At 48.7% G+C, this 70,698-nt stretch overlaps 2 protein-coding genes across 16 annotated transcripts; one reads left to right on the top strand and one right to left on the bottom strand.

Moving 5' to 3' along the window:
• Positions 1–42,341: 42,341 nt before the first annotated feature.
• On the bottom strand, positions 42,342–52,364 carry LOC144993876 (uncharacterized). The gene is made up of 9 exons (XM_078949782.1): positions 52,170–52,364; positions 51,857–51,975; positions 50,170–50,268; positions 49,615–49,810; positions 49,302–49,420; positions 45,489–45,587; positions 44,934–45,129; positions 44,621–44,739; positions 42,342–42,532 (listed from the first exon to the last, which is right to left on the bottom strand). Exons 1-9 carry the CDS (start codon positions 52,327–52,329, stop codon positions 42,482–42,484), a joined length of 1,158 nt encoding a protein of 385 aa, XP_078805908.1. The 5' UTR covers positions 52,330–52,364; the 3' UTR covers positions 42,342–42,481.
• Positions 52,365–57,052: 4,688 nt separating this feature from the next.
• LOC144981292 (uncharacterized) lies at positions 57,053–68,346 on the top strand. Of its 15 annotated transcripts, none has more exons than XR_013657152.1 (13): positions 57,053–57,206; positions 57,529–58,101; positions 58,199–58,411; positions 58,604–59,403; positions 62,634–62,777; positions 62,995–63,135; positions 63,223–63,404; positions 65,678–65,898; positions 65,980–66,052; positions 66,416–66,615; positions 66,717–66,896; positions 66,973–67,500; positions 67,568–68,346. XR_013657152.1 is itself a non-coding variant. In XM_078949772.1 (13 exons), the coding sequence occupies exons 9-11, from the start codon at positions 66,025–66,027 to the stop codon at positions 66,789–66,791; spliced, it is 303 nt and encodes a 100-aa protein (XP_078805898.1). In that variant the 5' UTR covers positions 57,053–57,206; positions 57,529–58,101; positions 58,199–58,386; positions 58,604–59,403; positions 62,634–62,777; positions 62,995–63,135; positions 63,223–63,390; positions 65,684–65,898; positions 65,980–66,024; the 3' UTR covers positions 66,792–66,896; positions 66,973–67,500; positions 67,568–68,346. The 15 variants fall into 15 exon arrangements, 13 of the variants coding, with proteins under 13 accessions (XP_078805898.1, XP_078805901.1, XP_078805895.1 ...); XM_078949772.1 differs by having other exon boundaries at positions 58,199–58,386; positions 63,223–63,390; positions 65,684–65,898; XM_078949775.1 differs by having other exon boundaries at positions 58,199–58,386; positions 63,223–63,390; positions 67,575–68,346.
• The last annotated feature ends 2,352 nt before the right edge of the window (positions 68,347–70,698 follow it).

Here is a 70,698-nt window from a genome sequence, read left to right as displayed (position 1 = left end):
CAGATGGCCAGCCACAAAAAGGTGGAGAAGCAGTGGTCTGGGGATGAGAAGGACACTACATCAAGCTCAGCCCCTCCGTTTTGCATTCCAGCCTCTGAGTTGGATCCGGGTGCCCCCCCCCCAGTGCATCAGACCGGGCCAAGGGCCTGAGAAGTGATTTTCCGGGTCCTATTCGGCCTCCATGATGAGCAGCAGATTTCGTGGACGGCAAGAGCGGGAGGACAGCAACGTTTCAGCGATGCAACGTTTGGAGGCTTCTATCGCCTACATGCAGCCCCTTTCTGGTTGGCTGCGGACTTCCAAAACGCCGAGAAGGCCGGAGGCTGGATGGGCATACCGCCCGGTCCCACTGCTGTCTACCCAGGCATTGGAATCCTGCACGGCAAGGGACTAGAGGCGGGCCCACGTCTACAAACGGATGAATGGAGCCCTCCAGGTGAGGCTTGACATGTCGCCAGAGACTTGTTGTCGGCGCTTCCGCTCTGTTGGGGTGCCATCCGCGGTGAGGCCAGTGGGAGCGTATAACCGAATGAAAGGCATTTGCCTTTGCTGGATCCGACCAGAGAGACGCACCGAAGAGCAGATCAGAAGGGTCGTCATCATGGAGCAGCTGCTGCATGTGCTTTCATCCGACGTAGGGACATTAGTGAAGGAGCTCGAGCCAGAGGGGGGCCCTGCTGATTCCTGGCTTGCCCTGCAGTGCATCAACGTTGGACGAGGCGCCTCTGTGGAGCTTTCTGGTTGGGAAGGAAGTAGTGCCAGCGCGGTGGCGGATTGCCGGTCCGGATTCCAGCACATCGTCAATCTCGCAGGAGGGGGATCTGCGAGATTGAGGATGTAAAGCAATCCGGACCGGCAATCCATTACGGCGCTGTCACCACGTCAATCCCCACCAGACAGCACCGCAGAATCCCCTCATTCGACATTGAGTCACGGCATGGAAAGCCGGGCACCAGCGAGGCCTCCCTCTTGCTCGTGCTCCTCCACCGACATCCGTACGTTGGATAAAATCACATACGGCAGCTGCTCCAGGATGACGACCCTTCTGATCTGCTCTTCGGTGCGTCACTCTGGTCGGATCCAGCAACGGCAAAGGCCCCTCAGTCGGCTACACGTCCCCGCCGGCCTCTCCCCGGATGGGACCCCAACAGAGCGAAAACCGCCGACAACAAGTCTCTGGCGACATCTCAAGCCTCACCCGGAGTGCTCCATTCATCCGTTTGTAGACGTGGGCCCGCCCCTTGTCCATCGCCGTGCAGGCCTCCAACGCCTGGGTAGGCAGTAGTGGGACTGGGCGGTATGCCCATCTAGCCTGCGGCCATCTCCGTGTCCTGGCAGTCCGCCGCTTACCAGAAAGGGGCTGCAAGTTGGGGATAGATTCTTCCAAATGTTGAACTGCTGGAACGTTGCTGTCCTCCCGCTCTTGCCGTCCACGAAATGTGCTGCTCATCACGGACGCCAAATCGGACGCCGAAAAGTCACTTCCCGGGCCCTTGGCCCGGTCTGATGCACTGGGGGGTGGCACCCGATTCCACCCCCTCTTCCTCAGAGGATAAACCGCACCACGGATGAGATGAACTTGAGTGAGTTGGAAATGGAAAAGCTTCCATTTCCGACTCACCTCAGAAATGATGCTTCCTTTGTGCTCTTGCTGTCCATGTAGTCTGCTGCTCATCATGGACGGCGAATCGGACGCCAAAAAGTCACTTCCCGTGTCCCAGGCCAGGCTTGATGCACTGGATGAATAGAATAGAGTAGATTAGAACACAGCCACATTTAAGCTCTGCTTCAGCAAAAAAGTCATAATTCCATAACGAATTTTGGAAAAACTTAGAGAAGAACCTTCTAAAATTTGTCTTTTTTGCCCCGAATGTTTTTAGAAAAACATTTAGTAAACTAAAGAGAAAAACGAAAACATCAGCCCAGCGGCCAAAACAAGAAATAAAGAACTTACAGGTTGAAGATCTTCCTGAAGTAGTTTAGAAATTGACTCATTGGGAAGCGTTGCACTTCCAAACCCCCTTGCTCTGCCATCTTTCAGGATTCTGACTGGACGTAGTGCTACACCAGTAACGTCTTTGTTCTGTTCTTTGTGTAATTGAGGTCCAGTTCATTTTCCTGAACAAGTGCCGGATTTCCAGCAAGGAATTCTGGGAAGTAAAGCAGAATTAGATTAGAGCCACATTCAAGCATTTCAACGCAAATTAAATTTGCCAGCAAACACAAAGCAAATTAAATTCGCAACGCAAATAAGATTCACAAAAGCAATGCAAATAAGCTTTTCAATGCAAACGCCACTCAAATGATATTCTAAATTAAAACGCATTGAAAAAGATTTTCACCCCGAAAATGCATTGAAAATGAAATTTGCATTGAAAATACAATGAAAGTGCTCTTTTTCTGGAATAAAAAAATGAACGTTCTCACCTTGGCTCCTCTGCTTGCTTTATTTCCATGAAGGACCCGCCTGGTGTCAGATTTGGGACTACAGATGGCCAGCCACAAAAAAGTGGAGAAGCAGAGGTCTGGGGATGAGAAGGACACTACATCAAGCTCAGCCCCTCCGTTTTGCATTCCAGCCTCTGAGTTGGATCCGGGTGCCCCCCCCCCAGTGCATCAGACCGGGCCAAGGGCCTGAGAAGTGATTTTCCGGGTCCTATTCGGCCTCCATGATGAGCAGCAGATTTCGTGGACGGCAAGAGCGGGAGGACAGCAACGTTTCAGCGATGCAACGTTTGGAGGCTTCTATCGCCTACATGCAGCCCCTTTCTGGTTGGCTGCGGACTTCCAAAACGCCGAGAAGGCCGGAGGCTGGATGGGCATACCGCCCGGTCCCACTGCTGTCTAACCCAGGCATTGGAATCCTGCACGGCAAGGGACTAGAGGCGGGCCCACGTCTACAAACGGATGAATGGAGCCCTCCAGGTGAGGCTTGACATGTCGCCAGAGACTTGTTGTCGGCGCTTCCGCTCTGTTGGGGTGCCATCCGCGGTGAGGCCAGTGGGAGCGTATAACCGAATGAAAGGCATTTGCCTTTGCTGGATCCGACCAGAGAGACGCACCGAAGAGCAGATCAGAAGGGTCGTCATCATGGAGCAGCTGCTGCATGTGCTTTCATCCGACGTAGGGACATTAGTGAAGGAGCTCGAGCCAGAGGGGGGCCCTGCTGATTCCTGGCTTGCCCTGCAGTGCATCAACGTTGGACGAGGCGCCTCTGTGGAGCTTTCTGGTTGGGAAGGAAGTAGTGCCAGCGCGGTGGCGGATTGCCGGTCCGGATTCCAGCACATCGTCAATCTCGCAGGAGGGGGATCTGCGAGATTGAGGATGTAAAGCAATCCGGACCGGCAATCCATTACGGCGCTGTCACCACGTCAATCCCCACCAGACAGCACCGCAGAATCCCCTCATTCGACATTGAGTCACGGCATGGAAAGCCGGGCACCAGCGAGGCCTCCCTCTTGCTCGTGCTCCTCCACCGACATCCGTACGTTGGATAAAATCACATACGGCAGCTGCTCCAGGATGACGACCCTTCTGATGTGCTCTTCGGTGCGTCACTCTGGTCGGATCCAGCAACGGCAAAGGCCCCTCAGTCGGCTACACGTCCCCGCCGGCCTCTCCCCGGATGGGACCCCAACAGAGCGAAAACCGCCGACAACAAGTCTCTGGCGACATCTCAAGCCTCACCCGGAGTGCTCCATTCATCCGTTTGTAGACGTGGGCCCGCCCCTTGTCCATCGCCGTGCAGGCCTCCAACGCCTGGGTAGGCAGTAGTGGGACTGGGCGGTATGCCCATCTAGCCTGCGGCCATCTCCGTGTCCTGGCAGTCCGCCGCTTACCAGAAAGGGGCTGCAAGTTGGGGATAGATTCTTCCAAATGTTGAACTGCTGGAACGTTGCTGTCCTCCCGCTCTTGCCGTCCACGAAATGTGCTGCTCATCACGGACGCCAAATCGGACGCCGAAAAGTCACTTCCCGGGCCCTTGGCCCGGTCTGATGCACTGGGGGGTGGCACCCGATTCCACCCCCTCTTCCTCAGAGGATAAACCGCACCACGGATGAGATGAACTTGAGTGAGTTGGAAATGGAAAAGCTTCCATTTCCGACTCACCTCAGAAATGATGCTTCCTTTGTGCTCTTGCTGTCCATGTAGTCTGCTGCTCATCATGGACGGCGAATCGGACGCCAAAAAGTCACTTCCCGTGTCCCAGGCCAGGCTTGATGCACTGGATGAATAGAATAGAGTAGATTAGAACACAGCCACATTTAAGCTCTGCTTCAGCAAAAAAGTCATAATTCCATAACGAATTTTGGAAAAACTTAGAGAAGAACCTTCTAAAATTTGTCTTTTTTGCCCCGAATGTTTTTAGAAAAACATTTAGTAAACTAAAGAGAAAAACGAAAACATCAGCCCAGCGGCCAAAACAAGAAATAAAGAACTTACAGGTTGAAGATCTTCCTGAAGTAGTTTAGAAATTGACTCATTGGGAAGCGTTGCACTTCCAAACCCCCTTGCTCTGCCATCTTTCAGGATTCTGACTGGACGTAGTGCTACACCAGTAACGTCTTTGTTCTGTTCTTTGTGTAATTGAGGTCCAGTTCATTTTCCTGAACAAGTGCCGGATTTCCAGCAAGGAATTCTGGGAAGTAAAGCAGAATTAGATTAGAGCCACATTCAAGCATTTCAACGCAAATTAAATTTGCCAGCAAACACAAAGCAAATTAAATTCGCAACGCAAATAAGATTCACAAAAGCAATGCAAATAAGCTTTTCAATGCAAACGCCACTCAAATGATATTCTAAATTAAAACGCATTGAAAAAGATTTTCACCCCGAAAATGCATTGAAAATGAAATTTGCATTGAAAATACAATGAAAGTGCTCTTTTTCTGGAATAAAAAAATGAACGTTCTCACCTTGGCTCCTCTGCTTGCTTTATTTCCATGAAGGACCCGCCTGGTGTCAGATTTGGGACTACAGATGGCCAGCCACAAAAAAGTGGAGAAGCAGAGGTCTGGGGATGAGAAGGACACTACATCAAGCTCAGCCCCTCCGTTTTGCATTCCAGCCTCTGAGTTGGATCCGGGTGCCCCCCCCCCCAGTGCATCAGACCGGGCCAAGGGCCTGAGAAGTGATTTTCCGGGTCCTATTCGGCCTCCATGATGAGCAGCAGATTTCGTGGACGGCAAGAGCGGGAGGACAGCAACGTTTCAGCGATGCAACGTTTGGAGGCTTCTATCGCCTACATGCAGCCCCTTTCTGGTTGGCTGCGGACTTCCAAAACGCCGAGAAGGCCGGAGGCTGGATGGGCATACCGCCCGGTCCCACTGCTGTCTACCCAGGCATTGGAATCCTGCACGGCAAGGGACTAGAGGCGGGCCCACGTCTACAAACGGATGAATGGAGCCCTCCAGGTGAGGCTTGACATGTCGCCAGAGACTTGTTGTCGGCGCTTCCGCTCTGTTGGGGTGCCATCCGCGGTGAGGCCAGTGGGAGCGTATAACCGAATGAAAGGCATTTGCCTTTGCTGGATCCGACCAGAGAGACGCACCGAAGAGCAGATCAGAAGGGTCGTCATCATGGAGCAGCTGCTGCATGTGCTTTCATCCGACGTAGGGACATTAGTGAAGGAGCTCGAGCCAGAGGGGGGCCCTGCTGATTCCTGGCTTGCCCTGCAGTGCATCAACGTTGGACGAGGCGCCTCTGTGGAGCTTTCTGGTTGGGAAGGAAGTAGTGCCAGCGCGGTGGCGGATTGCCGGTCCGGATTCCAGCACATCGTCAATCTCGCAGGAGGGGGATCTGCGAGATTGAGGATGTAAAGCAATCCGGACCGGCAATCCATTACGGCGCTGTCACCACGTCAATCCCCACCAGACAGCACCGCAGAATCCCCTCATTCGACATTGAGTCACGGCATGGAAAGCCGGGCACCAGCGAGGCCTCCCTCTTGCTCGTGCTCCTCCACCGACATCCGTACGTTGGATAAAATCACATACGGCAGCTGCTCCAGGATGACGACCCTTCTGATGTGCTCTTCGGTGCGTCACTCTGGTCGGATCCAGCAACGGCAAAGGCCCCTCAGTCGGCTACACGTCCCCGCCGGCCTCTCCCCGGATGGGACCCCAACAGAGCGAAAACCGCCGACAACAAGTCTCTGGCGACATCTCAAGCCTCACCCGGAGTGCTCCATTCATCCGTTTGTAGACGTGGGCCCGCCCCTTGTCCATCGCCGTGCAGGCCTCCAACGCCTAGGTAGGCAGTAGTGGGACTGGGCGGTATGCCCATCTAGCCTGCGGCCATCTCCGTGTCCTGGCAGTCCGCCGCTTACCAGAAAGGGGCTGCAAGTTGGGGATAGATTCTTCCAAATGTTGAACTGCTGGAACGTTGCTGTCCTCCCGCTCTTGCCGTCCACGAAATGTGCTGCTCATCACGGACGCCAAATCGGACGCCGAAAAGTCACTTCCCGGGCCCTTGGCCCGGTCTGATGCACTGGGGGGTGGCACCCGATTCCACCCCCTCTTCCTCAGAGGATAAACCGCACCACGGATGAGATGAACTTGAGTGAGTTGGAAATGGAAAAGCTTCCATTTCCGACTCACCTCAGAAATGATGCTTCCTTTGTGCTCTTGCTGTCCATGTAGTCTGCTGCTCATCATGGACGGCGAATCGGACGCCAAAAAGTCACTTCCCGTGTCCCAGGCCAGGCTTGATGCACTGGATGAATAGAATAGAGTAGATTAGAACACAGCCACATTTAAGCTCTGCTTCAGCAAAAAAGTCATAATTCCATAACGAATTTTGGAAAAACTTAGAGAAGAACCTTCTAAAATTTGTCTTTTTTGCCCCGAATGTTTTTAGAAAAACATTTAGTAAACTAAAGAGAAAAACGAAAACATCAGCCCAGCGGCCAAAACAAGAAATAAAGAACTTACAGGTTGAAGATCTTCCTGAAGTAGTTTAGAAATTGACTCATTGGGAAGCGTTGCACTTCCAAACCCCCCTTGCTCTGCCATCTTTCAGGATTCTGACTGGACGTAGTGCTACACCAGTAACGTCTTTGTTCTGTTCTTTGTGTAATTGAGGTCCAGTTCATTTTCCTGAACAAGTGCCGGATTTCCAGCAAGGAATTCTGGGAAGTAAAGCAGAATTAGATTAGAGCCACATTCAAGCATTTCAACGCAAATTAAATTTGCCAGCAAACACAAAGCAAATTAAATTCGCAACGCAAATAAGATTCACAAAAGCAATGCAAATAAGCTTTTCAATGCAAACGCCACTCAAATGATATTCTAAATTAAAACGCATTGAAAAAGATTTTCACCCCGAAAATGCTTTGAAAATGAAATTTGCATTGAAAATACAATGAAAGTGCTCTTTTTCTGGAATAAAAAAATGAACGTTCTCACCTTGGCTCCTCTGCTTGCTTTATTTCCATGAAGGACCCGCCTGGTGTCAGATTTGGGACTACAGATGGCCAGCCACAAAAAGGTGGAGAAGCAGAGGTCTGGGGATGAGAAGGACACTACATCAAGCTCAGCCCCTCCGTTTTGCATTCCAGCCTCTGAGTTGGATCCGGGTGCCCCCCCCCCAGTGCATCAGACCGGGCCAAGGGCCTGAGAAGTGATTTTCCGGGTCCTATTCGGCCTCCATGATGAGCAGCAGATTTCGTGGACGGCAAGAGCGGGAGGACAGCAACGTTTCAGCGATGCAACGTTTGGAGGCTTCTATCGCCTACATGCAGCCCCTTTCTGGTTGGCTGCGGACTTCCAAAACGCCGAGAAGGCCGGAGGCTGGATGGGCATACCGCCCGGTCCCACTGCTGTCTACCCAGGCATTGGAATCCTGCACGGCAAGGGACTAGAGGCGGGCCCACGTCTACAAACGGATGAATGGAGCCCTCCAGGTGAGGCTTAACATGTCGCCAGAGACTTGTTGTCGGCGCTTCCGCTCTGTTGGGGTGCCATCCGCGGTGAGGCCAGTGGGAGCGTATAACCGAATGAAAGGCATTTGCCTTTGCTGGATCCGACCAGAGAGACGCACCGAAGAGCAGATCAGAAGGGTCGTCATCATGGAGCAGCTGCTGCATGTGCTTTCATCCGACGTAGGGACATTAGTGAAGGAGCTCGAGCCAGAGGGGGGCCCTGCTGATTCCTGGCTTGCCCTGCAGTGCATCAACGTTGGACGAGGCGCCTCTGTGGAGCTTTCTGGTTGGGAAGGAAGTAGTGCCAGCGCGGTGGCGGATTGCCGGTCCGGATTCCAGCACATCGTCAATCTCGCAGGAGGGGGATCTGCGAGATTGAGGATGTAAAGCAATCCGGACCGGCAATCCATTACGGCGCTGTCACCACGTCAATCCCCACCAGACAGCACCGCAGAATCCCCTCATTCGACATTGAGTCACGGCATGGAAAGCCGGGCACCAGCGAGGCCTCCCTCTTGCTCGTGCTCCTCCACCGACATCCGTACGTTGGATAAAATCACATACGGCAGCTGCTCCAGGATGACGACCCTTCTGATCTGCTCTTCGGTGCGTCACTCTGGTCGGATCCAGCAACGGCAAAGGCCCCTCAGTCGGCTACACGTCCCCGCCGGCCTCTCCCCGGATGGGACCCCAACAGAGCGAAAACCGCCGACAACAAGTCTCTGGCGACATCTCAAGCCTCACCCGGAGTGCTCCATTCATCCGTTTGTAGACGTGGGCCCGCCCCTTGTCCATCGCCGTGCAGGCCTCCAACGCCTGGGTAGGCAGTAGTGGGACTGGGCGGTATGCCCATCTAGCCTGCGGCCATCTCCGTGTCCTGGCAGTCCGCCGCTTACCAGAAAGGGGCTGCAAGTTGGGGATAGATTCTTCCAAATGTTGAACTGCTGGAACGTTGCTGTCCTCCCGCTCTTGCCGTCCACGAAATGTGCTGCTCATCACGGACGCCAAATCGGACGCCGAAAAGTCACTTCCCGGGCCCTTGGCCCGGTCTGATGCACTGGGGGGTGGCACCCGATTCCACCCCCTCTTCCTCAGAGGATAAACCGCACCACGGATGAGATGAACTTGAGTGAGTTGGAAATGGAAAAGCTTCCATTTCCGACTCACCTCAGAAATGATGCTTCCTTTGTGCTCTTGCTGTCCATGTAGTCTGCTGCTCATCATGGACGGCGAATCGGACGCCAAAAAGTCACTTCCCGTGTCCCAGGCCAGGCTTGATGCACTGGATGAATAGAATAGAGTAGATTAGAACACAGCCACATTTAAGCTCTGCTTCAGCAAAAAAGTCATAATTCCATAACGAATTTTGGAAAAACTTAGAGAAGAACCTTCTAAAATTTGTCTTTTTTGCCCCGAATGTTTTTAGAAAAACATTTAGTAAACTAAAGAGAAAAACGAAAACATCAGCCCAGCGGCCAAAACAAGAAATAAAGAACTTACAGGTTGAAGATCTTCCTGAAGTAGTTTAGAAATTGACTCATTGGGAAGCGTTGCACTTCCAAACCCCCCTTGCTCTGCCATCTTTCAGGATTCTGACTGGACGTAGTGCTACACCAGTAACGTCTTTGTTCTGTTCTTTGTGTAATTGAGGTCCAGTTCATTTTCCTGAACAAGTGCCGGATTTCCAGCAAGGAATTCTGGGAAGTAACGCAGAATTAGATTAGAGCCACATTCAAGCATTTCAACGCAAATTAAATTTGCCAGCAAACACAAAGCAAATTAAATTCGCAACGCAAATTAGATTCACAAAAGCAATGCAAATAAGCTTTTCAATGCAAACGCCACTCAAATGATATTCTAAATTAAAACGCATTGAAAAAGATTTTCACCCCGAAAATGCATTGAAAATGAAATTTGCATTGAAAATACAATGAAAGTGCTCTTTTTCTGGAATAAAAAAATGAACGTTCTCACCTTGGCTCCTCTGCTTGCTTTATTTCCATGAAGGACCCGCCTGGTGTCAGATTTGGGACTACAGATGGCCAGCCACAAAAAAGTGGAGAAGCAGAGGTCTGGGGATGAGAAGGACACTACATCAAGCTCAGCCCCTCCGTTTTGCATTCCAGCCTCTGAGTTGGATCCGGGTGCCCCCCCCCCCCCCCAGTGCATCAGACCGGGCCAAGGGCCTGAGAAGTGATTTTCCGGGTCCTATTCGGCCTCCATGATGAGCAGCAGATTTCGTGGACGGCAAGAGCGGGAGGACAGCAACGTTTCAGCGATGCAACGTTTGGAGGCTTCTATCGCCTACATGCAGCCCCTTTCTGGTTGGCTGCGGACTTCCAAAACGCCGAGAAGGCCGGAGGCTGGATGGGCATACCGCCCGGTCCCACTGCTGTCTACCCAGGCATTGGAATCCTGCACGGCAAGGGACTAGAGGCGGGCCCACGTCTACAAACGGATGAATGGAGCCCTCCAGGTGAGGCTTGACATGTCGCCAGAGACTTGTTGTCGGCGCTTCCGCTCTGTTGGGGTGCCATCCGTGGTGAGGCCAGTGGGAGCGTATAACCGAATGAAAGGCATTTGCCTTTGCTGGATCCGACCAGAGAGACGCACCGAAGAGCAGATCAGAAGGGTCGTCATCATGGAGCAGCTGCTGCATGTGCTTTCATCCGACGTAGGGACATTAGTGAAGGAGCTCGAGCCAGAGGGGGGCCCTGCTGATTCCTGGCTTGCCCTGCAGTGCATCAACGTTGGACGAGGCGCCTCTGTGGAGCTTTCTGGTTGGGAAGGAAGTAGTGCCAGCGCGGTGGCGGATTGCCGGTCCGGATTCCAGCACATCGTCAATCTCGCAGGAGGGGGATCTGCGAGATTGAGGATGTAAAGCAATCCGGACCGGCAATCCATTACGGCGCTGTCACCACGTCAATCCCCACCAGACAGCACCGCAGAATCCCCTCATTCGACATTGAGTCACGGCATGGAAAGCCGGGCACCAGCGAGGCCTCCCTCTTGCTCGTGCTCCTCCACCGACATCCGTACGTTGGATAAAATCACATACGGCAGCTGCTCCAGGATGACGACCCTTCTGATGTGCTCTTCGGTGCGTCACTCTGGTCGGATCCAGCAACGGCAAAGGCCCCTCAGTCGGCTACACGTCCCCGCCGGCCTCTCCCCGGATGGGACCCCAACAGAGCGAAAACCGCCGACAACAAGTCTCTGGCGACATCTCAAGCCTCACCCGGAGTGCTCCATTCATCCGTTTGTAGACGTGGGCCCGCCCCTTGTCCATCGCCGTGCAGGCCTCCAACGCCTGGGTAGGCAGTAGTGGGACTGGGCGGTATGCCCATCTAGCCTGCGGCCATCTCCGTGTCCTGGCAGTCCGCCGCTTACCAGAAAGGGGCTGCAAGTTGGGGATAGATTCTTCCAAATGTTGAACTGCTGGAACGTTGCTGTCCTCCCGCTCTTGCCGTCCACGAAATGTGCTGCTCATCACGGACGCCAAATCGGACGCCGAAAAGTCACTTCCCGGGCCCTTGGCCCGGTCTGATGCACTGGGGGGTGGCACCCGATTCCACCCCCTCTTCCTCAGAGGATAAACCGCACCACGGATGAGATGAACTTGAGTGAGTTGGAAATGGAAAAGCTTCCATTTCCGACTCACCTCAGAAATGATGCTTCCTTTGTGCTCTTGCTGTCCATGTAGTCTGCTGCTCATCATGGACGGCGAATCGGACGCCAAAAAGTCACTTCCCGTGTCCCAGGCCAGGCTTGATGCACTGGATGAATAGAATAGAGTAGATTAGAACACAGCCACATTTAAGCTCTGCTTCAGCAAAAAAGTCATAATTCCATAACGAATTTTGGAAAAACTTAGAGAAGAACCTTCTAAAATTTGTCTTTTTTGCCCCGAATGTTTTTAGAAAAACATTTAGTAAACTAAAGAGAAAAACGAAAACATCAGCCCAGCGGCCAAAACAAGAAATAAAGAACTTACAGGTTGAAGATCTTCCTGAAGTAGTTTAGAAATTGACTCATTGGGAAGCGTTGCACTTCCAAACCCCCCTTGCTCTGCCATCTTTCAGGATTCTGACTGGACGTAGTGCTACACCAGTAACGTCTTTGTTCTGTTCTTTGTGTAATTGAGGTCCAGTTCATTTTCCTGAACAAGTGCCGGATTTCCAGCAAGGAATTCTGGGAAGTAAAGCAGAATTAGATTAGAGCCACATTCAAGCATTTCAACGCAAATTAAATTTGCCAGCAAACACAAAGCAAATTAAATTCGCAACGCAAATAAGATTCACAAAAGCAATGCAAATAAGCTTTTCAATGCAAACGCCACTCAAATGATATTCTAAATTAAAACGCATTGAAAAAGATTTTCACCCCGAAAATGCATTGAAAATGAAATTTGCATTGAAAATACAATGAAAGTGCTCTTTTTCTGGAATAAAAAAATGAACGTTCTCACCTTGGCTCCTCTGCTTGCTTTATTTCCATGAAGGACCCGCCTGGTGTCAGATTTGGGACTACAGATGGCCAGCCACAAAAAGGTGGAGAAGCAGAGGTCTGGGGATGAGAAGGACACTACATCAAGCTCAGCCCCTCCGTTTTGCATTCCAGCCTCTGAGTTGGATCCGGGTGCCCCCCCCCCAGTGCATCAGACCGGGCCAAGGGCCTGAGAAGTGATTTTCCGGGTCCTATTCGGCCTCCATGATGAGCAGCAGATTTCGTGGACGGCAAGAGCGGGAGGACAGCAACGTTTCAGCGATGCAACGTTTGGAGGCTTCTATCGCCTACATGCAGCCCCTTTCTGGTTGGCTGCGGACTTCCAAAACGCCGAGAAGGCCGGAGGCTGGATGGGCATACCGCCCGGTCCCACTGCTGTCTACCCAGGCATTGGAATCCTGCACGGCAAGGGACTAGAGGCGGGCCCACGTCTACAAACGGATGAATGGAGCCCTCCAGGTGAGGCTTGACATGTCGCCAGAGACTTGTTGTCGGCGCTTCCGCTCTGTTGGGGTGCCATCCGCGGTGAGGCCAGTGGGAGCGTATAACCGAATGAAAGGCATTTGCCTTTGCTGGATCCGACCAGAGAGACGCACCGAAGAGCAGATCAGAAGGGTCGTCATCATGGAGCAGCTGCTGCATGTGCTTTCATCCGACGTAGGGACATTAGTGAAGGAGCTCGAGCCAGAGGGGGGCCCTGCTGATTCCTGGCTTGCCCTGCAGTGCATCAACGTTGGACGAGGCGCCTCTGTGGAGCTTTCTGGTTGGGAAGGAAGTATTGCCAGCGCGGTGGCGGATTGCCGGTCCGGATTCCAGCACATCGTCAATCTCGCAGGAGGGGGATCTGCGAGATTGAGGATGTAAAGCAATCCGGACCGGCAATCCATTACGGCGCTGTCACCACGTCAATCCCCACCAGACAGCACCGCAGAATCCCCTCATTCGACATTGAGTCACGGCATGGAAAGCCGGGCACCAGCGAGGCCTCCCTCTTGCTCGTGCTCCTCCACCGACATCCGTACGTTGGATAAAATCACATACGGCAGCTGCTCCAGGATGACGACCCTTCTGATGTGCTCTTCGGTGCGTCACTCTGGTCGGATCCAGCAACGGCAAAGGCCCCTCAGTCGGCTACACGTCCCCGCCGGCCTCTCCCCGGATGGGACCCCAACAGAGCGAAAACCGCCGACAACAAGTCTCTGGCGACATCTCAAGCCTCACCCGGAGTGCTCCATTCATCCGTTTGTAGACGTGGGCCCGCCCCTTGTCCATCGCCGTGCAGGCCTCCAACGCCTGGGTAGGCAGTAGTGGGACTGGGCGGTATGCCCATCTAGCCTGCGGCCATCTCCGTGTCCTGGCAGTCCGCCGCTTACCAGAAAGGGGCTGCAAGTTGGGGATAGATTCTTCCAAATGTTGAACTGCTGGAACGTTGCTGTCCTCCCGCTCTTGCCGTCCACGAAATGTGCTGCTCATCACGGACGCCAAATCGGACGCCGAAAAGTCACTTCCCGGGCCCTTGGCCCGGTCTGATGCACTGGGGGGTGGCACCCGATTCCACCCCCTCTTCCTCAGAGGATAAACCGCACCACGGATGAGATGAACTTGAGTGAGTTGGAAATGGAAAAGCTTCCATTTCCGACTCACCTCAGAAATGATGCTTCCTTTGTGCTCTTGCTGTCCATGTAGTCTGCTGCTCATCATGGACGGCGAATCGGACGCCAAAAAGTCACTTCCCGTGTCCCAGGCCAGGCTTGATGCACTGGATGAATAGAATAGAGTAGATTAGAACACAGCCACATTTAAGCTCTGCTTCAGCAAAAAAGTCATAATTCCATAACGAATTTTGGAAAAACTTAGAGAAGAACCTTCTAAAATTTGTCTTTTTTGCCCCGAATGTTTTTAGAAAAACATTTAGTAAACTAAAGAGAAAAACGAAAACATCAGCCCAGCGGCCAAAACAAGAAATAAAGAACTTACAGGTTGAAGATCTTCCTGAAGTAGTTTAGAAATTGACTCATTGGGAAGCGTTGCACTTCCAAACCCCCTTGCTCTGCCATCTTTCAGGATTCTGACTGGACGTAGTGCTACACCAGTAACGTCTTTGTTCTGTTCTTTGTGTAATTGAGGTCCAGTTCATTTTCCTGAACAAGTGCCGGATTTCCAGCAAGGAATTCTGGGAAGTAAAGCAGAATTAGATTAGAGCCACATTCAAGCATTTCAACGCAAATTAAATTTGCCAGCAAACACAAAGCAAATTAAATTCGCAACGCAAATAAGATTCACAAAAGCAATGCAAATAAGCTTTTCAATGCAAACGCCACTCAAATGATATTCTAAATTAAAACGCATTGAAAAAGATTTTCACCCCGAAAATGCATTGAAAATGAAATTTGCATTGAAAATACAATGAAAGTGCTCTTTTTCTGGAATAAAAAAATGAACGTTCTCACCTTGGCTCCTCTGCTTGCTTTATTTCCATGAAGGACCCGCCTGGTGTCAGATTTGGGACTACAGATGGCCAGCCACAAAAAGGTGGAGAAGCAGAGGTCTGGGGATGAGAAGGACACTACATCAAGCTCAGCCCCTCCGTTTTGCATTCCAGCCTCTGAGTTGGATCCGGGTGCCCCCCCCCCAGTGCATCAGACCGGGCCAAGGGCCTGAGAAGTGATTTTCCGGGTCCTATTCGGCCTCCATGATGAGCAGCAGATTTCGTGGACGGCAAGAGCGGGAGGACAGCAACGTTTCAGCGATGCAACGTTTGGAGGCTTCTATCGCCTACATGCAGCCCCTTTCTGGTTGGCTGCGGACTTCCAAAACGCCGAGAAGGCCGGAGGCTGGATGGGCATACCGCCCGGTCCCACTGCTGTCTACCCAGGCATTGGAATCCTGCACGGCAAGGGACTAGAGGCGGGCCCACGTCTACAAACGGATGAATGGAGCCCTCCAGGTGAGGCTTGACATGTCGCCAGAGACTTGTTGTCGGCGCTTCCGCTCTGTTGGGGTGTCATCCGCGGTGAGGCCAGTGGGAGCGTATAACCGAATGAAAGGCATTTGCCTTTGCTGGATCCGACCAGAGAGACGCACCGAAGAGCAGATCAGAAGGGTCGTCATCATGGAGCAGCTGCTGCATGTGCTTTCATCCGACGTAGGGACATTAGTGAAGGAGCTCGAGCCAGAGGGGGGCCCTGCTGATTCCTGGCTTGCCCTGCAGTGCATCAACGTTGGACGAGGCGCCTCTGTGGAGCTTTCTGGTTGGGAAGGACGTAGTGCCAGCGCGGTGGCGGATTGCCGGTCCGGATTCCAGCACATCGTCAATCTCGCAGGAGGGGGATCTGCGAGATTGAGGATGTAAAGCAATCCGGACCGGCAATCCATTACGGCGCTGTCACCACGTCAATCCCCACCAGACAGCACCGCAGAATCCCCTCATTCGACATTGAGTCACGGCATGGAAAGCCGGGCACCAGCGAGGCCTCCCTCTTGCTCGTGCTCCTCCACCGACATCCGTACGTTGGATAAAATCACATACGGCAGCTGCTCCAGGATGACGACCCTTCTGATGTGCTCTTCGGTGCGTCACTCTGGTCGGATCCAGCAACGGCAAAGGCCCCTCAGTCGGCTACACGTCCCCGCCGGCCTCTCCCCGGATGGGACCCCAACAGAGCGAAAACCGCCGACAACAAGTCTCTGGCGACATCTCAAGCCTCACCCGGAGTGCTCCATTCATCCGTTTGTAGACGTGGGCCCGCCCCTTGTCCATCGCCGTGCAGGCCTCCAACGCCTGGGTAGGCAGTAGTGGGACTGGGCGGTATGCCCATCTAGCCTGCGGCCATCTCCGTGTCCTGGCAGTCCGCCGCTTACCAGAAAGGGGCTGCAAGTTGGGGATAGATTCTTCCAAATGTTGAACTGCTGGAACGTTGCTGTCCTCCCGCTCTTGCCGTCCACGAAATGTGTTGCTCATCACGGACGCCAAATCGGACGCCGAAAAGTCACTTCCCGGGCCCTTGGCCCGGTCTGATGCACTGGGGGGTGGCACCCGATTCCACCCCCTCTTCCTCAGAGGATAAACCGCACCACGGATGAGATGAACTTGAGTGAGTTGGAAATGGAAAAGCTTCCATTTCCGACTCACCTCAGAAATGATGCTTCCTTTGTGCTCTTGCTGTCCATGTAGTCTGCTGCTCATCATGGACGGCGAATCGGACGCCAAAAAGTCACTTCCCGTGTCCCAGGCCAGGCTTGATGCACTGGATGAATAGAATAGAGTAGATTAGAACACAGCCACATTTAAACTCTGCTTCAGCAAAAAAGTCATAATTCCATAACGAATTTTGGAAAAACTTAGAGAAGAACCTTCTAAAATTTGTCTTTTTTGCCCCGAATGTTTTTAGAAAAACATTTAGTAAACTAAAGAGAAAAACGAAAACATCAGCCCAGCGGCCAAAACAAGAAATAAAGAACTTACAGGTTGAAGATCTTCCTGAAGTAGTTTAGAAATTGACTCATTGGGAAGCGTTGCACTTCCAAACCCCCCTTGCTCTGCCATCTTTCAGGATTCTGACTGGACGTAGTGCTACACCAGTAACGTCTTTGTTCTGTTCTTTGTGTAATTGAGGTCCAGTTCATTTTCCTGAACAAGTGCCGGATTTCCAGCAAGGAATTCTGGGAAGTAAAGCAGAATTAGATTAGAGCCACATTCAAGCATTTCAACGCAAATTAAATTTGCCAGCAAACACAAAGCAAATTAAATTCGCAACGCAAATAAGATTCACAAAAGCAATGCAAATAAGCTTTTCAATGCAAACGCCACTCAAATGATATTCTAAATTAAAACGCATTGAAAAAGATTTTCACCCCGAAAATGCATTGAAAATGAAATTTGCATTGAAAATACAATGAAAGTGCTCTTTTTCTGGAATAAAAAAATGAACGTTCTCACCTTGGCTCCTCTGCTTGCTTTATTTCCATGAAGGACCCGCCTGGTGTCAGATTTGGGACTACAGATGGCCAGCCACAAAAAGGTGGAGAAGCAGAGGTCTGGGGATGAGAAGGACACTACATCAAGCTCAGCCCCTCCGTTTTGCATTCCAGCCTCTGAGTTGGATCCGGGTGCCCCCCCCCCAGTGCATCAGACCGGGCCAAGGGCCTGAGAAGTGATTTTCCGGGTCCTATTCGGCCTCCATGATGAGCAGCAGATTTCGTGGACGGCAAGAGCGGGAGGACAGCAACGTTTCAGCGATGCAACGTTTGGAGGCTTCTATCGCCTACATGCAGCCCCTTTCTGGTTGGCTGCGGACTTCCAAAACGCCGAGAAGGCCGGAGGCTGGATGGGCATACCGCCCGGTCCCACTGCTGTCTACCCAGGCATTGGAATCCTGCACGGCAAGGGACTAGAGGCGGGCCCACGTCTACAAACGGATGAATGGAGCCCTCCAGGTGAGGCTTGACATGTCGCCAGAGACTTGTTGTCGGCGCTTCCGCTCTGTTGGGGTGCCATCCGCGGTGAGGCCAGTGGGAGCGTATAACCGAATGAAAGGCATTTGCCTTTGCTGGATCCGACCAGAGAGACGCACCGAAGAGCAGATCAGAAGGGTCGTCATCATGGAGCAGCTGCTGCATGTGCTTTCATCCGACGTAGGGACATTAGTGAAGGAGCTCGAGCCAGAGGGGGGCCCTGCTGATTCCTGGCTTGCCCTGCAGTGCATCAACGTTGGACGAGGCGCCTCTGTGGAGCTTTCTGGTTGGGAAGGAAGTATTGCCAGCGCGGTGGCGGATTGCCGGTCCGGATTCCAGCACATCGTCAATCTCGCAGGAGGGGGATCTGCGAGATTGAGGATGTAAAGCAATCCGGACCGGCAATCCATTACGGCGCTGTCACCACGTCAATCCCCACCAGACAGCACCGCAGAATCCCCTCATTCGACATTGAGTCACGGCATGGAAAGCCGGGCACCAGCGAGGCCTCCCTCTTGCTCGTGCTCCTCCACCGACATCCGTACGTTGGATAAAATCACATACGGCAGCTGCTCCAGGATGACGACCCTTCTGATGTGCTCTTCGGTGCGTCACTCTGGTCGGATCCAGCAACGGCAAAGGCCCCTCAGTCGGCTACACGTCCCCGCCGGCCTCTCCCCGGATGGGACCCCAACAGAGCGAAAACCGCCGACAACAAGTCTCTGGCGACATCTCAAGCCTCACCCGGAGTGCTCCATTCATCCGTTTGTAGACGTGGGCCCGCCCCTTGTCCATCGCCGTGCAGGCCTCCAACGCCTGGGTAGGCAGTAGTGGGACTGGGCGGTATGCCCATCTAGCCTGCGGCCATCTCCGTGTCCTGGCAGTCCGCCGCTTACCAGAAAGGGGCTGCAAGTTGGGGATAGATTCTTCCAAATGTTGAACTGCTGGAACGTTGCTGTCCTCCCGCTCTTGCCGTCCACGAAATGTGCTGCTCATCACGGACGCCAAATCGGACGCCGAAAAGTCACTTCCCGGGCCCTTGGCCCGGTCTGATGCACTGGGGGGTGGCACCCGATTCCACCCCCTCTTCCTCAGAGGATAAACCGCACCACGGATGAGATGAACTTGAGTGAGTTGGAAATGGAAAAGCTTCCATTTCCGACTCACCTCAGAAATGATGCTTCCTTTGTGCTCTTGCTGTCCATGTAGTCTGCTGCTCATCATGGACGGCGAATCGGACGCCAAAAAGTCACTTCCCGTGTCCCAGGCCAGGCTTGATGCACTGGATGAATAGAATAGAGTAGATTAGAACACAGCCACATTTAAGCTCTGCTTCAGCAAAAAAGTCATAATTCCATAACGAATTTTGGAAAAACTTAGAGAAGAACCTTCTAAAATTTGTCTTTTTTGCCCCGAATGTTTTTAGAAAAACATTTAGTAAACTAAAGAGAAAAACGAAAACATCAGCCCAGCGGCCAAAACAAGAAATAAAGAACTTACAGGTTGAAGATCTTCCTGAAGTAGTTTAGAAATTGACTCATTGGGAAGCGTTGCACTTCCAAACCCCCTTGCTCTGCCATCTTTCAGGATTCTGACTGGACGTAGTGCTACACCAGTAACGTCTTTGTTCTGTTCTTTGTGTAATTGAGGTCCAGTTCATTTTCCTGAACAAGTGCCGGATTTCCAGCAAGGAATTCTGGGAAGTAAAGCAGAATTAGATTAGAGCCACATTCAAGCATTTCAACGCAAATTAAATTTGCCAGCAAACACAAAGCAAATTAAATTCGCAACGCAAATAAGATTCACAAAAGCAATGCAAATAAGCTTTTCAATGCAAACGCCACTCAAATGATATTCTAAATTAAAACGCATTGAAAAAGATTTTCACCCCGAAAATGCATTGAAAATGAAATTTGCATTGAAAATACAATGAAAGTGCTCTTTTTCTGGAATAAAAAAATGAACGTTCTCACCTTGGCTCCTCTGCTTGCTTTATTTCCATGAAGGACCCGCCTGGTGTCAGATTTGGGACTACAGATGGCCAGCCACAAAAAGGTGGAGAAGCAGAGGTCTGGGGATGAGAAGGACACTACATCAAGCTCAGCCCCTCCGTTTTGCATTCCAGCCTCTGAGTTGGATCCGGGTGCCCCCCCCCCAGTGCATCAGACCGGGCCAAGGGCCTGAGAAGTGATTTTCCGGGTCCTATTCGGCCTCCATGATGAGCAGCAGATTTCGTGGACGGCAAGAGCGGGAGGACAGCAACGTTTCAGCGATGCAACGTTTGGAGGCTTCTATCGCCTACATGCAGCCCCTTTCTGGTTGGCTGCGGACTTCCAAAACGCCGAGAAGGCCGGAGGCTGGATGGGCATACCGCCCGGTCCCACTGCTGTCTACCCAGGCATTGGAATCCTGCACGGCAAGGGACTAGAGGCGGGCCCACGTCTACAAACGGATGAATGGAGCCCTCCAGGTGAGGCTTGACATGTCGCCAGAGACTTGTTGTCGGCGCTTCCGCTCTGTTGGGGTGTCATCCGCGGTGAGGCCAGTGGGAGCGTATAACCGAATGAAAGGCATTTGCCTTTGCTGGATCCGACCAGAGAGACGCACCGAAGAGCAGATCAGAAGGGTCGTCATCATGGAGCAGCTGCTGCATGTGCTTTCATCCGACGTAGGGACATTAGTGAAGGAGCTCGAGCCAGAGGGGGGCCCTGCTGATTCCTGGCTTGCCCTGCAGTGCATCAACGTTGGACGAGGCGCCTCTGTGGAGCTTTCTGGTTGGGAAGGACGTAGTGCCAGCGCGGTGGCGGATTGCCGGTCCGGATTCCAGCACATCGTCAATCTCGCAGGAGGGGGATCTGCGAGATTGAGGATGTAAAGCAATCCGGACCGGCAATCCATTACGGCGCTGTCACCACGTCAATCCCCACCAGACAGCACCGCAGAATCCCCTCATTCGACATTGAGTCACGGCATGGAAAGCCGGGCACCAGCGAGGCCTCCCTCTTGCTCGTGCTCCTCCACCAACATCCGTACGTTGGATAAAATCACATACGGCAGCTGCTCCAGGATGACGACCCTTCTGATGTGCTCTTCGGTGCGTCACTCTGGTCGGATCCAGCAACGGCAAAGGCCCCTCAGTCGGCTACACGTCCCCGCCGGCCTCTCCCCGGATGGGACCCCAACAGAGCGAAAACCGCCGACAACAAGTCTCTGGCGACATCTCAAGCCTCACCCGGAGTGCTCCATTCATCCGTTTGTAGACGTGGGCCCGCCCCTTGTCCATCGCCGTGCAGGCCTCCAACGCCTGGGTAGGCAGTAGTGGGACTGGGCGGTATGCCCATCTAGCCTGCGGCCATCTCCGTGTCCTGGCAGTCCGCCGCTTACCAGAAAGGGGCTGCAAGTTGGGGATAGATTCTTCCAAATGTTGAACTGCTGGAACGTTGCTGTCCTCCCGCTCTTGCCGTCCACGAAATGTGTTGCTCATCACGGACGCCAAATCGGACGCCGAAAAGTCACTTCCCGGGCCCTTGGCCCGGTCTGATGCACTGGGGGGTGGCACCCGATTCCACCCCCTCTTCCTCAGAGGATAAACCGCACCACGGATGAGATGAACTTGAGTGAGTTGGAAATGGAAAAGCTTCCATTTCCGACTCACCTCAGAAATGATGCTTCCTTTGTGCTCTTGCTGTCCATGTAGTCTGCTGCTCATCATGGACGGCGAATCGGACGCCAAAAAGTCACTTCCCGTGTCCCAGGCCAGGCTTGATGCACTGGATGAATAGAATAGAGTAGATTAGAACACAGCCACATTTAAACTCTGCTTCAGCAAAAAAGTCATAATTCCATAACGAATTTTGGAAAAACTTAGAGAAGAACCTTCTAAAATTTGTCTTTTTTGCCCCGAATGTTTTTAGAAAAACATTTAGTAAACTAAAGAGAAAAACGAAAACATCAGCCCAGCGGCCAAAACAAGAAATAAAGAACTTACAGGTTGAAGATCTTCCTGAAGTAGTTTAGAAATTGACTCATTGGGAAGCGTTGCACTTCCAAACCCCCCTTGCTCTGCCATCTTTCAGGATTCTGACTGGACGTAGTGCTACACCAGTAACGTCTTTGTTCTGTTCTTTGTGTAATTGAGGTCCAGTTCATTTTCCTGAACAAGTGCCGGATTTCCAGCAAGGAATTCTGGGAAGTAAAGCAGAATTAGATTAGAGCCACATTCAAGCATTTCAACGCAAATTAAATTTGCCAGCAAACACAAAGCAAATTAAATTCGCAACGCAAATAAGATTCACAAAAGCAATGCAAATAAGCTTTTCAATGCAAACGCCACTCAAATGATATTCTAAATTAAAACGCATTGAAAAAGATTTTCACCCCGAAAATGCATTGAAAATGAAATTTGCATTGAAAATACAATGAAAGTGCTCTTTTTCTGGAATAAAAAAATGAACGTTCTCACCTTGGCTCCTCTGCTTGCTTTATTTCCATGAAGGACCCGCCTGGTGTCAGATTTGGGACTACAGATGGCCAGCCACAAAAAGGTGGAGAAGCAGAGGTCTGGGGATGAGAAGGACACTACATCAAGCTCAGCCCCTCCGTTTTGCATTCCAGCCTCTGAGTTGGATCCGGGTGCCCCCCCCCCCAGTGCATCAGACCGGGCCAAGGGCCTGAGAAGTGATTTTCCGGGTCCTATTCGGCCTCCATGATGAGCAGCAGATTTCGTGGACGGCAAGAGCGGGAGGACAGCAACGTTTCAGCGATGCAACGTTTGGAGGCTTCTATCGCCTACATGCAGCCCCTTTCTGGTTGGCTGCGGACTTCCAAAACGCCGAGAAGGCCGGAGGCTGGATGGGCATACCGCCCGGTCCCACTGCTGTCTACCCAGGCATTGGAATCCTGCACGGCAAGGGACTAGAGGCGGGCCCACGTCTACAAACGGATGAATGGAGCCCTCCAGGTGAGGCTTGACATGTCGCCAGAGACTTGTTGTCGGCGCTTCCGCTCTGTTGGGGTGCCATCCGTGGTGAGGCCAGTGGGAGCGTATAACCGAATGAAAGGCATTTGCCTTTGCTGGATCCGACCAGAGAGACGCACCGAAGAGCAGATCAGAAGGGTCGTCATCATGGAGCAGCTGCTGCATGTGCTTTCATCCGACGTAGGGACATTAGTGAAGGAGCCCGAGCCAGAGGGGGGCCCTGCTGATTCCTGGCTTGCCCTGCAGTGCATCAACGTTGGACGAGGCGCCTCTGTGGAGCTTTCTGGTTGGGAAGGAAGTAGTGCCAGCGCGGTGGCGGATTGCCGGTCCGGATTCCAGCACATCGTCAATCTCGCAGGAGGGGGATCTGCGAGATTGAGGATGTAAAGCAATCCGGACCGGCAATCCATTACGGCGCTGTCACCACGTCAATCCCCACCAGACAGCACCGCAGAATCCCCTCATTCGACATTGAGTCACGGCATGGAAAGCCGGGCACCAGCGAGGCCTCCCTCTTGCTCGTGCTCCTCCACCGACATCCGTACGTTGGATAAAATCACATACGGCAGCTGCTCCAGGATGACGACCCTTCTGATGTGCTCTTCGGTGCGTCACTCTGGTCGGATCCAGCAACGGCAAAGGCCCCTCAGTCGGCTACACGTCCCCGCCGGCCTCTCCCCGGATGGGACCCCAACAGAGCGAAAACCGCCGACAACAAGTCTCTGGCGACATCTCAAGCCTCACCCGGAGTGCTCCATTCATCCGTTTGTAGACGTGGGCCCGCCCCTTGTCCATCGCCGTGCAGGCCTCCAACGCCTGGGTAGGCAGTAGTGGGACTGGGCGGTATGCCCATCTAGCCTGCGGCCATCTCCGTGTCCTGGCAGTCCGCCGCTTACCAGAAAGGGGCTGCAAGTTGGGGATAGATTCTTCCAAATGTTGAACTGCTGGAACGTTGCTGTCCTCCCGCTCTTGCCGTCCACGAAATGTGCTGCTCATCACGGACGCCAAATCGGACGCCGAAAAGTCACTTCCCGGGCCCTTGGCCCGGTCTGATGCACTGGGGGGTGGCACCCGATTCCACCCCCTCTTCCTCAGAGGATAAACCGCACCACGGATGAGATGAACTTGAGTGAGTTGGAAATGGAAAAGCTTCCATTTCCGACTCACCTCAGAAATGATGCTTCCTTTGTGCTCTTGCTGTCCATGTAGTCTGCTGCTCATCATGGACGGCGAATCGGACGCCAAAAAGTCACTTCCCGTGTCCCAGGCCAGGCTTGATGCACTGGATGAATAGAATAGAGTAGATTAGAACACAGCCACATTTAAGCTCTGCTTCAGCAAAAAAGTCATAATTCCATAACGAATTTTGGAAAAACTTAGAGAAGAACCTTCTAAAATTTGTCTTTTTTGCCCCGAATGTTTTTAGAAAAACATTTAGTAAACTAAAGAGAAAAACGAAAACATCAGCCCAGCGGCCAAAACAAGAAATAAAGAACTTACAGGTTGAAGATCTTCCTGAAGTAGTTTAGAAATTGACTCATTGGGAAGCGTTGCACTTCCAAACCCCCCTTGCTCTGCCATCTTTCAGGATTCTGACTGGACGTAGTGCTACACCAGTAACGTCTTTGTTCTGTTCTTTGTGTAATTGAGGTCCAGTTCATTTTCCTGAACAAGTGCCGGATTTCCAGCAAGGAATTCTGGGAAGTAACGCAGAATTAGATTAGAGCCACATTCAAGCATTTCAACGCAAATTAAATTTGCCAGCAAACACAAAGCAAATTAAATTCGCAACGCAAATTAGATTCACAAAAGCAATGCAAATAAGCTTTTCAATGCAAACGCCACTCAAATGATATTCTAAATTAAAACGCATTGAAAAAGATTTTCACCCCGAAAATGCATTGAAAATGAAATTTGCATTGAAAATACAATGAAAGTGCTCTTTTTCTGGAATAAAAAAATGAACGTTCTCACCTTGGCTCCTCTGCTTGCTTTATTTCCATGAAGGACCCGCCTGGTGTCAGATTTGGGACTACAGATGGCCAGCCACAAAAAAGTGGAGAAGCAGAGGTCTGGGGATGAGAAGGACACTACATCAAGCTCAGCCCCTCCGTTTTGCATTCCAGCCTCTGAGTTGGATCCGGGTGCCCCCCCCCCCCAGTGCATCAGACCGGGCCAAGGGCCTGAGAAGTGATTTTCCGGGTCCTATTCGGCCTCCATGATGAGCAGCAGATTTCGTGGACGGCAAGAGCGGGAGGACAGCAACGTTTCAGCGATGCAACGTTTGGAGGCTTCTATCGCCTACATGCAGCCCCTTTCTGGTTGGCTGCGGACTTCCAAAACGCCGAGAAGGCCGGAGGCTGGATGGGCATACCGCCCGGTCCCACTGCTGTCTACCCAGGCATTGGAATCCTGCACGGCAAGGGACTAGAGGCGGGCCCACGTCTACAAACGGATGAATGGAGCCCTCCAGGTGAGGCTTGACATGTCGCCAGAGACTTGTTGTCGGCGCTTCCGCTCTGTTGGGGTGCCATCCGCGGTGAGGCCAGTGGGAGCGTATAACCGAATGAAAGGCATTTGCCTTTGCTGGATCCGACCAGAGAGACGCACCGAAGAGCAGATCAGAAGGGTCGTCATCATGGAGCAGCTGCTGCATGTGCTTTCATCCGACGTAGGGACATTAGTGAAGGAGCTCGAGCCAGAGGGGGGCCCTGCTGATTCCTGGCTTGCCCTGCAGTGCATCAACGTTGGACGAGGCGCCTCTGTGGAGCTTTCTGGTTGGGAAGGAAGTAGTGCCAGCGCGGTGGCGGATTGCCGGTCCGGATTCCAGCACATCGTCAATCTCGCAGGAGGGGGATCTGCGAGATTGAGGATGTAAAGCAATCCGGACCGGCAATCCATTACGGCGCTGTCACCACGTCAATCCCCACCAGACAGCACCGCAGAATCCCCTCATTCGACATTGAGTCACGGCATGGAAAGCCGGGCACCAGCGAGGCCTCCCTCTTGCTCGTGCTCCTCCACCGACATCCGTACGTTGGATAAAATCACATACGGCAGCTGCTCCAGGATGACGACCCTTCTGATGTGCTCTTCGGTGCGTCACTCTGGTCGGATCCAGCAACGGCAAAGGCCCCTCAGTCGGCTACACGTCCCCGCCGGCCTCTCCCCGGATGGGACCCCAACAGAGCGAAAACCGCCGACAACAAGTCTCTGGCGACATCTCAAGCCTCACCCGGAGTGCTCCATTCATCCGTTTGTAGACGTGGGCCCGCCCCTTGTCCATCGCCGTGCAGGCCTCCAACGCCTGGGTAGGCAGTAGTGGGACTGGGCGGTATGCCCATCTAGCCTGCGGCCATCTCCGTGTCCTGGCAGTCCGCCGCTTACCAGAAAGGGGCTGCAAGTTGGGGATAGATTCTTCCAAATGTTGAACTGCTGGAACGTTGCTGTCCTCCCGCTCTTGCCGTCCACGAAATGTGCTGCTCATCACGGACGCCAAATCGGACGCCGAAAAGTCACTTCCCGGGCCCTTGGCCCGGTCTGATGCACTGGGGGGTGGCACCCGATTCCACCCCCTCTTCCTCAGAGGATAAACCGCACCACGGATGAGATGAACTTGAGTGAGTTGGAAATGGAAAAGCTTCCATTTCCGACTCACCTCAGAAATGATGCTTCCTTTGTGCTCTTGCTGTCCATGTAGTCTGCTGCTCATCATGGACGGCGAATCGGACGCCAAAAAGTCACTTCCCGTGTCCCAGGCCAGGCTTGATGCACTGGATGAATAGAATAGAGTAGATTAGAACACAGCCACATTTAAGCTCTGCTTCAGCAAAAAAGTCATAATTCCATAACGAATTTTGGAAAAACTTAGAGAAGAACCTTCTAAAATTTGTCTTTTTTGCCCCGAATGTTTTTAGAAAAACATTTAGTAAACTAAAGAGAAAAACGAAAACATCAGCCCAGCGGCCAAAACAAGAAATAAAGAACTTACAGGTTGAAGATCTTCCTGAAGTAGTTTAGAAATTGACTCATTGGGAAGCGTTGCACTTCCAAACCCCCTTGCTCTGCCATCTTTCAGGATTCTGACTGGACGTAGTGCTACACCAGTAACGTCTTTGTTCTGTTCTTTGTGTAATTGAGGTCCAGTTCATTTTCCTGAACAAGTGCCGGATTTCCAGCAAGGAATTCTGGGAAGTAAAGCAGAATTAGATTAGAGCCACATTCAAGCATTTCAACGCAAATTAAATTTGCCAGCAAACACAAAGCAAATTAAAGCCGCAAGCGGCGTTGTATGGCCCGCAGACGCAACCCGCCTTCCACGCCCAACTCTACGCACCACCGCCCTCACCGCCCTCACCGCCCTCACCGCCCTCACTGCCCACTTTTGATAATGGCTAGTCAAAACGGCATATGCTAATTATGCTAACTATGCTAGCTATGCTAATGTGGCTAAAAGTGCTAGCATTGCGATCAGCATCATCAACTGACTCAGAAAAACACATTACTTAAAATGCTAATTATGCTAACTATGCTAGCTATGCTAATGTGGCTAAAAGTGCTAGCATTGTGATCAGCACCATCAACTGACTCAGAAAAACACATTACCTGAAATGCTAATTATGCTAACTATGCTAGCTATGCTAATGTGGCCAAAAGTGCTAGCATAGCGATCAGCATCATCAACTGACTCAGAAAAACACATTACCTAAAATGCTAATTATGCTAACTATGCTAGTTATGCTAACATAGCTAAAAGTGCTAGCATAGCGATCAGCGTCATCAACTGACTCAGAAAAACACATTCCTCCATTGGCGAGAGCTATATTTCATAAGTTGATAAAAAAACCACTTTTTCCAAAATGGCGGCTTTTCTGTTGATTTTATCTCCATAGCAACCATTTTATGTTTTGGTCCCCTCGGGATGACGAACAGATTGACGTCAGTTTCGGACAAATCGGTAAAAGTAAACTTTTTGTTGTCCTTAGCAACAGTGGTTTTATGATAACCACGCCCACATTCCTTATATGTCCATATCCAGTGTTTTTCAATGTATTCAGTTTCAGGCATTAATGCATGCATTCAATTTTCACTGTATTGTATTGAAATGCATGGGAGTTATAACAGTGCGCCACTTTGCTTGCTTGCCACGCGCACGCCGTTCAAAATCTACAACTTCTAATTCCAACATTTCTTACACAGTAGCTTGCCATTGATGCCCAAAAAGTTTTGAGACGATCGAAGAAAATTCCAACGACAAGTTTACGTTTGAATCTGGTGGTTAAGGTGTTTTTTATAGAAAATTCAAGATGGCCGCCTTTTCCCGAGGTCAAAGGTCGACGAAACTCCAGAGGTGATTGTAGACTTACGCTAGGGACATGCGCGTCAAATTTCGTGAAAATCGCTCGAAAAAAAGTTCATTTTTCCATATCGTGTAAAAACGCGAAAAACGCAAAATGGCAGATTTTGGCACAAAATGGCCGCCAAACCGTAGGTCGTGTCGCCATCACGTAATGATTCCAAAACTTTCTATGGATATACCCGACAAAGTTATCTGGGTTTCGTTAGCCGATTCTTAAAAATAAAATCTGAAAAAAAATTTTTTTGCGGAGTCAGCACTTTTTTTTGCGACGGTTTTTTGTTTACCACGGCCACATTCCTTTATCGATTTTGTCGTATGTGACATTGTTTTGTTCAGTGTGGGCCAGGGTATCGCATATTTCAGTTTCAGGCTATTCCGATAAAATATGTGCGAGCTAGCTAAAATGGCGACGGTTGCGAATTCGCCACGCGCACGCGTTTCAAATTCTACAACTTCTAATTCCAACATTTTGTCCACAGTAGCTTGCCATTGATGCCTGAGAAGTTTCAAAAAGATCGATAAAAATCCCTAGGACGAGTTTTCGTTTGTATACGTTACTAAAGGTGCTTTTTTATGAAAATTCAAGATGGCCGCCCCTTCCCAAGGTCAAAGGTCAACGAAACTTCTTTGGTTATTGTAGAATCAGGGTCTTGGCATGTGTGTGCAATTTCGTGACAATCGCATAAACAAAAGTGTCGTTTTCCCATATTGTCAAAAAACACGAAAATCGCCATTTCTCTGAGTTCGCCACAAAATGGCCGCCAAGCTGTAGGTCGTGTGGCCATCCCATAATGATTTCAAATCTTCTTTGGGATATTTCCAACACGCGTGTTTTGGTTTCATAACTGTATTCCAAAATATTTTTTTTTGGCCCCATAAACGATTTTCGGCCCATTCATTTTTTTTACGGGAACGCTCGCTGTGATGTCATCGACTTCGGGGGGGTGACGTTTTCTTTGCCGAAAATTCATTTTCAATTTATCCCAGATGTGTGCCAATTTTGGTGAGTTTTCGGGTATGTGGCGGGGGTCAAATTTGAGCTCAACGGATCCGTAAGAAAGAAGAAACGTAATAAAAAAAATAATAATGAAACAAAGCAGAAACAATATAGAAGTTTTTGCAGTCAGGTGGCCTATGTATTTCAATGCGGCCTGTCTTTTACTATAGGCTGGGCATGTCTTTTTGGCTTTAAACCCTTCCTTTGAGGGCTTTTTAGGGCTTTTTTGGCTTTTTGTCGTCATTTTTGCGACTACAATTTTGTCGTTTGTGCGGGGGTGTTGTGCGTGTGTGTGTCTATTTTTGTTGTGTTACACAATTGTCGTGTCGTTTTGTGCTTTGGGCGACTTTTGACCCCATTTTTTGGCGTTTTGACGCGTTTTTTTGACGTTTTGGACCTTTTTGAGTGTTCGACCCTCGTACCAGTTACAATATGGTCCTTGCACTCTGTGAGTGCTGCGGGCCATAATTAAATTCGCAACGCAAATAAGATTCACAAAAGCAATGCAAATAAGCTTTTCAATGCAAACGCCACTCAAATGATATTCTAAATTAAAACGCATTGAAAAAGATTTTCACCCCGAAAATGCATTGAAAATGAAATTTGCATTGAAAATACAATGAAAGTGCTCTTTTTCTGGAATAAAAAAATGAACGTTCTCACCTTGGCTCCTCTGCTTGCTTTATTTCCATGAAGGACCCGCCTGGTGTCAGATTTGGGACTACAGATGGCCAGCCACAAAAAGGTGGAGAAGCAGAGGTCTGGGGATGAGAAGGACACTACATCAAGCTCAGCCCCTCCGTTTTGCATTCCAGCCTCTGAGTTGGATCCGGGTGCCCCCCCCCCAGTGCATCAGACCGGGCCAAGGGCCTGAGAAGTGATTTTCCGGGTCCTATTCGGCCTCCATGATGAGCAGCAGATTTCGTGGACGGCAAGAGCGGGAGGACAGCAACGTTTCAGCGATGCAACGTTTGGAGGCTTCTATCGCCTACATGCAGCCCCTTTCTGGTTGGCTGCGGACTTCCAAAACGCCGAGAAGGCCGGAGGCTGGATGGGCATACCGCCCGGTCCCACTGCTGTCTACCCAGGCATTGGAATCCTGCACGGCAAGGGACTAGAGGCGGGCCCACGTCTACAAACGGATGAATGGAGCCCTCCAGGTGAGGCTTGACATGTCGCCAGAGACTTGTTGTCGGCGCTTCCGCTCTGTTGGGGTGCCATCCGCGGTGAGGCCAGTGGGAGCGTATAACCGAATGAAAGGCATTTGCCTTTGCTGGATCCGACCAGAGAGACGCACCGAAGAGCAGATCAGAAGGGTCGTCATCATGGAGCAGCTGCTGCATGTGCTTTCATCCGACGTAGGGACATTAGTGAAGGAGCTCGAGCCAGAGGGGGGCCCTGCTGATTCCTGGCTTGCCCTGCAGTGCATCAACGTTGGACGAGGCGCCTCTGTGGAGCTTTCTGGTTGGGAAGGACGTAGTGCCAGCGCGGTGGCGGATTGCCGGTCCGGATTCCAGCACATCGTCAATCTCGCAGGAGGGGGATCTGCGAGATTGAGGATGTAAAGCAATCCGGACCGGCAATCCATTACGGCGCTGTCACCACGTCAATCCCCACCAGACAGCACCGCAGAATCCCCTCATTCGACATTGAGTCACGGCATGGAAAGCCGGGCACCAGCGAGGCCTCCCTCTTGCTCGTGCTCCTCCACCAACATCCGTACGTTGGATAAAATCACATACGGCAGCTGCTCCAGGATGACGACCCTTCTGATGTGCTCTTCGGTGCGTCACTCTGGTCGGATCCAGCAACGGCAAAGGCCCCTCAGTCGGCTACACGTCCCCGCCGGCCTCTCCCCGGATGGGACCCCAACAGAGCGAAAACCGCCGACAACAAGTCTCTGGCGACATCTCAAGCCTCACCCGGAGTGCTCCATTCATCCGTTTGTAGACGTGGGCCCGCCCCTTGTCCATCGCCGTGCAGGCCTCCAACGCCTGGGTAGGCAGTAGTGGGACTGGGCGGTATGCCCATCTAGCCTGCGGCCATCTCCGTGTCCTGGCAGTCCGCCGCTTACCAGAAAGGGGCTGCAAGTTGGGGATAGATTCTTCCAAATGTTGAACTGCTGGAACGTTGCTGTCCTCCCGCTCTTGCCGTCCACGAAATGTGTTGCTCATCACGGACGCCAAATCGGACGCCGAAAAGTCACTTCCCGGGCCCTTGGCCCGGTCTGATGCACTGGGGGGTGGCACCCGATTCCACCCCCTCTTCCTCAGAGGATAAACCGCACCACGGATGAGATGAACTTGAGTGAGTTGGAAATGGAAAAGCTTCCATTTCCGACTCACCTCAGAAATGATGCTTCCTTTGTGCTCTTGCTGTCCATGTAGTCTGCTGCTCATCATGGACGGCGAATCGGACGCCAAAAAGTCACTTCCCGTGTCCCAGGCCAGGCTTGATGCACTGGATGAATAGAATAGAGTAGATTAGAACACAGCCACATTTAAACTCTGCTTCAGCAAAAAAGTCATAATTCCATAACGAATTTTGGAAAAACTTAGAGAAGAACCTTCTAAAATTTGTCTTTTTTGCCCCGAATGTTTTTAGAAAAACATTTAGTAAACTAAAGAGAAAAACGAAAACATCAGCCCAGCGGCCAAAACAAGAAATAAAGAACTTACAGGTTGAAGATCTTCCTGAAGTAGTTTAGAAATCGACTCATTGGGAAGCGTTGCACTTCCAAACCCCCCTTGCTCTGCCATCTTTCAGGATTCTGACTGGACGTAGTGCTACACCAGTAACGTCTTTGTTCTGTTCTTTGTGTAATTGAGGTCCAGTTCATTTTCCTGAACAAGTGCCGGATTTCCAGCAAGGAATTCTGGGAAGTAAAGCAGAATTAGATTAGAGCCACATTCAAGCATTTCAACGCAAATTAAATTTGCCAGCAAACACAAAGCAAATTAAATTCGCAACGCAAATAAGATTCACAAAAGCAATGCAAATAAGCTTTTCAATGCAAACGCCACTCAAATGATATTCTAAATTAAAACGCATTGAAAAAGATTTTCACCCCGAAAATGCATTGAAAATGAAATTTGCATTGAAAATACAATGAAAGTGCTCTTTTTCTGGAATAAAAAAATGAACGTTCTCACCTTGGCTCCTCTGCTTGCTTTATTTCCATGAAGGACCCGCCTGGTGTCAGATTTGGGACTACAGATGGCCAGCCACAAAAAAGTGGAGAAGCAGAGGTCTGGGGATGAGAAGGACACTACATCAAGCTCAGCCCCTCCGTTTTGCATTCCAGCCTCTGAGTTGGATCCGGGTGCCCCCCCCCCCCAGTGCATCAGACCGGGCCAAGGGCCTGAGAAGTGATTTTCCGGGTCCTATTCGGCCTCCATGATGAGCAGCAGATTTCGTGGACGGCAAGAGCGGGAGGACAGCAACGTTTCAGCGATGCAACGTTTGGAGGCTTCTATCGCCTACATGCAGCCCCTTTCTGGTTGGCTGCGGACTTCCAAAACGCCGAGAAGGCCGGAGGCTGGATGGGCATACCGCCCGGTCCCACTGCTGTCTACCCAGGCATTGGAATCCTGCACGGCAAGGGACTAGAGGCGGGCCCACGTCTACAAACGGATGAATGGAGCCCTCCAGGTGAGGCTTGACATGTCGCCAGAGACTTGTTGTCGGCGCTTCCGCTCTGTTGGGGTGCCATCCGTGGTGAGGCCAGTGGGAGCGTATAACCGAATGAAAGGCATTTGCCTTTGCTGGATCCGACCAGAGAGACGCACCGAAGAGCAGATCAGAAGGGTCGTCATCATGGAGCAGCTGCTGCATGTGCTTTCATCCGACGTAGGGACATTAGTGAAGGAGCTCGAGCCAGAGGGGGGCCCTGCTGATTCCTGGCTTGCCCTGCAGTGCATCAACGTTGGACGAGGCGCCTCTGTGGAGCTTTCTGGTTGGGAAGGAAGTAGTGCCAGCGCGGTGGCGGATTGCCGGTCCGGATTCCAGCACATCGTCAATCTCGCAGGAGGGGGATCTGCGAGATTGAGGATGTAAAGCAATCCGGACCGGCAATCCATTACGGCGCTGTCACCACGTCAATCCCCACCAGACAGCACCGCAGAATCCCCTCATTCGACATTGAGTCACGGCATGGAAAGCCGGGCACCAGCGAGGCCTCCCTCTTGCTCGTGCTCCTCCACCGACATCCGTACGTTGGATAAAATCACATACGGCAGCTGCTCCAGGATGACGACCCTTCTGATGTGCTCTTCGGTGCGTCACTCTGGTCGGATCCAGCAACGGCAAAGGCCCCTCAGTCGGCTACACGTCCCCGCCGGCCTCTCCCCGGATGGGACCCCAACAGAGCGAAAACCGCCGACAACAAGTCTCTGGCGACATCTCAAGCCTCACCCGGAGTGCTCCATTCATCCGTTTGTAGACGTGGGCCCGCCCCTTGTCCATCGCCGTGCAGGCCTCCAACGCCTGGGTAGGCAGTAGTGGGACTGGGCGGTATGCCCATCTAGCCTGCGGCCATCTCCGTGTCCTGGCAGTCCGCCGCTTACCAGAAAGGGGCTGCAAGTTGGGGATAGATTCTTCCAAATGTTGAACTGCTGGAACGTTGCTGTCCTCCCGCTCTTGCCGTCCACGAAATGTGCTGCTCATCACGGACGCCAAATCGGACGCCGAAAAGTCACTTCCCGGGCCCTTGGCCCGGTCTGATGCACTGGGGGGTGGCACCCGATTCCACCCCCTCTTCCTCAGAGGATAAACCGCACCACGGATGAGATGAACTTGAGTGAGTTGGAAATGGAAAAGCTTCCATTTCCGACTCACCTCAGAAATGATGCTTCCTTTGTGCTCTTGCTGTCCATGTAGTCTGCTGCTCATCATGGACGGCGAATCGGACGCCAAAAAGTCACTTCCCGTGTCCCAGGCCAGGCTTGATGCACTGGATGAATAGAATAGAGTAGATTAGAACACAGCCACATTTAAGCTCTGCTTCAGCAAAAAAGTCATAATTCCATAACGAATTTTGGAAAAACTTAGAGAAGAACCTTCTAAAATTTGTCTTTTTTGCCCCGAATGTTTTTAGAAAAACATTTAGTAAACTAAAGAGAAAAACGAAAACATCAGCCCAGCGGCCAAAACAAGAAATAAAGAACTTACAGGTTGAAGATCTTCCTGAAGTAGTTTAGAAATTGACTCATTGGGAAGCGTTGCACTTCCAAACCCCCCTTGCTCTGCCATCTTTCAGGATTCTGACTGGACGTAGTGCTACACCAGTAACGTCTTTGTTCTGTTCTTTGTGTAATTGAGGTCCAGTTCATTTTCCTGAACAAGTGCCGGATTTCCAGCAAGGAATTCTGGGAAGTAAAGCAGAATTAGATTAGAGCCACATTCAAGCATTTCAACGCAAATTAAATTTGCCAGCAAACACAAAGCAAATTAAATTCGCAACGCAAATAAGATTCACAAAAGCAATGCAAATAAGCTTTTCAATGCAAACGCCACTCAAATGATATTCTAAATTAAAACGCATTGAAAAAGATTTTCACCCCGAAAATGCATTGAAAATGAAATTTGCATTGAAAATACAATGAAAGTGCTCTTTTTCTGGAATAAAAAAATGAACGTTCTCACCTTGGCTCCTCTGCTTGCTTTATTTCCATGAAGGACCCGCCTGGTGTCAGATTTGGGACTACAGATGGCCAGCCACAAAAAAGTGGAGAAGCAGAGGTCTGGGGATGAGAAGGACACTACATCAAGCTCAGCCCCTCCGTTTTGCATTCCAGCCTCTGAGTTGGATCCGGGTGCCCCCCCCCCCAGTGCATCAGACCGGGCCAAGGGCCTGAGAAGTGATTTTCCGGGTCCTATTCGGCCTCCATGATGAGCAGCAGATTTCGTGGACGGCAAGAGCGGGAGGACAGCAACGTTTCAGCGATGCAACGTTTGGAGGCTTCTATCGCCTACATGCAGCCCCTTTCTGGTTGGCTGCGGACTTCCAAAACGCCGAGAAGGCCGGAGGCTGGATGGGCATACCGCCCGGTCCCACTGCTGTCTACCCAGGCATTGGAATCCTGCACGGCAAGGGACTAGAGGCGGGCCCACGTCTACAAACGGATGAATGGAGCCCTCCAGGTGAGGCTTGACATGTCGCCAGAGACTTGTTGTCGGCGCTTCCGCTCTGTTGGGGTGCCATCCGTGGTGAGGCCAGTGGGAGCGTATAACCGAATGAAAGGCATTTGCCTTTGCTGGATCCGACCAGAGAGACGCACCGAAGAGCAGATCAGAAGGGTCGTCATCATGGAGCAGCTGCTGCATGTGCTTTCATCCGACGTAGGGACATTAGTGAAGGAGCTCGAGCCAGAGGGGGGCCCTGCTGATTCCTGGCTTGCCCTGCAGTGCATCAACGTTGGACGAGGCGCCTCTGTGGAGCTTTCTGGTTGGGAAGGAAGTAGTGCCAGCGCGGTGGCGGATTGCCGGTCCGGATTCCAGCACATCGTCAATCTCGCAGGAGGGGGATCTGCGAGATTGAGGATGTAAAGCAATCCGGACCGGCAATCCATTACGGCGCTGTCACCACGTCAATCCCCACCAGACAGCACCGCAGAATCCCCTCATTCGACATTGAGTCACGGCATGGAAAGCCGGGCACCAGCGAGGCCTCCCTCTTGCTCGTGCTCCTCCACCGACATCCGTACGTTGGATAAAATCACATACGGCAGCTGCTCCAGGATGACGACCCTTCTGATGTGCTCTTCGGTGCGTCACTCTGGTCGGATCCAGCAACGGCAAAGGCCCCTCAGTCGGCTACACGTCCCCGCCGGCCTCTCCCCGGATGGGACCCCAACAGAGCGAAAACCGCCGACAACAAGTCTCTGGCGACATCTCAAGCCTCACCCGGAGTGCTCCATTCATCCGTTTGTAGACGTGGGCCCGCCCCTTGTCCATCGCCGTGCAGGCCTCCAACGCCTGGGTAGGCAGTAGTGGGACTGGGCGGTATGCCCATCTAGCCTGCGGCCATCTCCGTGTCCTGGCAGTCTGCCGCTTACCAGAAAGGGGCTGCAAGTTGGGGATAGATTCTTCCAAATGTTGAACTGCTGGAACGTTGCTGTCCTCCCGCTCTTGCCGTCCACGAAATGTGCTGCTCATCACGGACGCCAAATCGGACGCCGAAAAGTCACTTCCCGGGCCCTTGGCCCGGTCTGATGCACTGGGGGGTGGCACCCGATTCCACCCCCTCTTCCTCAGAGGATAAACCGCACCACGGATGAGATGAACTTGAGTGAGTTGGAAATGGAAAAGCTTCCATTTCCGACTCACCTCAGAAATGATGCTTCCTTTGTGCTCTTGCTGTCCATGTAGTCTGCTGCTCATCATGGACGGCGAATCGGACGCCAAAAAGTCACTTCCCGTGTCCCAGGCCAGGCTTGATGCACTGGATGAATAGAATAGAGTAGATTAGAACACAGCCACATTTAAGCTCTGCTTCAGCAAAAAAGTCATAATTCCATAACGAATTTTGGAAAAACTTAGAGAAGAACCTTCTAAAATTTGTCTTTTTTGCCCCGAATGTTTTTAGAAAAACATTTAGTAAACTAAAGAGAAAAACGAAAACATCAGCCCAGCGGCCAAAACAAGAAATAAAGAACTTACAGGTTGAAGATCTTCCTGAAGTAGTTTAGAAATTGACTCATTGGGAAGCGTTGCACTTCCAAACCCCCCTTGCTCTGCCATCTTTCAGGATTCTGACTGGACGTAGTGCTACACCAGTAACGTCTTTGTTCTGTTCTTTGTGTAATTGAGGTCCAGTTCATTTTCCTGAACAAGTGCCGGATTTCCAGCAAGGAATTCTGGGAAGTAAAGCAGAATTAGATTAGAGCCACATTCAAGCATTTCAACGCAAATTAAATTTGCCAGCAAACACAAAGCAAATTAAATTCGCAACGCAAATAAGATTCACAAAAGCAATGCAAATAAGCTTTTCAATGCAAACGCCACTCAAATGATATTCTAAATTAAAACGCATTGAAAAAGATTTTCACCCCGAAAATGCATTGAAAATGAAATTTGCATTGAAAATACAATGAAAGTGCTCTTTTTCTGGAATAAAAAAATGAACGTTCTCACCTTGGCTCCTCTGCTTGCTTTATTTCCATGAAGGACCCGCCTGGTGTCAGATTTGGGACTACAGATGGCCAGCCACAAAAAGGTGGAGAAGCAGAGGTCTGGGGATGAGAAGGACACTACATCAAGCTCAGCCCCTCCGTTTTGCATTCCAGCCTCTGAGTTGGATCCGGGTGCCCCCCCCCCAGTGCATCAGACCGGGCCAAGGGCCTGAGAAGTGATTTTCCGGGTCCTATTCGGCCTCCATGATGAGCAGCAGATTTCGTGGACGGCAAGAGCGGGAGGACAGCAACGTTTCAGCGATGCAACGTTTGGAGGCTTCTATCGCCTACATGCAGCCCCTTTCTGGTTGGCTGCGGACTTCCAAAACGCCGAGAAGGCCGGAGGCTGGATGGGCATACCGCCCGGTCCCACTGCTGTCTACCCAGGCATTGGAATCCTGCACGGCAAGGGACTAGAGGCGGGCCCACGTCTACAAACGGATGAATGGAGCCCTCCAGGTGAGGCTTAACATGTCGCCAGAGACTTGTTGTCGGCGCTTCCGCTCTGTTGGGGTGCCATCCGCGGTGAGGCCAGTGGGAGCGTATAACCGAATGAAAGGCATTTGCCTTTGCTGGATCCGACCAGAGAGACGCACCGAAGAGCAGATCAGAAGGGTCGTCATCATGGAGCAGCTGCTGCATGTGCTTTCATCCGACGTAGGGACATTAGTGAAGGAGCTCGAGCCAGAGGGGGGCCCTGCTGATTCCTGGCTTGCCCTGCAGTGCATCAACGTTGGACGAGGCGCCTCTGTGGAGCTTTCTGGTTGGGAAGGAAGTAGTGCCAGCGCGGTGGCGGATTGCCGGTCCGGATTCCAGCACATCGTCAATCTCGCAGGAGGGGGATCTGCGAGATTGAGGATGTAAAGCAATCCGGACCGGCAATCCATTACGGCGCTGTCACCACGTCAATCCCCACCAGACAGCACCGCAGAATCCCCTCATTCGACATTGAGTCACGGCATGGAAAGCCGGGCACCAGCGAGGCCTCCCTCTTGCTCGTGCTCCTCCACCGACATCCGTACGTTGGATAAAATCACATACGGCAGCTGCTCCAGGATGACGACCCTTCTGATGTGCTCTTCGGTGCGTCACTCTGGTCGGATCCAGCAACGGCAAAGGCCCCTCAGTCGGCTACACGTCCCCGCCGGCCTCTCCCCGGATGGGACCCCAACAGAGCGAAAACCGCCGACAACAAGTCTCTGGCGACATCTCAAGCCTCACCCGGAGTGCTCCATTCATCCGTTTGTAGACGTGGGCCCGCCCCTTGTCCATCGCCGTGCAGGCCTCCAACGCCTGGGTAGGCAGTAGTGGGACTGGGCGGTATGCCCATCTAGCCTGCGGCCATCTCCGTGTCCTGGCAGTCCGCCGCTTACCAGAAAGGGGCTGCAAGTTGGGGATAGATTCTTCCAAATGTTGAACTGCTGGAACGTTGCTGTCCTCCCGCTCTTGCCGTCCACGAAATGTGCTGCTCATCACGGACGCCAAATCGGACGCCGAAAAGTCACTTCCCGGGCCCTTGGCCCGGTCTGATGCACTGGGGGGTGGCACCCGATTCCACCCCCTCTTCCTCAGAGGATAAACCGCACCACGGATGAGATGAACTTGAGTGAGTTGGAAATGGAAAAGCTTCCATTTCCGACTCACCTCAGAAATGATGCTTCCTTTGTGCTCTTGCTGTCCATGTAGTCTGCTGCTCATCATGGACGGCGAATCGGACGCCAAAAAGTCACTTCCCGTGTCCCAGGCCAGGCTTGATGCACTGGATGAATAGAATAGAGTAGATTAGAACACAGCCACATTTAAGCTCTGCTTCAGCAAAAAAGTCATAATTCCATAACGAATTTTGGAAAAACTTAGAGAAGAACCTTCTAAAATTTGTCTTTTTTGCCCCGAATGTTTTTAGAAAAACATTTAGTAAACTAAAGAGAAAAACGAAAACATCAGCCCAGCGGCCAAAACAAGAAATAAAGAACTTACAGGTTGAAGATCTTCCTGAAGTAGTTTAGAAATTGACTCATTGGGAAGCGTTGCACTTCCAAACCCCCCTTGCTCTGCCATCTTTCAGGATTCTGACTGGACGTAGTGCTACACCAGTAACGTCTTTGTTCTGTTCTTTGTGTAATTGAGGTCCAGTTCATTTTCCTGAACAAGTGCCGGATTTCCAGCAAGGAATTCTGGGAAGTAAAGCAGAATTAAATTAGAGCCACATTCAAGCATTTCAACGCAAATTAAATTTGCCAGCAAACACAAAGCAAATTAAATTCGCAACGCAAATAAGATTCACAAAAGCAATGCAAATAAGCTTTTCAATGCAAACGCCACTCAAATGATATTCTAAATTAAAACGCATTGAAAAAGATTTTCACCCCGAAAATGCATTGAAAATGAAATTTGCATTGAAAATACAATGAAAGTGCTCTTTTTCTGGAATAAAAAAATGAACGTTCTCACCTTGGCTCCTCTGCTTGCTTTATTTCCATGAAGGACCCGCCTGGTGTCAGATTTGGGACTACAGATGGCCAGCCACAAAAAAGTGGAGAAGCAGAGGTCTGGGGATGAGAAGGACACTACATCAAGCTCAGCCCCTCCGTTTTGCATTCCAGCCTCTGAGTTGGATCCGGGTGCCCCCCCCCCCAGTGCATCAGACCGGGCCAAGGGCCTGAGAAGTGATTTTCCGGGTCCTATTCGGCCTCCATGATGAGCAGCAGATTTCGTGGACGGCAAGAGCGGGAGGACAGCAACGTTTCAGCGATGCAACGTTTGGAGGCTTCTATCGCCTACATGCAGCCCCTTTCTGGTTGGCTGCGGACTTCCAAAACGCCGAGAAGGCCGGAGGCTGGATGGGCATACCGCCCGGTCCCACTGCTGTCTACCCAGGCATTGGAATCCTGCACGGCAAGGGACTAGAGGCGGGCCCACGTCTACAAACGGATGAATGGAGCCCTCCAGGTGAGGCTTGACATGTCGCCAGAGACTTGTTGTCGGCGCTTCCGCTCTGTTGGGGTGCCATCCGCGGTGAGGCCAGTGGGAGCGTATAACCGAATGAAAGGCATTTGCCTTTGCTGGATCCGACCAGAGAGACGCACCGAAGAGCAGATCAGAAGGGTCGTCATCATGGAGCAGCTGCTGCATGTGCTTTCATCCGACGTAGGGACATTAGTGAAGGAGCTCGAGCCAGAGGGGGGCCCTGCTGATTCCTGGCTTGCCCTGCAGTGCATCAACGTTGGACGAGGCGCCTCTGTGGAGCTTTCTGGTTGGGAAGGAAGTAGTGCCAGCGCGGTGGCGGATTGCCGGTCCGGATTCCAGCACATCGTCAATCTCGCAGGAGGGGGATCTGCGAGATTGAGGATGTAAAGCAATCCGGACCGGCAATCCATTACGGCGCTGTCACCACGTCAATCCCCACCAGACAGCACCGCAGAATCCCCTCATTCGACATTGAGTCACGGCATGGAAAGCCGGGCACCAGCGAGGCCTCCCTCTTGCTCGTGCTCCTCCACCAACATCCGTACGTTGGATAAAATCACATACGGCAGCTGCTCCAGGATGACGACCCTTCTGATGTGCTCTTCGGTGCGTCACTCTGGTCGGATCCAGCAACGGCAAAGGCCCCTCAGTCGGCTACACGTCCCCGCCGGCCTCTCCCCGGATGGGACCCCAACAGAGCGAAAACCGCCGACAACAAGTCTCTGGCGACATCTCAAGCCTCACCCGGAGTGCTCCATTCATCCGTTTGTAGACGTGGGCCCGCCCCTTGTCCATCGCCGTGCAGGCCTCCAACGCCTGGGTAGGCAGTAGTGGGACTGGGCGGTATGCCCATCTAGCCTGCGGCCATCTCCGTGTCCTGGCAGTCCGCCGCTTACCAGAAAGGGGCTGCAAGTTGGGGATAGATTCTTCCAAATGTTGAACTGCTGGAACGTTGCTGTCCTCCCGCTCTTGCCGTCCACGAAATGTGTTGCTCATCACGGACGCCAAATCGGACGCCGAAAAGTCACTTCCCGGGCCCTTGGCCCGGTCTGATGCACTGGGGGGTGGCACCCGATTCCACCCCCTCTTCCTCAGAGGATAAACCGCACCACGGATGAGATGAACTTGAGTGAGTTGGAAATGGAAAAGCTTCCATTTCCGACTCACCTCAGAAATGATGCTTCCTTTGTGCTCTTGCTGTCCATGTAGTCTGCTGCTCATCATGGACGGCGAATCGGACGCCAAAAAGTCACTTCCCGTGTCCCAGGCCAGGCTTGATGCACTGGATGAATAGAATAGAGTAGATTAGAACACAGCCAAATTTAAACTCTGCTTCAGCAAAAAAGTCATAATTCCATAACGAATTTTGGAAAAACTTAGAGAAGAACCTTCTAAAATTTGTCTTTTTTGCCCCGAATGTTTTTAGAAAAACATTTAGTAAACTAAAGAGAAAAACGAAAACATCAGCCCAGCGGCCAAAACAAGAAATAAAGAACTTACAGGTTGAAGATCTTCCTGAAGTAGTTTAGAAATTGACTCATTGGGAAGCGTTGCACTTCCAAACCCCCCTTGCTCTGCCATCTTTCAGGATTCTGACTGGACGTAGTGCTACACCAGTAACGTCTTTGTTCTGTTCTTTGTGTAATTGAGGTCCAGTTCATTTTCCTGAACAAGTGCCGGATTTCCAGCAAGGAATTCTGGGAAGTAAAGCAGAATTAGATTAGAGCCACATTCAAGCATTTCAACGCAAATTAAATTTGCCAGCAAACACAAAGCAAATTAAATTCGCAACGCAAATAAGATTCACAAAAGCAATGCAAATAAGCTTTTCAATGCAAACGCCACTCAAATGATATTCTAAATTAAAACGCATTGAAAAAGATTTTCACCCCGAAAATGCATTGAAAATGAAATTTGCATTGACAATACATTGAAAATAGAATTTATAATAAAAATGCATTGGATATGTAATTAAAATTTAATGAAAATGAAATTTTCTATGAAATTGCATTGAAAATGATATTTCCCATGAAAATACAATGAAAGTGCTCTTGTTCTGGAAAAAAAAATGAACGGTCTCACCTTGGCTCCTCTGCTTTCTTTTTTTCCACGAGGGACCCGCCTGGTGTCAGATTTGGGGTTGCAGATGGCCAGCCAAAAAAGGTGGAGAAGCAGAGGTCTGGGGATGAAAAGAACACTACAGTAAGCTCAGGCCTTCCGTTGTCGTCAATCTCGCAGGAGGGGATCTGCTAGATTGACGATGTGCAGCTATCCGGGCTGGCAATCCACCACGGCGCTGTCACCAGGATTTCCAACTCACTGCATTTAACCTCTGCTTTAGCAAGAAAAGTTATAACTCCATAACAAATTTTGGAAATATTTAGAGCAAAACCCACTAAAAATTTAGTGGGTTTTGTACAAGTAAAGCAGAATTAGAATACACCCATATTTAAGCTGTGCTCCAGCAAGAAAAATCATAACTGCATAAAGAATTTCAAAATTCAAAATACTTTTCTTTATATAGCACCTTTCATGTTCACCCTTGTGCAATCTTAGATGACCCCACCCTTACTTTGTTCTGTTATTCCTACCATCACAAAGGTGGATAAAGGTGGAAAGATTTCATGTAATCCATGGACACCAGTGAAGATCACAAATCATTGAAGAAAAAAGGTTCAGAGCTCTGTCTAGTGGGTCTAGATGACCCAACTCCCAACGTTAAAGTGCTTAGGACAGCGCAAGGGTTACGAAAACAGCTCAAGGTGCTGTATATAAAAAACAAACAAGGATGCACCATTGCAAAAAAGTTTAAACAAAATAGTAAGCAGCTCCTAATAAAATACACAAAAACAAACAAGTAAAAGAGGAATGATTTAAAAAAAACCTTAAGAGAGAACCTCCTGTTGGCCCGGAAGTCAGCATAGACAGACACCCTGCCAAGCGTGACAAACACTCTCAAACAGCCTGAAATGTAAACGTGATCATTAAAAAAGTGAAAATAGAAAAACAGCTAAAATATAAAAACTTCAGATAAATTATTCATTTCCTGTACCGCTTCGTCCCTTTCGGGGTCACGGGGCTGTCTTAGCCTATCCCGGCTACTTGGGCGTAGGCAGTGGATGCCCTGGACAGGTCGCCAGTCTGTCGCAGGGTAGAACGTCCACAATCACACACCCGTGCACTCTCACATTCACACCTATGGACAATTTAGAGTTGCCAATTAACCTATGAAGCATGTTTTTGGACAGCGGGAGGAAGCCGGAGATCCCGGAGAGAACCCACGCACGCACGGGGAGAACATGCAAACTCCACACAGAAAGGTCCCCCATTGATGTATTTTTCATGTCCCCCAGCCGGGACTTGAACCAGGGGCCTTCTTGCTGTGAGGCAAGAGCGCTAACCACTGCACCACCGTGCAGCCCATCCAGATAAATTACTGCATAAAAATTAGGGAAGAAAATCGAAGCCCCGTGAAGCTCTCATGGGGCTTCATCTAAATGTGCCAGAAAAATTAATGAAGCATTTGGGGATTTGAAACCACACAGAACAGCGGCATCTGGTGGCGGACTGGATGTTTATCATCTACTCCACTAAGCTTGTTGCCCTTGTAACACTTCAGTGCGGAATTAAAATATAAAGATAATGTTTGAAGATTTGTGAGAAGTGCTTGTGTTACATTGTGACTGCCAACTATAAAGTGAGAATGAGTGCTTGTGAACCGGGGTCTATCTAAAATGACTGGGTGGGATAGATGTTTTATTTAAAACTGTATTTTCTCCACTGTGCTGGGCTTCATCCCGTTTTGTATTTTTTGCTTACTATTTCGCCAGCCTTGGAGAAGATCCAACAATAAAGTGCTCCATTCATCCGTTTGTAGACGTGGGCCCGCCCCTTGTCCATCGCTGTGCAGGCCTCCAACGCCTGGGTAGGCAGTAGTGGGACTGGGCGGTATGCCCATCTAGCCTCCGGCCATCTCCGTGTTCTGGCAGTCCGCCGCCAACCAGAAAGGTGCTGCAATTTGGGGATAGTTGCTTCCAGACGTTGAACCGCTGAAACGATGCTGTCCTTCCGCTCTTTCTGTCCACGAAATCTGCTGCACATCATGGATGCCGAATCAGACACCGAAAAGTCACTTCCCAGGCCCTTGGTCAGGTCTGCTGCACTGGGGGGGCACCCGATTCCACCCCCTCTTGGAGGATAAACCGCACGACGGAGCGACCCGAGCCTGAGTGAGTGGGAAAGGGAAAAGCTTCGATTTCCGACTCACCGCAGAAACCATTCTGTCCTCCCGCTCTTGCTGTCCACGTAGTCTGCTGCTCATCATGGACGGCGAATCGGATGCCAAAAAGTCACTTCCCAGGTCCCAGTCCAGGCTTGATGCACTGGCTGAATAGAATAGAGTAGATTAGAAACTCTGCTTCAGCGAAAAAAGTCATAACAAATTTTGGAAATATTTAGTGCAAAACAGACTAAAAATGTAGTCTTTTTTCCCCCAAATATGTTTAGGAAAACATTTAGTCAACTAAAGAGAAAGACGAAAACTTCGGCACAGCGGCCAAACCAAGAAATGGAGAACTTACAGGTTGAAGATCGTCCTGAAGTAGTGTAGAAGTTGACCCATTGAAGGAGCTGCACTTCCAAAACCGCCAAGCTCTGCCATCTTTCAGGTTCCTGATTGGACGCAGTGATACACCAGTAACCTCTGTGTTCTGTTCTTTGTGTGCTTGAGGTCCAGTTCAATTTCCTTAACAAGTGCCGGATTTCAGGCAAGGAATTCTGGGAAGTAAAGCAGAGTTAGAATAGTCACATTTACGCATTTCAACACAAATGAAATTTGCCAGCAAACGCGATGCAAATAAGATTTTCAATGCAACCACTTTACAAATGACATCCGCAATTAAAATGCAACGAAAATGATATTCGCCCTGAAAATGCATTAAACATTAAATTTGCACTGAAAATACATTGGAAAAAAATTCATAATAAAAACGAATTGAATATGAAAATATAATGCGATGAAAAGGAAATTCACAATGAAAATGCGATGAAAAGGAAATTCGCTAAGAAATTGCATTGATAATGAAATTCGCAATCAAAATGCTCTCGTTTTTGAATAAAAAAGGAAACGCTCTCACCTTGGCTCCTCTGCTTGCTTCATTTCCCTGAAGGACCAGCATTGTGTCAAAACTAGGATTGCAGAGGACCAGCCACAAAAAAGGTGGAGAAGCAGACGTCTGGGGATGAGAAGGACAAAGACACTACATCAGGCTCAACCGCTCCGTTGTTAGGTTCATCCTCCAAGTTGGATCCGGGTACCCCCCCCAGTGCCCCCACGCTACACGTCCCCGCCGGCCTCTCCCCGGATGGGACCCCAACAGAGCGAAAACCGCCGACAACAAGTCTCTGGCGACATCTCAAGCCTCACCCGGAGTGCTCCATTCATCCGTTTGTAGACGTGGGCCCGCCCCTTGTCCATCGCCGTGCAGGCCTCCAACGCCTGGGTAGGCAGTAGTGGGACTGGGCGGTATGCCCATCTAGCCTGCGGCCATCTCCGTGTCCTGGCAGTCCGCCGCTTACCAGAAAGGGGCTGCAAGTTGGGGATAGATTCTTCCAAATGTTGAACTGCTGGAACGTTGCTGTCCTCCCGCTCTTGCCATCCACGAAATGTGTTGCTCATCACGGACGCCAAATCGGACGCCGAAAAGTCACTTCCCGGGCCCTTGGCCCGGTCTGATGCACTGGGGGGTGGCACCCGATTCCACCCCCTCTTCCTCAGAGGATAAACCGCACCACGGATGAGATGAACTTGAGTGAGTTGGAAATGGAAAAGCTTCCATTTCCGACTCACCTCAGAAATGATGCTTCCTTTGTGCTCTTGCTGTCCATGTAGTCTGCTGCTCATCATGGACGGCGAATCGGACGCCAAAAAGTCACTTCCCGTGTCCCAGGCCAGGCTTGATGCACTGGATGAATAGAATAGAGTAGATTAGAACACAGCCAAATTTAAACTCTGCTTCAGCAAAAAAGTCATAATTCCATAACGAATTTTGGAAAAACTTAGAGAAGAACCTTCTAAAATTTGTCTTTTTTGCCCCGAATGTTTTTAGAAAAACATTTAGTAAACTAAAGAGAAAAACGAAAACATCAGCCCAGCGGCCAAAACAAGAAATAAAGAACTTACAGGTTGAAGATCTTCCTGAAGTAGTTTAGAAATTGACTCATTGGGAAGCGTTGCACTTCCAAACCCCCCTTGCTCTGCCATCTTTCAGGATTCTGACTGGACGTAGTGCTACACCAGTAACGTCTTTGTTCTGTTCTTTGTGTAATTGAGGTCCAGTTCATTTTCCTGAACAAGTGCCGGATTTCCAGCAAGGAATTCTGGGAAGTAAAGCAGAATTAGATTAGAGCCACATTCAAGCATTTCAACGCAAATTAAATTTGCCAGCAAACACAAAGCAAATTAAATTCGCAACGCAAATAAGATTCACAAAAGCAATGCAAATAAGCTTTTCAATGCAAACGCCACTCAAATGATATTCTAAATTAAAACGCATTGAAAAAGATTTTCACCCCGAAAATGCATTGAAAATGAAATTTGCATTGACAATACATTGAAAATAGAATTTATAATAAAAATGCATTGGATATGTAATTAAAATTTAATGAAAATGAAATTTTCTATGAAATTGCATTGAAAATGATATTTCCCATGAAAATACAATGAAAGTGCTCTTGTTCTGGAAAAAAAAATGAACGGTCTCACCTTGGCTCCTCTGCTTTCTTTTTTTCCACGAGGGACCCGCCTGGTGTCAGATTTGGGGTTGCAGATGGCCAGCCAAAAAAGGTGGAGAAGCAGAGGTCTGGGGATGAAAAGAACACTACAGTAAGCTCAGGCCTTCCGTTGTCGTCAATCTCGCAGGAGGGGATCTGCTAGATTGACGATGTGCAGCTATCCGGGCTGGCAATCCACCACGGCGCTGTCACCAGGATTTCCAACTCACTGCATTTAACCTCTGCTTTAGCAAGAAAAGTTATAACTCCATAACAAATTTTGGAAATATTTAGAGCAAAACCCACTAAAAATTTAGTGGGTTTTGTACAAGTAAAGCAGAATTAGAATACACCCATATTTAAGCTGTGCTCCAGCAAGAAAAATCATAACTGCATAAAGAATTTCAAAATTCAAAATACTTTTCTTTATATAGCACCTTTCATGTTCACCCTTGTGCAATCTTAGATGACCCCACCCTTACTTTGTTCTGTTATTCCTACCATCACAAAGGTGGATAAAGGTGGAAAGATTTCATGTAATCCATGGACACCAGTGAAGATCACAAATCATTGAAGAAAAAAGGTTCAGAGCTCTGTCTAGTGGGTCTAGATGACCCAACTCCCAACGTTAAAGTGCTTAGGACAGCGCAAGGGTTACGAAAACAGCTCAAGGTGCTGTATATAAAAAACAAACAAGGATGCACCATTGCAAAAAAGTTTAAACAAAATAGTAAGCAGCTCCTAATAAAATACACAAAAACAAACAAGTAAAAGAGGAATGATTTAAAAAAAACCTTAAGAGAGAACCTCCTGTTGGCCCGGAAGTCAGCATAGACAGACACCCTGCCAAGCGTGACAAACACTCTCAAACAGCCTGAAATGTAAACGTGATCATTAAAAAAGTGAAAATAGAAAAACAGCTAAAATATAAAAACTTCAGATAAATTATTCATTTCCTGTACCGCTTCGTCCCTTTCGGGGTCACGGGGCTGTCTTAGCCTATCCCGGCTACTTGGGCGTAGGCAGTGGATGCCCTGGACAGGTCGCCAGTCTGTCGCAGGGTAGAACGTCCACAATCACACACCCGTGCACTCTCACATTCACACCTATGGACAATTTAGAGTTGCCAATTAACCTATGAAGCATGTTTTTGGACAGCGGGAGGAAGCCGGAGATCCCGGAGAGAACCCACGCACGCACGGGGAGAACATGCAAACTCCACACAGAAAGGTCCCCCATTGATGTATTTTTCATGTCCCCCAGCCGGGACTTGAACCAGGGGCCTTCTTGCTGTGAGGCAAGAGCGCTAACCACTGCACCACCGTGCAGCCCATCCAGATAAATTACTGCATAAAAATTAGGGAAGAAAATCGAAGCCCCGTGAAGCTCTCATGGGGCTTCATCTAAATGTGCCAGAAAAATTAATGAAGCATTTGGGGATTTGAAACCACACAGAACAGCGGCATCTGGTGGCGGACTGGATGTTTATCATCTACTCCACTAAGCTTGTTGCCCTTGTAACACTTCAGTGCGGAATTAAAATATAAAGATAATGTTTGAAGATTTGTGAGAAGTGCTTGTGTTACATTGTGACTGCCAACTATAAAGTGAGAATGAGTGCTTGTGAACCGGGGTCTATCTAAAATGACTGGGTGGGATAGATGTTTTATTTAAAACTGTATTTTCTCCACTGTGCTGGGCTTCATCCCGTTTTGTATTTTTTGCTTACTATTTCGCCAGCCTTGGAGAAGATCCAACAATAAAGTGCTCCATTCATCCGTTTGTAGACGTGGGCCCGCCCCTTGTCCATCGCTGTGCAGGCCTCCAACGCCTGGGTAGGCAGTAGTGGGACTGGGCGGTATGCCCATCTAGCCTCCGGCCATCTCCGTGTTCTGGCAGTCCGCCGCCAACCAGAAAGGTGCTGCAATTTGGGGATAGTTGCTTCCAGACGTTGAACCGCTGAAACGATGCTGTCCTTCCGCTCTTTCTGTCCACGAAATCTGCTGCACATCATGGATGCCGAATCAGACACCGAAAAGTCACTTCCCAGGCCCTTGGTCAGGTCTGCTGCACTGGGGGGGCACCCGATTCCACCCCCTCTTGGAGGATAAACCGCACGACGGAGCGACCCGAGCCTGAGTGAGTGGGAAAGGGAAAAGCTTCGATTTCCGACTCACCGCAGAAACCATTCTGTCCTCCCGCTCTTGCTGTCCACGTAGTCTGCTGCTCATCATGGACGGCGAATCGGATGCCAAAAAGTCACTTCCCAGGTCCCAGTCCAGGCTTGATGCACTGGCTGAATAGAATAGAGTAGATTAGAAACTCTGCTTCAGCGAAAAAAGTCATAACAAATTTTGGAAATATTTAGTGCAAAACAGACTAAAAATGTAGTCTTTTTTCCCCCAAATATGTTTAGGAAAACATTTAGTCAACTAAAGAGAAAGACGAAAACTTCGGCACAGCGGCCAAACCAAGAAATGGAGAACTTACAGGTTGAAGATCGTCCTGAAGTAGTGTAGAAGTTGACCCATTGAAGGAGCTGCACTTCCAAAACCGCCAAGCTCTGCCATCTTTCAGGTTCCTGATTGGACGCAGTGATACACCAGTAACCTCTGTGTTCTGTTCTTTGTGTGCTTGAGGTCCAGTTCAATTTCCTTAACAAGTGCCGGATTTCAGGCAAGGAATTCTGGGAAGTAAAGCAGAGTTAGAATAGTCACATTTACGCATTTCAACACAAATGAAATTTGCCAGCAAACGCGATGCAAATAAGATTTTCAATGCAACCACTTTACAAATGACATCCGCAATTAAAATGCAACGAAAATGATATTCGCCCTGAAAATGCATTAAACATTAAATTTGCACTGAAAATACATTGGAAAAAAATTCATAATAAAAACGAATTGAATATGAAAATATAATGCGATGAAAAGGAAATTCACAATGAAAATGCGATGAAAAGGAAATTCGCTAAGAAATTGCATTGATAATGAAATTCGCAATCAAAATGCTCTCGTTTTTGAATAAAAAAGGAAACGCTCTCACCTTGGCTCCTCTGCTTGCTTCATTTCCCTGAAGGACCAGCATTGTGTCAAAACTAGGATTGCAGAGGACCAGCCACAAAAAAGGTGGAGAAGCAGACGTCTGGGGATGAGAAGGACAAAGACACTACATCAGGCTCAACCGCTCCGTTGTTAGGTTCATCCTCCAAGTTGGATCCGGGTACCCCCCCCAGTGCAGCAGACGTGGCCAAGGGCCCGGGAAGTGATTTTCCAGGTCCGATTCGGCGTCCATGATGAGCAGCAGATTTCGTTGACAGCAAGAGCGAGAGGACAGCATCGTTTCAGCGGTTCAAGGTTTGGAAGCATCTATCCCCAACTTACAGCTTCTCTCTCGTTGGCGGCAGACTTCCAGAACACAAAGATGGCCGGAGGCTGGATGGGCATGCCGCCCAGTCCCAATGCTGCCTACCTGGGCATTGGAGGCCTGCACGACAATGGACAAGGGGCCGGCCCACGTCTGCGAAGGGATGAATGGACCACTCCGAGTGAGGCTCGACATGTGGCCAGAGACTTGTTGTCGACGGTTCTGTTCTGTTGGGGTGCCATCCGGGGAGAGGCTGGCCAGAGCGTGTAGCCGACTGAAGGGTTTTTGCCGTTGCTGGATCTGACCGAAGCGATGCAGCGAAGAGTAGATCAGAAGGGTCGTCGTCATGGAGCAGCTGCCGCATGTGCTTTCATCCGACGTAGGGACATTAGTGGAGGAGCTCGAGCCAGATGGTGGCCCCGCTGATGCCTGGCTGGCCCTGCAGTGCATCAACGTTGGACGAAAAGCCTCTGTGGAGCTGTCTGGTTGGGATGGACGTGGTGCCAGCTCGGTGGCAGATTGCCGGTCTGGATCGCACTACATCGTCAATCTCGCAGGAGGGGGATCTGCGAGATTGAGGATGTGCGGCAATCCGGATGGGGAATCCACCACGGAGGTGTCACCACATCGATCCCCACCAGACAGCTCAGCAAAAGCCCCTCATCTGACATTGAGGCTCTAGAGGGAAAATCGGGAATCAGCAAGGCCTACCTCTGGGTCGTGCTCCTCCACCAACGTCCGTACGTCGGATGAAAGCACATACGGCAGCTGCTCCATGAGGACGACCCTTCTGAACTGCTCTTCGGTGCGTCACTCTGGTCGGATCCAGCAAGGGCAAAGGCCCTTCAGTCGGCTATACGCCCCCGCCAGCCTCTTCCCGGATGGCACCCCAACAGACCGGAATCGCCGACAACAAGTCTCTGGAGACACGTCAAGCCTCAGCCAGAGCGGTCCGGTCATCCGTTCGTAGAGGTTGGACCGCGCCTTGTCCATTGTCGTGCGGGCCTCCAACGCCTGGGTAGGCGGCAGTGGGACCGGGGGGCATGCCCATCCAGCCACCGCCAATCTCAGTGTTCTGGCAGTCCGCCGCCAACCAGAAAGGTGCTGCAAGTTGGGGATAGAGGCTTCCAGACGTTGAACCGCTGAAACGATGCTGTCCTTCCGCTCTTGCTGTCCACGAAATCTGCTGCACATCATGGAGGCTGAATCAGACACCGAAAAGTCACTTCCCAGATCCTTGGCCAGGTCTGCTGCACTGGGGGGGGGGCACCCGATTCCACCCCCTCTTCCTTGGAGGATAAACCGCACGACGGACGACCCGAGCCTGAGTGAGTGGGAAAGGGAAAAGCTTCGATTTCCGACTCACCGCAGAAACCATTCTGTCCTCCCGCTCTTGCTGTCCACGTAGTCTGCTGCTCATCATGGACGGCGAATCGGATGCCAAAAAGTCACTTCCCAGGTCCCAGTCCAGGCTTGATGCACTGGCTGAATAGAATAGAGTAGATTAGAAACTCTGCTTCAGCGAAAAAAGTCATAACAAATTTTGGAAATATTTAGTGCAAAACAGACTAAAAATGTAGTCTTTTTTGCCCCAAATATGTTTAGGAAAACATTTAGTCAACTAAAGAGAAAGACGAAAACTTCGGCACAGCGGCCAAACCAAGAAATGGAGAACTTACAGGTTGAAGATCGTCCTGAAGTAGTGTAGAAGTTGACCCATTGAAGGAGCTGCACTTCCAAAACCGCCAAGCTCTGCCATCTTTCAGGTTCCTGATTGGACGCAGTGATACACCAGTAACGTCTGTGTTCTGTTCTTTGTGTGCTTGAGGTCCAGTTCATTTTCCTTAACAGGTGCCGGATTTCAGGCAAGGAATTCTGGGAAGTAAAGCAGAGTTAGAATACAGTCACATTTACGCATTTCAACGCAAATGAAATTTGCCAACAAACACTAAGCAAATAAAATTCGCAACGCAAATAAGATTCACAAAAGCAATGCAAATAAGCTTTTCAATGCAACCGCCACGTAAATGATGTTCTCAATTAAAACGCAATGAAAAAGATATTCACCCCGAAAATGATTGAAAGTGAAATTTGCATTGACAATACATTGAAAATAGAATTCATAATAAAAATGCATTGGATATGTAATTAAAATTTAATGAAACTGAAATTTTCTATGACATTGCATTGAAAATAAAATTTCCCATGAAAATACAATGAAAGTGCTCTTGTTCTGGAAAAAAAAATGAACGGTCTCACCTTGGCTCTTCTGCTTGCTTTTTTTCCATGAGGGACCCGCCTGGTATCAGATTTGGGATTGCAGATGGCCAGTCACAAAAGGTGGAGAAGCAGAGGCCCCGCAACTTAAGAACCCCCAAGACCAAAGAGGCCAGCTCCACCTAGAATGAACAAAACCAAACTGAGATACATAAATCAAAGCAGGGGATACCTACCTCCTCTGTGATAAAATGGCATGTTACAGCCAAGTAAGCATCCATGTTAATTGATGTCCATATGTCTGCTCTCAGGCTGACAGCAGAGGTCCTGCTGACCACAGCTAAGGCCTTCTCCTTTTAGGCTTTGTACTTTTCCTCCACCATTGTCCTCAAGGCCTTCCTATTAGGAATTATGTAGGAGTGGTCCAAAAGGTTGACAAGAGCCTAATGGTGACAAATAAAATACAGCTTATTATGTACACAAAAGCATAAATAATGTAAATGCTACATAACATTAGCCACCTTACCTTGAAGCCCTTGTCTCCAACCATTGAAAATGGGTGTGCATCCATTACAATCATATCCACCAATGCAGAATCAAGTTCTTGCTTTCTGGACATTGAAAAACATCCTTGCATGCTTGCTTTTTTTCACGAGGGACCTGCCTGGTGTCAGATTTGGGATTGCAGATGGCCAGCCACAAAAGATGGAGAAGCAGAGGTCTGGGGATGAAAAGGACACTACAGTAAGCTCAGCCCCGCATCTCGCAGGAGGGGGATCTGCTAGATTGACGATGTTCGGCTATCCGGACCGGCAATCCACCACGGCGCTGTCACCAGGATTTCCAACTCACTGCATTTAACCTCTGCTTTAGCAAGAAAAGTTATAACTCCATAACAAATTTTGGAAATATTTAGAGCAAAACCCACTAAAAATTTAGTGGGTTTTGTACAAGTAAAGCAGAATTAGAATACACCCATATTTAAGCTGTGCTCCAGCAAGAAAAATCATAACTGCATAAAGAATTTCAAAATTCAAAATACTTTTATTTATATAGCACCTTTCATGTTAAGAAAACAGCTCAAGGTGCTGTATATAAAAAACAAACAAGGATGCACCATTGCAAAAAAGTATAAATAAAATAATAAGCAGCTCCTAATAAAATACACAAAAACAAACACAAGTAAAAGAGGAATGATTTAAAAAAAAAAACCTTAAGAGAGAACCTCCTGTTGGCCCGGAAGTCAGCATAGACAGACACCCTGCCAAGCGTGACAAACACTCTCAAACAGTCTGAAATGTAAACGTGATCATTAAAAAAGTGAAAATAGAAAAACAGCTGAAATATAAAAACTTCAGATAAATTAATGCATAAAAATTAGGGAAGAAAATCGAAGCCCTGTGAAGCTCTCATGGGGCTTCATGTAAATGTGCCAGAAAAATGGATGAAGCATTTGGGGATTTGAAACCACACAGAACAGCGGCATCTGGTGGCGGACTGGACGTATATCATCTACTCCACTAAGCTTGTTGCCCTTGTAACACTTCAGTGCGGAATTAAAATATAAAGATAATGTTTGAAGATTTGTGAGAAGTGCTTGTGTTACATTGTGACTGCCAACTATAAAGTGAGAATGAGTGCTTGTGAACCGGGGTCTATCTAAAATGACTGGGTGGGATAGATGTTTTATTTAAAACTGTATTTTCTCCACTGTGCTGGGCTTCATCCCGTTTTGTATTTTTTGCTTACTATTTCGCCAGCTTTGGAGAAGATCCAACAAGAGGAGGAAGGTCCGTATTGAGTGTGGCCAGAGCTGCCCCCTAACATTAAATGTGCTGTTCCATCTCATTTCCACCATAGACAAGACGACAAGCACGTTTTAAGGAGAGAAGAAAACACAACAACCATCACTGCAAACAAATGTAAAATCTTAGTTAAAAGAAAAAGAAAAATAGTAATCACCTCTTGAATCAATTTGTGCTCTGGTCTGGCCAGCTGTCGCTGTATCTCTGACAGCTTCTCCTTCGCTGTGGTGCTGGATTTGACAAGACCAACAATCCTACGCCCCTTACTTCGGATGTCCTCTAGTTCAGGGGTTTTTCACCACCAAATGAAGCATATGTGCAAAACACATTATGTGCCGAAGTAGTAATGTATATAAGCACATGCAACCATGTTGGGAGCACACTCTGTAACAAGGCCTGTCACCTGGAAGAAAGATTACAACATGTTCACAAATCGTGTACATTAGGTAGTGGGAGGCCATATTGATGAATGATCTTGTACTTTATTGAACTGGCACGCACCTTTCCTTTAATTCCCCATTCTTCCATGAGGAGATTTTTGGCCTAAGTCAAGTGAGCTGCAGTGTGGGTTTGGAGAAACTTAAGAACCCCCAAGACCAAAGAGGCCAGCTCCACCTAGAATGAACAAAACCAAACTGAGATACATAAATCAAAGCAGGGGATACCTACCTCCTCTGTGATAAAATGGCATGTTACAGCCAAGTAAGCATCCATGTTAATTGATGTCCATATGTCTGCTCTCAGGCTGACAGCAGAGGTCCTGCTGACCACAGCTAAGGCCTTCTCCTTTTAGGCTTTGTACTTTTCCTCCACCATTGTCCTCAAGGCCTTCCTATTAGGAATTATGTAGGAGTGGTCCAAAAGGTTGACAAGAGCCTAATGGTGACAAATAAAATACAGCTTATTATGTACACAAAAGCATAAATAATGTAAATGCTACATAACATTAGCCACCTTACCTTGAAGCCCTTGTCTCCAACCATTGAAAATGGGTGTGCATCCATTACAATCATATCCACCAATGCAGAATGGTGGATTCTGGACACTGAAAAACATCCATCATATTAAGTTTAAAAAAATAAAAAATAAATCATACGAGTTGAGCATCAAACTCATGAACTGAGGTTGCACATGCCTCTAAATGTACCACTGAGCCATCTGTTTAACCCCCTGTAACATGTGCCATTTGTTATATATTTATATTATTATTCTTACCGACATGAGGAGGATTGATGGTTTGGTTTGCCAACTGCGGAGTTTCAAAATGATGAACGGAGCGGAGATGTTTCATCATGGAGGATGTACTGTCATTAATGCCAATTCACGTTTGTGAATCAAACATTGCACCTAAAAAAGAAATGGAAAGAATAAAAATGATTCATTTAAACTGAAAGACATACCTATAAATCTAACATAATCAGCAATGGCTACTAATAAAATAACGTTAATAGTGTATTACCTTCTTAGGAGAATTCTTAGGAAATATCCACCAATGCAGCATCAAGTTCTTGCTTTCTGGAAGCCTTTGTTTTCAACAATTGAAAATGTTTGTGCATCACAAACACTTTTTAACAAACGTTAAAATATAAAAACTGTTAAAATATAAAAACTTAAGATAAGTTAATGCATAAAAAGCCTAAAACACCTGAAATATAAAAAGAATAAGTTGGTATGTTTAAACAAAGACTAAATAATTAGATAAATAATAATAATAACAACACACATCAAACAAATCAAAAATGAACTGAGTCCAAACCAGTGCACCTGCATCCAATCAAATTTATGAGCAGGTGTGTTGAGCACGTGACCATGCGCTCTTCGGGGACCAATCCGTTTGAAGTTTGGATAGCCACGCCTTCTTGCGCAAAAATACTCGCCAAAAAAGAAGTTCCGGTATAGGTCACATTATGTAATGTCCGTTGGTCAGATGACGTGTCAGTGATCTGGACAAATTATGATACTACCATTGAAAAATATTTTATGTGGTCCTTTGTAAACAAACAGAGCTCCGACGTGGAGCTAGATTGTCTTCTAAACGTGCTCTTAGTATTATTTAGTGCATTTCCGCTACACAGTTCGTCCCAGTGGTTCCACCCTGTAACAACGTTGTCGTTACTGATAAATATTCCACAGCATCAGCATGTGGATGTGATGGTCTAGCGATAAAAGCATTGGGTTGCGAATATAGAGGTTTGGGGATCGAATCCCGCGTGGAACTGTTTTTTAATGGAAGCCTGAAACTGTATATTTGTAATACGGCAAGATATGCAATAAAGTTTGTTAAAAAACGGTTTTTGCAGACCGAACTTTTTATTCATTGGCATTAAGACGTTTATTTTATATTGTAAGGACCCAGAGTTTGGACAGAGCTGCGGGCGCCCTCTTTATTATTCATTATGGGAGTGTCTAAACAAATGAGGCAATCACTCCCAGCTGCGTTGTTGGCTGAGCGTGAAGTCAGAGAAAGAGGAATTGTTTGAATTTGGAGAAATTTATCAAAGTTAAAAGTTGACACGGTAGTCCAGGTGCCACGCAGTGTAACAAGTGTTAGGTTAGTATACGTTTAATTCCGCCAAATCCATCGTAAGTTTGCACCAGAGTATTAATCGGTCTGAGGGTACTTGAACTCACCACAAGCACGCTAGCTGGTGCTAATGAGCATGCGCGCTCAGACTGCTGCAAGCTGTGTCCGAGGTAAGACGTGAATCTGCGTGTGTTCGCCCTAACTAGTTTTAGTTTTCTGTCAATTGTTTGTTAGTTTGTTGCTATCATAACTCACAAAGTCGGGAATTGTGTGGTGTCAATTTCACGTAGTTTGTGTGTTTTTATTTATTTTTTGTCGCTCTATATTTGCACATTTGCACTGTTTCGTGGGAGCTAGTTGAGGTTCGTGCCATTTTCTTTGATGTTTAAGTTAACTCTTCTTTATTTCTTTTTGTGCATTTTTCAATTGTTAAGAGGGAAAACACAGAAGAAACTCTGGACAGCATTGTGAATTTTGTTTTCTGTTAACCAGGATTGAAAGACATTGACTCAGCAGCATCCAAGCGTGGTCTTCTATTCACTGGAACACAACGCAGAGCAGAAAACTCCAGCCAGTTCCAGCAGCACAGCACCGCAGTGCAGCTACCAACCTGCTAACAGGTTCTGGGCCCAGGAGACGCCTGAGACCATGAAGTGTGTTTTCCACTTTAGTGAGGAAGTTGACACCATGAGCAGACGAACAGCTGATACAAGCCGCTGGTCCCCGCTTCTGTTCCATGGAGATGAGATGAACTATGGGAAACCAAGTTGTTGGGTCACCTTTGACTACAGGGATGGAAAGACGCCATTCTGAATGACCCTGACGATGAGGATCCAGCTACAAATGCGGAGGCATGTGCTGAACTGATGACAAGATCCTGTCGCTGGTGATGCGTGAGGCAGCAGATGACGGCCGCAAGGCGCTACAGATCCACAATAAAGGAAAAGACCAATCAGATCCGGACCGGCGTCCAGCAGACTGCAGCTGTGAAGGCACTCTTAGGACTTGGCAAAAATATCCCTACTTCTTAGCTTATTAAAAAACTCACATCACCAGCTAAGCACCGTGAGTATACATGCATATTTATTTGTTCTCAGAGCAATTCCACGTGCATCCACCCATTCAGCAATATGCTAAAAATGTCCATTTGCTCTTTTTTTAGATCCTGTAGTGCCTCCTCCCAGAGGAGGAGAACCTCCAGCCAAACATTTGGCCCAAAGGCAGCTTTTGACTGCTGGGGATTAAGTTTGTCTGTGTGTGTTTCTTAGAGTAATATGTTTCTCATTTCCTCTAGACACTTCCATGACGAGGAGCTGCTTCTTGCTGCAGCACAATGTGAAGCACAGCTAAGTGCGTCTGTGTTGTAGTAGTCTGGGTAATAAAGGAGACAGTTTTTTTGAATCAAAAACACATTTAGAAGCCTTTTAACAAAACAGTTTATGTTTGCCAAAAAGCCTAGTTTATAGTCTCATTTCTTTGATCCTCTCTCTGTTCTCCACTGTCATTTATGGAATTTATGAAATGGCAGCTGGAAGAGTCATTCTTCTGTTTCTTCCTGTTTCCTCAGAGGCCTGTCCTGGTCCCTCTCCATCTGTGGCAGCAGCAAAGTCAGCGCTGGAGCTTCCAGTCCACTGGAAAGAACAACTGCCTCGCTTCCAGCACCAGTGGATTGCAAAGATGGAAAGAACCGGCAAGGCAGAACTTGTGTCGCGGCTAAAGCTTTGGTGGCATCCTCCTCAGCCCGCTCTGGTTCACACTCAGCCTCCCGCCTCACCAGACATCTTCTTGTGGACGCCACAGAAAATGTGGTCATTTCTTTTTGTCCCCAAAAGTGATGTACGTGGACAGAGACTGCTGCAGCAGATGCGGCCAGTCTCTGGTGAAGACCCCATTTTCAGAGCGGGATGAGCTTGAGGTGCGCCTGGACATCTGGCATTTCATGCGGCAATTTGCTGCAGGTGTCACGACAGAGGCTCATCCGCTCTACGGGTCTGTCTGCGTGCATTTTGGAGTGGGATCCAGAAGATGTGGCTGCTCTTTGCTGTGCCAAGGAGGCTGAGCTGGCCTCAAAGAAAAGTGGCCATGTTTCTAGAAGGACAGTCAGTGCTCCACTCCACTGTGGGAGGAGGACCAGGGGAGTGGAGGAGACTGCAGCATTGATTGGAGCACTCATCCATCGACGGTGCAGATGGGAAGGACACCCTTGGACCACGAACGGATCCAACAGATTTGGAAGGAACAGCCAAACCACCATCCGAGGACGTCCCACTCTACGTGAAGACGGGAACACTAAAGAGAGGAGGCGTGGAGCTGTCTCACTACAGGTGTCCCCGTGGGTCGACCTCCACCTGAACCGTTTTCTACCAGGTAATGTGGGCTGAACATCTGGATTCCTAACCTTTCTGTAAACATTTCTAACATTTCCTTTCATATGGTTCAGAGACTTCAGGGCTCCAGACTGCGACCAATTGGTCGCAAAATGCGACCAAAATTTGAGAGTGTGCGACTGAATTTTACATCCAGTCGCACATGTGCGACCAGTAAATTTGCCTCCCCCACCCTTCGTATTTTTTATACATTAAACGTAGAAGGGGCACGTCAATGATCGATGAAATAATCATCACGCAGGCAGACACACACACTCGCGCACATACTCATGAAACGCGAGCACACACTCGCGTGATACCTGTCTGTGAGGCGGCCAATGCGTGTGAGAAGAATAGGGAAAGCCATTGTGAGTGGCTAAAATGCGTGTAGGGGGAGGGGCCTAGAGATAATCGAGTGCGCATAAACATCTGTGGGAAGGAAACAGAGACAAATATCACAACCTGATATGTGCGTCTAAACAAAGAGCAAGCAAACTATTGATTCGTTCTTCCGACCTGCGGCTAGTGTACCAGTGCCAGAGTCTACAGAAGGGGTCTCAAACTCGCGGCCCGCGGGCTATTTGCGGCCTCCAAGATGATATTTTGCGGCCCCCGCCTTAATATGAATGTTTAATGTTACTGCAGCCCGCCAGTTTGTATGAATGACACTTTTTCATTGTCGTGCACGGAGATGACCAACCAATCACAGTGGGGTAAATGACTCTTGGGGGCGGGACAATGACGGGGCTTGAAAGCAGGAAACCTGACAGCCCCCTCCACGGACCACATCAAAGAGTTCCTTACTTTCCTTTTTAGAACGTATCTATTCGCTCGTAATTTTTTACATACATGCAGTCCGTGCTGAACTTTTCTCTGAGTCACACAGAACCGGAGGAAGGTTTAGGTTTTGGTTACTGTTACGGCGGCGCATCAAACGGTTCTCGTGCACGGCTGTTACGCAGCTCACCGCTCCTGCGGGAGTCGGGTCAGCTGAGGAGAATAAATGTCCCACACCTACATGCGTGACAGCTAACGGGGCTTGAACTTTAAACACGCTCGAGCAAAAAAAACATTAGTTTTAGACACACTGAAAATACGTGGGGAAAATGCAACGATAGACGTGTTTGAGATGAACCGGCACCTTGCCTGGATCGTTGGGGACACCAGGCCGGGGGGGGGGCTGTGAGATACGACGGAGTTTTGGGGCCACGGTAAGGAAAAAAAAATTCTGGCCAACGTGGCGAGATTAAAGTCGTCATGTCGACTTTAATCTCGTCATGACGAGAAAAAACTCGACACAAAGTTTCGAGAAAAAACTCGTCTTGTCGAGATAAAAGTCGAAATAAAGTTTCAAGATTAAAGTTGCAAAAAAACTCGTAAATTTACGAGATTATTATGGAAGTGAGCATGCAGAGCAGCAGGTGAACGCCGCGCAGCAGCAGAGCAGACAGACTAAACGTAGTTGAACAGGTGAGCTGAATGTTTATTGATAACGTTCCAAATTCTGGAAGCTCATTTGATTGATTTACAATTTATTAAAGGTTTATTTATTGATGGTTGGTTTGCAGGATCTCTGCAGCCCGATGATGAAGCCGTCGGTGTCCCTGCAGCTGTTTGCTTGAATCCTTTCTTCCTCCTCCAAAGATCAGATCTCTACGTCTGTGTGACGCTTCCGTCTGAGGAGGAGAAGCACTTTTTGCCTTTTTCAACGTTGTAATGCTAATATAACAGATTATTTTCATTCATCTTTGTTTTTTAATGATCAGGAGTGGGCATATGTAACACTGTTTACTTCAGCATTGGTGTTGGGATGACAGAATCATGACGTAATGTGACAGATGAACTTCAGGATATGTGAATGAAAAGGAGAATAAAGGCTGCAGCGATCCTCTACACCCAAACGTGTCTCTGAGCTCCTTATTTTACAGATGAAAGTCCGCTTTAACGACATCGAACCCCGGAAAGACGGCTCCACTGACAATAATCTGATTTTAAGTCGCCAAAAGGTTCAGAATCTCTTTGTTTTAAACCTATAATCCAGAAATAAAGATTCACAAAAGGCTCCACATATTTCATCTTCAAGCTAGGCTCCCATAAACGGAAAACTTCGGTATTTTCTCCTTGTTAATCTATGAATTTTTTCCCGTAAATTTACGAGTTTTTATCTCCTAATAAAATTACTTTTTTTTGGTGGCCATAAAACTCTGTCGTAAACTCTTAAATACAATTAGCCATTACACTGAATACTCCTGAAAGACTCAGCTTCACTGCTCTCGCGCAACATGTCGACTTTTATCTCGACACGTCAAGTTTTTTCTCGAAACTTTGTCGAGTTTTTTTCTCGTCATGACGAGATTAAAGTCGATATGACGACTTTAATCTCGTCATGTTGGCCAGAATTTTTTTTCCTCACCGTGGCCCTAAAACTCCGTCGTAGTGAGATGAAGGCGAATCTGCAGCAAGACTGAAGGACAACAGGAAGTTGGAGTTGTCCTTAACATTCAATTTAGTATTAATATTCCTCTCCCCCTTAGTGTGATCTGTTTTATATGATTATTTTAATGTTTTGTAATGTATGTAGCTTTTTTTAATCAATTGGTATTTTAAATTATTTTAATTAATCACTCAACTACAAAACCCATCAGGACACATGTCCCATAATGCATTGTTTTGTAGTCTGTAGGGCAGCTTTCAGTCAGTTCAGTTTCCAGCTGTGTCCGGGTAGGTTTGCCCCTTGCTCCCACCCCTTTCTCGCAATATTTTTGTGATGATTGACAGTTGATGTTGGTGCAAAAACAAAAATATATGTCACACACCAGGTGATCTGCGCAGCGTTGAGTTCACCTGGGTGATCTCAAACACACTCATTGTGCATCTTGGCTGCACCTATTTGGTGTCACCAAGATAAATTTCCATCTGTTTTCTTTACTATTTGTACTGTCATGACAGCGATGCTTTTGTCAGTTTACCTGTTGTTGCATCTTCAAAAGTGCAGATTAAAATGTGACACTGAATTAGAAACAGCACATTGTAATTTCTGCATCTATTATTAAAGCATTTATTAGTAATACAGTGGAAATTAGTAGATTTGGTTAGCATGTTGATTTACGGCATGCGCCCCTAAATTTTCTGGTTGCGCCCCTAAAATTTTCAGTTAGGGGCCACAGTGCTCCTAGTGAAAAAAGTTAGTCTGGAGCCCTGGACTTTTGAAACCCTGTTTGTTTCACTCAGGAGCCAGTGACGCACATTTCCAGCCATATCTCCTTCAGGGTTTGATGCCTGAAATCTCTGGATGTGTCTGCTGAGCTCCTCATCAAACACACGGCTGAGTCTGAGCTGACTGATCAGAAGATTCAGACTGAAGAAACTTCCTTTGTAAAGTTGATAATTTACATTTGTAACATGTTACAAAAAAGTTTTTTCCTGAATCAAAAAATCCCACTTTAGGTTCAAAGTACATTTTGGGGCTTTTTTTAAATACCTAATGTAGTTCTAACATTCTTGTTGTGTTTTTTAGCAGGAATCAGTGACCGAAAAATGTTTAGACACACCTGAAATGTGAGTATTTGATAAATGTGTTTGTCTTTTCCAGTCATCATGAACCTGCAGCTGCTGGATTCTCTCAGTCGACTTTTCCAGACTGAGGATGCAGGATTTGAACATTTGGTCTAGACGCTACACACAGAGATTCAGCTCCATCCTCAGCAAACATTGTTCCAGCTCCAGAGGACAGGTACACTCTGCTGTTCTCTGTTCATCGATAGGAAATGATATTTGGAGGAGGTTTCTGTTTTTCATGATGTGTGTTTCTGCCTCTAAGAATCTTCAAGGGGGGGCTCCATCTGCCAGGTGCTGCAGTTTGGACTGCATCCCTTCCTCTTCCAACACGGTCCATGAAGACATGGAGGACAGTCTGGTGGGATGACCTGGACTGACCTGCACAGAGTCTGAACTGGATGGGTTAGTGGGGGACGACACTTCAGTTCATGTGAGTCGAGGCAGGTGAGCGTATACTTTTAGTACTATGGTGTACATGTGAGTACATCACAGAGATGCTCTGCAAAGTTCCTCAGCAGCTGGGGGCAGATAAATTCTGATGCTGCAGGTTTCCTGCTCTGCAGTGGCCTGGAGTGAGAAACCTGATGTAGTTTGTTGCTGCATGAAGGTCTTTGTGGATGCTTTCTTGTCTAAAGTTCTGTCCTTGTTCTGAGGAGAACAAAGTAGCAGGATCTTCCAGAAATAATTTTAACAATTTTTATTTACAAGTATTTACAAATACATTTATATTAACAGATATAATTAATACGGAGCCCGTGTCCTGACATTAAGATATAAAAATATATCTTGTTCCCACAGATTATCTCGTTCGCACAAATACTATTCCGTTCCCTCGAAATGATTAACTCGTGCAAACGCAATAATTATGTCGTTCAAACGCAATAATTAATCCGTTCGAACGCAATAATTATTCACGTCATAAGTCATTCACGCGGATATGCTCTCTGTACGGCAGCAAAAGCCGCTTTCAGCGGTAACTTCTGTGTCTCTGTGACCCATATTCGTTCAAAAAAGGAACATGAAAAACAAAAATGATCACTTTATTACTGTCTCAATGAATATAAGAAAAATATCAAAAGATTTATGATAACTAGGCTGCTTTGTCATTTGATAGCTCCTGCTAGGCTACTACTAGCGCCGCCGCAGAGCTCTTTGATGTATGCCGGCGTTTGGGCAACTGGCTGGTCGGTCGACAGACAGCTGATATTGTAGTTCACATTCACACACTGGTGGTCGCTCCGCTGCCAAACACAGGCGCCCGCCTACCACCAGAGGCAAGGTGGGGTTCAGTGTCTTGCCCAAGGACACTTCGACTCATGGGCGTGCAAGGCGGGAATCGAACCTGTAATCTTATGATCATGGGTCGACCGCCCTACCGCTGCACCACGGCCGCCCGACTAATTATTGCATTCGAACGGATTAATTATTGCGTTCGAACGACATAATTATTGCGTTCGAACGACATAATTATTGCGTTCGCACGAGTTAATCATTTCGAGGGAACGCAATAGTATCTTGTGGGAACGGAATAGTATTTCGTGCGAACAAGATAATAATCTGTGGGAACAAGATATTAATCTGTTGGAACAAGATATATTTTTATATCTTAATGTCAGGACACGGGCTCCGTAATTTAAAGATTTACATATTTATTCGCTTTGTTCACTCTGTGTAGTACATTTTTTGTCCACTAGATGGTGCCAAAAGTGGTGAACAAAATAGCTGGTTCCCCCCAGTTAAAGAAAGTCCTCAATGCTCATTGAAATGACTTGAAACGTTCAAAAGTAACAATAAATTAAAATTTATTGAAAGTTAAATAATCACAATCAGCCATTACTTTTGAGTTGATTAACAGAATTATTTGAAAAACAAACTAATGAAATAGGGCTGGACAAAAATGATGGGACCCACAACCTTTTGAAGCAATCACTGCAATGAAACGGTTTCTGTATTTGTCAATGAGCCCTCTACACCTGACCACAGGTATTTTGGCCCCCTCCTCATCAGCAAACTGCTCCAGTTGTCTCAAGTTTGATGGTGTCTTCTCCAAATGGCATGTTTCAGCTCCTTCCTCAGATGTTCAATGGGATTCAGATCTGGACTCATAGAATCCACTTCAGAATAGTCCAACGCTTTTCTCTGAGCCGTTCTTGGGGTTTCTGGCTGTGTTTTGGATGGTTGTCCTGTTGGAAGACCCATGACCTGCGACTGAGACCAAGCTTTCTGACACTAGGCAGCACATTAAAACCCAGAATGCCTTGATCATCTGGAGATTTCATTCAACCTTCCAGACAGCCCCAAACAGAACTGAGCCTCCTCCATGTTTCACAGTAGGGACAGTGTTCTTTTGGTTGGAGAGTCTACCAACATAGAGCTGATGTTTCTTACCAAAAAGTTCCAGTTTGGTCTCATCATTTTCCCAGAAGCTTTGTGGCTTGTCAACAGGGATTTTTGCAAATTCCAGTCTGGCTTTTTGATGATTTCCTTTCAACAGTGGAGTCCTCCTTGGTCGTCAACAACCACCAATGGTGCGATCTGACACTGATGTACCTTGATCTAGGAGTTCACCTTTAATGTCTTTGGAGGTTATTCTGGGCTCTTTGGATACAGTTACAACTATCCGTCTCCTCAATTTGTCATCAATGTTCCTCTTCGTCCAGGGAGGTTGGCTACTGTCCCGTGGGTCTTAAACTTCTGACTAATATGTGCCACTGTAGTCACAGGAACTTCAAGCTGCTTAGAGATGCGGAGCAGATGTGGTCTATGACGTCTGGACTGGAATAAACGACACGCCCTGAAGTCCTGTCTGACCTGCCTTGCTCCTTCCTGGGAGGAACACCTTCAGCCTCATTTGAAAGCAGCTGCATTGAAGAAACACAAGCTGGTGGGACCCTCCAAGAACCTGCAGGAGAACATCTGCTCCTCCAGTCATGATGAGGTGATGAGGATGTTCTGTCACACTGATCACAATCTGTTCTCTCTGCTCTGTGGAAGAACATAACACCGTCTCATCTCACAGCTGCTTCAACAGCAGGTGGAGGAGAGTCGGGAGGTCTTCACTGAGATGATCCGTCTCATCCAGAAGAGAAGAGGTGAAGTGAAGAACAAGATCAGATTCCAACAGCTAACTGAAGTGAGGCGGGTCAAAGGTCTTCAGAAGGAGCTGGAGCAGGAGATGACTGAGCTGATGAGGAGATGCTGTGAGCGTCAGCAGAGACGGGATGGCAAAGCAGTTATCTGTCACTGAAACCTGTGTTCTTTATGATGTGAATAAATCAAGTCAGCGTGGTATTTTGTCATTTTCTCACTGAGTGAAGATGCCTGAATGCTTCCCATAACCTACAATGATTGACATGTAATTGTGTGATAGTGATTGACAATTTTCACCTTTTGTAAGAATTCAAAAAAACTTTCTGTGTGAACATGACTTGTGAAACCCTGTTTGTTTCACTCAGGAGCCACTGTCGCACATTTCCAGCCATATCTCCTTGAGGGTTTGGTGCGTTGGAATGATGAAGGGATGGAGGACGCTGTCAAAGGAAATTCCTCCTTCCAGTTATTTGAAACTACAATGAGAGAGGCCGTGGAGCAACTCAGCCAAGCAGAGCTTGGAAGCCCTGGGATGAGAGTTATCGTCCTCCTGGAGCATAAACGGGTAAGAAATATATACATTAGTTATTCTGCAATTGATCTATTTAGCTCCTAATGTCACGACAGCACTAAGAGCTTTTTTTCCCTTGACTGGCCATGCTCCAGACCCCTGAAGAGGAGGACAGGCTGCTGGAGAGAGTCGATGAGCAGGACTTCCAAGACTGTCCCAGTGTTAGATGACCCCCACCTTGATGTTGTTGCCAGCCCCTCATCTTCACCTCAGTCACTTCGCACCTGGAGTCACAGCCAACTGAGACTGAAAGCAGCCCTTCAGACGAGGCAGAGGTGAGACGTGTTAATCTGTTTATAGGACCGTCCTTTCATTTCAGTCTCATTCCTAACATTCTTTTGCATTTATTAGTGGGTTGTTGTTGGACCCGATGGCATAGCTGGCTGGGACAAAGTCAAGGATCTGGCTTCTTACTCGGTGGGACTCCTTACCTCACTGACCCACAAGTTACAGAGGCCATTGGATCATGGACGGCTCTCCTGGATGTGGATAAAGAGCGGGTCAACTACCAGCCCCGGCACCAGCCTCAACTTACACACGGCCGCTTTAAGGCACCAAAACGCTCCGGGGTGACACCAGGAGTGGAAAGTGTCAAAAGGTGTCTCAGTGGACATCCTGGGGTCCAGCTCAGTGGCCAAAAACCAGCCGCTTGGTTCAATTCAATTAAGTTTTCTTTGTATAGCCCAAATTCACAACAACAGTCGCCTCCATGTTGAGGCTGTATGCATCAAGCTTAGCAGATTACATGAGACTCCCACCAAAAAGGTTGGAGGTGGTCCAAAACCCTCACGGATTACTAGCATATCCGGGATGTGGTGCAGAGGCTGATGGATCCATGATCCAGCTGTTTGAGCTCAATCAGAGGAAACTCCTTCAGTGGTGAGCACAGCTCGTTATTTTCTTCTATTTCACAGACTTTTCCAAGATTACCTTTGATTCATTTCAGGTTTCAGCGGCGGCAGAAAAACCAACAAATGAGGCCGAGGACACTCATTGACTCCACCCGAGCCAGTTGCTGTAGCTGCAAGCGACCTTCCAGCTCCAAGGGGAAAAAATGGATGAGGCACCACATCCACATCTGGGCCAAAATTCAAATGGATTCTCCCTCTAAATAGAGCAGGACAGGACAGGCTCCTGTTCTGAGACCTGCTGCTGCTGCTGACAGTATGAAGTGCCCCATCACACCTGCCAGCAGTGTAACTGGAATGATTCCACCTGTGTCGGCACCTGGCCTACTGTTGGGGACCATCATTCTAAACCGCTTATGCATCTCCTGGAGCCACAACATGCAGTGCCGGCTTCATTCCACCTGCTTCACCTGCTGTCCCTGCGTCACGCTCCACACAAAGGAACAGGCAAAGACGGGCCTTAGAGGAAGAAAGCGGCGTCCACATACATACGAGGAGTGAACTATAATACCAGCAGCCAATGTGGACAGCCCAAAACAAAAGAATAGTCGCTCCAAAAATGCCACATTTTGCTCCAAGGCTTCAAATGGACGATCATTTGGATGGTTGGCAGAACAGCACAAAGGCACAAAGGCCTCCTCTTCAGTAATACCATCGTCATGTAGATATTACATTATTGTTGGATGTACATCTATTCTTTAGTTCTATTTTCTAAATTGTACTTTCGACAAGTGTGTGATTCATGGAAGTTTACTGTGTCTTCATTTTATTAACATTTGATGTATCTTGTCTGGTCAATTAAAACAGAATAAGCTTATAGTGTCTGAGAATTTGTTCCCTCCACACCCCAATCAAGAAAAAAAGATTTATTTTCAAAATCTGTTATGTTTGATAATGTAAACATGTCAAAGGCTTCTTTTTTTGGAAAAATAACTCAACATTCTTAGTGATCCAAACTTGGGTAGAGGGATCCCTGCCCTGGACAGGATTGGGTCCTCCACCAGGAGACAGTGCTGGATGCAGTCAGACGCTTTGAGGATGTTGGTCTTCTCCGGGCTGCTTTGAGGGTTAGCCGTGAGGTGTCTGCAGCCACAACACTTTCACCAGTGTGTACATCAGCCTGTCTTGCTGAGCTGGTGCATACCGTTTAGCCATTTTGACTTTCTGGATAACAGCAGCTTCAACAAGATTGGTCCTGCAGGACAGGGTGTTGTGTCCTGTCCAGCTGGTGTAACTTCTGCGGCTGCTTATTGTGTTCCTCCACGGCGTTCCAGGCTTCCACAACCTCTGCTCTGTGCTGAGGGACAGCTTGTTCTCTGTCATGCCAATCAGGAAGAAGATTCACACTGCAGATATCCTCCTGTTGAAAGAACAAAAGTTAAAAACCTTTCAGAGAATAAAGAGACTTGCAGTCTGTTTAAATATTTAAAAAGAAGCTACTCACAAAGGGTGGAGGCGTCGTGGCTGATGTGGGCAGGGGTGGCGTGGAGAACGTCGCTGTGGTAGGCCTCATCCTCCACTTCTCTTCCTGTCAATCAGCGGTTATTATTTTTAATAACATTTCAAGCGCTGCTTCTGTGCATGCCAGAGTTTTCTTCCTGGAATCATGTGTGGCAGCACTTTGTGGAAACCCTCCAAGCTGTTGCTTCCTGGAAGGCATTTGTAAAAAGGCACATCCACACCACTGATGTTGGTAACACAAGACACGCACATGTCTGGTGGATCCTGAATGCAGCCCAGATGCCGCTGCTGGCAGGCCCACACCTCATCAACGGCCTCTACAAATGCAGAAAGGAGTTCAGAAATAAGGCAGTTCAGTCAAAACACATTCAACACAAACAGGGACGATTGTGAACTGTTGTTTTTTTTTCATTTTAGTTCTGTTTTCAGGTTGTCAGTCAAAACAGCTGCTTTGAGTTAATGATCCTCGGTGTGTTTAGTTGTTTGGTACTCAGAGAATTTTTAACTGCTAACATTCAACATTTAGCTCTATAGTAATTCACTAAGAAAGCTTTCTGTTTACCTGCTGTCTTGAAGAGGCTCACTCCACTTTCATCCAGACCAGCAGGACCTTTCGGCTCCTCCATCGCCCCCTGGGTGAGCTGGATGGTTTCACCCTCCACACGTGGTGCTTCTGCTGCCCCCGGAGTCACCCGACAAAGACTTCAAGGCTTCCCCTTTAGCCCTGACAGCCTTTGTCAGCACATCCAGGTCGCCTTTATTGTAGGCCAGAACAGCTCCAGCCAGTGCAGACTTGAACGCAGCGCATTTGGAGTGGCTGTCGGTCCGGACGGCTGCGTGGATCCAGTGGAAGATGTCCAGACGAACCACCATTCCACCGTCAACCCAAGGCTGGAACAAAGTCTCCACTGCTGTTGGGCCTTGTGCGCGACAACAGGATCTTCGGAGCCGGTTGATTGGCCCGTTGAAACCTCTCCATAAGCCCTTGACACATGGGCAGAAGCTCGCCTATGGATTCCTGTCAGGTCAGCACGAATTTGGGAGTGTTTGTTCCCAACACTGGTGAACCACTCAGCTGAGCCATGAGCCTCTCCAGACAGCTTCTTAACCACCTGAAACATGCCATCATTTGTCATCCAACCACAGCAATATGAGGTGTATTTCATCTTAAGTGGTGAAAATGACTGCAATATGTCTGAAATGATGATACAGTGAACCTTTGAAATACCTTTTTGGTGGAATCCATTTTCAGCACAGTGCCAAAGGTGGAGAGGATCTGGTTCCTGTAATCCTGGGGGGTATTCCAGAAAGCAGGTTCTGCTAGCTCCCACGGTAAGTTTGAGGCTAAGGAAGTTGATAACCTCAGCTTTCTGTTCCAGAAATGGAGGTATGTTTCAGGGTAGGTCTAGTTGCCATGGCAACTCATGCTCTGAACATAACCTGGTCTGGAGCAGGTTTAGTTGAAGGTTAGTTTGTTTTCAGAGAGGTGAAGCAGCATGGCGTGTCCATTTGAAGATGATTTAGTGGATGAAGAAGCTCAGATAATACTTTTTCCACCATGAGAGGATGATAAGATCACATATGGATGTTGGAAAGAGAAACTTTATACTTTGATCTAACTTAATTATTTGTTTCAGTTAATGTATCTATCTGTATACCCAGGCTGTGTCCCACCAAGGTGGGGCACACATTCTTAACTCCCTCCTTC

This window comes from Oryzias latipes, chromosome 7 (genome assembly GCF_053564925.1).
Source record: "Oryzias latipes strain Hd-rR chromosome 7, Olatipes_Hd-rR_3.1".
Taxonomy (NCBI): domain Eukaryota; kingdom Metazoa; phylum Chordata; class Actinopteri; order Beloniformes; family Adrianichthyidae; genus Oryzias; species Oryzias latipes.
This window is presented reverse-complemented; position numbering and strand designations above follow the sequence as displayed.

Excerpts from the sequence above, each read along its gene's own strand:
- LOC144993876 (XM_078949782.1), bottom strand. The coding sequence starts at position 52,329 with ATGAACTGGACCTCAAGCACACAAAGAACAGAACACAGACGTTACTGG. Across the intron at positions 51,976-52,169 it reads TTCAGGACGATCTTCAACCT|CCAGTGCATCAAGCCTGGAC; the intron begins GTAAGTTCTCCA and ends TATTCTATTCAG. Across the intron at positions 49,421-49,614 it reads TTCAGGACGATCTTCAACCT|CCAGTGCATCAAGCCTGGAC; the intron begins GTAAGTTCTCCA and ends TATTCTATTCAG.
- LOC144981292 (XM_078949778.1), top strand. The coding sequence starts at position 66,025 with ATGATCCGTCTCATCCAGAAGAGAAGAG. Across the intron at positions 66,053-66,415 it reads TCTCATCCAGAAGAGAAGAG|GAGCCACTGTCGCACATTTC; the intron begins GTGAAGTGAAGA and ends TGTTTCACTCAG. Across the intron at positions 66,616-66,716 it reads TCCTCCTGGAGCATAAACGG|ACCCCTGAAGAGGAGGACAG; the intron begins GTAAGAAATATA and ends GCCATGCTCCAG.